The 68,946-nt window shown below is 58.7% G+C and overlaps 1 protein-coding gene across 3 annotated transcripts; it reads right to left on the bottom strand.

Moving 5' to 3' along the window:
- Positions 1-33,834: 33,834 nt before the first annotated feature.
- Positions 33,835-61,212, bottom strand: CYTH4 (cytohesin 4). Of its 3 annotated transcripts, none has more exons than XM_027070816.2 (13): positions 61,028-61,212; positions 53,728-53,810; positions 51,369-51,433; positions 50,201-50,267; positions 48,541-48,659; positions 47,179-47,259; positions 45,600-45,712; positions 43,835-43,983; positions 37,996-38,107; positions 36,560-36,636; positions 36,082-36,153; positions 35,371-35,525; positions 33,835-34,165 (listed from the first exon to the last, which is right to left on the bottom strand). In XM_027070816.2, the coding sequence occupies exons 1-13, from the start codon at positions 61,044-61,046 to the stop codon at positions 34,093-34,095; spliced, it is 1,185 nt and encodes a 394-aa protein (XP_026926617.1). In that variant the 5' UTR covers positions 61,047-61,212; the 3' UTR covers positions 33,835-34,092. The 3 variants fall into 3 exon arrangements, with proteins under 3 accessions (XP_026926617.1, XP_053082735.1, XP_053082736.1); XM_053226760.1 differs by lacking the exon at positions 61,028-61,212 and adding an exon at positions 54,942-56,309; XM_053226761.1 differs by lacking the exon at positions 61,028-61,212 and adding an exon at positions 54,012-54,927.
- Between the last annotated feature and the right edge of the window lie 7,734 nt (positions 61,213-68,946).

Below are 68,946 nucleotides of genomic sequence, written 5' to 3'. Positions count from 1 at the left end.
TCTAGAAGGTCATTTGGTGCCTGTGCCACATTCGGTGTCATTCTCTCACGGGGTCTGGGGGTGCTTCATGCTGAAGGCTCCTTGCGGTCTTCGGCCTCCTCTGATTTCAGAGGAGACAACAGTCCCCTTCCAGTGCGGCCGGGAGGTTCCGGGGAGTGAATGCCCCTCGGGCACCCGCGGCTGATAGGGCCCAGGAGCAGGTAGGTAAGTGCTCAGCTGCCTTCAGTTCTTAGGAGGTCCCAGAGGGGTCGATCTCCCCCCTCATCGCCCCATTGCCCGCTGCAGTCACCCCAACAATGACCCTTCGTTTGGCTTTTCCCCATCCCCCTCACTCTCCCCACTCCCGGCCTCTTGCTTCCTGGCCTCGCCTTCCAAGTAAACCACCTGCGCCCAGGTCCTATCTCTGCTTTTGGGGAAGGCCCAAGACAGCCCCCCAGAAACACAGCATTTCATCAGCGAGCTGCATTCATATTCACAGTAAGATAAACCCAAGACTTGAAATAATCTCCTATCCATTCGGGTCACGTTTGCAGCCAAACAGGTAAAGAAAAGGGGCTTGGTTTTCTGAGTGTTTGCATTTCATAGCTGCGGGTAAGGGACTAGCCTGTCCTCACCTGGGACACAGAGGTGCGTCCCCTCCTGCTTCAGTCAGGTGAGTGGAGAACTCCCTGTTGCCACGGACTGCTCCCAGAAGGCCCCAAGGACACAACAGTTACCAAGACCTTGAGGCTCCTGCCCTCAAGGAGCTGACATCCAAGCAGAAAGAGACAGTGGATAAACTTAGGTACAGAAGTTATTTGCTTGGCCTCTGGCTACACTGGGGAAGGAGATCCCAGGGTGGGGAGATGGGGTGTTCAGGGGAGGCCTGTCACCAGGGTGATGTCCGAGCAGAGACCTGACTCGGGAGAGGGAGCCCAGGACACTGATCCAGGGACAGGGAACGGCAGGTGCAAAGGCCCTGAGGCAGAGTACGGGTCTGACTTCTGTTGGGGGGCAAGGAAGCCACAGAGGCAGGAGAGCTGGTAGGTATAGGGGAGCAGCCCCAGGTTAAAGCGTCTCTAGTTTCTAAGGGCCGCGGGGTGTGCTGAAGGATTTAGGGGGAGGGGGACCCCACGATCTGACTTGGAAGAGCCGTCTGCTTGATGCTCGAGGAGCGGATGGGAGCGTGAGCTGCAACAGGGCGAATTCGGAATAAGCCCGGTGGTGTTCGTCGTCCACCCGGTCCTTTTCCAACCGTAGCCACGACTCCTCCACGCCCGCCACCACCATGGGTCTTCCTGATTGGTCTGGGGGGGGGGGGAACCACAGCCCCTGCCAGTGATAGGTCAGGGGTCAGCACGTGACCAGTCCCCCCAATGAATCGTCAGGAAAGATCAGCGGAGGTTCTGGGGAGGCCTCGGACACGACTGGCCTGGGGGTGTCGCGCGCAGGGAGATGGGGAGGTGGCGGACCGAGAGAGGAAGCTGCTCCTGCACCCGGGAACCCCAGTCGCTCCCTGCTCTTTGCCACGCAGAACTGGGGGTGTGTTGGTGGCCCGCGAGGGACCGAACAGGTTTCAGCGGCAGAAACCCCCAGATGGACAGCAAGCAACGTGTGTCCGTCGGCGGGGAGTGCTGCGCGACACGTGTGTGCGGCAGGATACAGCAGAGCCATGGTAAAGAATGAGGGGTGACCTCGTGTCCTGAGAGACACCCAGCCACGGGAGATGCTGTCGGTTCTCAATGATTCTGCCCCCGAGGTAAGTTGCCAGGTTAAGCAAAGAAAAATGCAGGGCGCCCACTTAACTTTGAATTTCAGGTAAACAGTGAATCCTTTTTTTTTTTTTTTTTTTTAAGTAAAAAAGTCTCTTGGGGCGCCTGGGTGGCTCAGTCGGTTAAGCTTCTGACTTCGTCTGACTTTGGCCCAGGTCATGGTCTCGCGGTCCGTGGGTTCGAGCCCCGCGCCGACAGCTCGGAGCCTGGAGCCTGCTTCGGATTCCGTGTCTCCCTCTCTCTCTGCCTCTCCCCCCTCGTGCTCTGTCTCTCAAAAATAAATAAACATTGAAACCATTTTTTTTTAAAGTCTCAGCCGATGCATATTAACTGGATGCCTTGTATTTTATCTGGCAGCTGTCCCCCTCCCCGGGGACTCTTAGCAATGCCTGGAGACACTTCTGGAGGAACGCCACCAGCAGATAGAGGCCAGGGGCACTACCCAACATCCTGCAGTGCAGAAGACAGCCCCACAACAAAGAATTCTCCTGCCCAAAATGGCAGTGGTGCCAAGGTTGAGAACCTCCGTGTTCTATGAGAAACAACCACCCGACAGGATATGGTAGAATTCCATTTGTGTGTGTGTGTGTGTGTGTGTGTGTGTGCATGCATGTGTGTGTGTGTGTAAATCCAACTAAGCTCTATAATTGCATAGGAAAAGATATGGAAGGTCACACAACCAGTCATGTGGGGTAGGGAGTGGATACTACTTCTCCCTCTAAATACTTCTGCAGTGTTTTATCATCTTTTAAGTTAACATTTCTGAAGTTAATATATGTGTATACACACACTTGCAGAAAGTACACAGAACAAAATGTGAGATTTTTCATTCCTTTTTTTTTTTGAAGTTTATTTTTGACAGAGAGCCCCGAGTGTGAGTGGAGGAGGGGCAGAAAGAGAGGGAGACACAGAATCGGAAGCCGGCTCCAGGCTCCGAGCTGTCAGCATAGAGCCGGACGCGGGGCTCGAACTCACGGAGGTGTGAGATCATGACCTGAGCTGAAGTCGGACGCTTAACCAACTGAGCCACCCAGGTGCCCCTCATTTCTGTTTTTTAAAATGTTATTTATTTTTGAGAAAGAGAGAGAGACAGAGCGTGGGCAGGGGAGGGGCAGAGAGAGGGAGACACAGAATCGGAAGCAGGCTCCAGGCTCCGAGCTGTCAGCGCAGAGCCCGACGCGGGGCTCGAACCCACGCACTGCGAGATCATGACCTGAGCCGATCAAGACGCTCAGCCGACGCCCCATACGCGTCCCCCGACTTTGTATGAAAGTTCTGGTTGTGCCGCCTCCTTGCCGACCCATGATACGTCCTGCTATTTCATTTTAGTCCCTGCGGTGGGTGTGTAAATCACCAACCATTATGATTTTAATTTGCGTTTCCCTGACAGTGAAGTTAAGCACCTGCTCTTATCTGTTGACCCCGTGGCTCTTCTCTCTCCCGAAATGCTTGTTCAAGCCGCTTGTTCAAGTGGCTTGTCCGGTTTTCTATTAGGTCATCTCCTTTTCTCTCACCGATTTGTAACTGGGTCCCATCTGCAAACATCTCTTCCCATTGTGTGGCTTGCCTTTTTCCTTGCTTCCAGCCTTTTCTGGACCCTGACATCACTCCAGGGGGCTCAGGTAGTAGAAGGAAGCTCCTGTGAAGTGACTGAAAGCAGGGGAGGTGACAGACGCTCTCTGCATAAGAAGGTACCAGAGAAGGAACAGCCGGAGGGGAGGTTAACCTTCCAGCGTGAAAGTTCTGGTTGTCTTGTAGGTGTGCGGCTATTGGACTAGATGCCTGGTTGGGGGGCGAGGGGGGGAAGGCTTGGGGCTCTGCTCCTCCTCCCCCCGGCTCCTGCGTTCCCCCCTGCCTCCCCCCGATTCCCCATCAGGGCAGTTGCAGAACTGGGCGAAGCTAAGGCTGAAGGCTGGCTATAAGAGGCAGGCCTTTGGTGGGAAGAAGGAGTGGGGGCAGAGGAAGTGTGAACGGGGCAGAGGGTCCTGGGAAAGTGCTTGCCGCGCCCTCGTGGATGGGACAAGTTCAGGAGACCAGGTGCCCCGCATACAGTGGGCACTAGAGTCTTCCCCGAAGGCTGCTGGAGTCTGGATTGATCCACGGAGGTCCTCTGGGATCCCGTGTAGGCCCTACAGGCCGAAGGCTTGTGCATTCTGGGGAGGATGCTAAGAGGCTACTTGGTTGGGGTTACTTATTACCTGGGTAATTCAACAGTCCTTATGAAAAGTAATATTAATTCCTAAAGAAAACCCCTGAGCTGTGTGAACCATCAATGTCCTGCGCTCTTGCCAAAGTCCGACATGCCTGAGGTCTGAGGAACACACATGGGGCTGGGCCCGTGACACGGGGGTTGGCTTTAGTGGGAGCAGGTGGATGGAAGAAAGTCTCTTTCAGTGCCCGTCAGAGGAACCCTTCTGGTCTGCCTGAGGAGGAGGCTGGGGGTGGGGCTGGGGTTACCTGAGTGCCCCCCCCCCCTGCCCTGGATGACTGCCAGCTCACGGTCAGGGAACCCAGGGGCCCCAGGAGGGCCAGAAACACTGTCTGCTCAGGGGCCAGGCAGGACCAAAGATGAACGATGGGGTCCCGTGGATGGAGGGGCGGAGGGGCGGTCCGTGAGGAGCCCAAACCCTGTGCCTGGCCCCAAACCATTCGTAGTAGAAACAAAAACAAAACAAAACAAAAAAATAAAAAAGGAGGCCAGCCACCAGGCATGGAGCGAACCGATGGCAGCCTGTGGCTTCGGATGAAAAACTGAAAACTACCCAGCCGGGCTCCACGGGGGAATCTCATTTTACAGATGGGCAAACCGAGGCCCAGAGGGGGACAGGCAGGAAGGCCACTCTCTGGACTGCCAGCCCAGTGCTCTTTCCTCCAAGCTCTGAATTCTGCTGATAGCCAGAACTATAGCGGACGGGGGGACCGGGGGTGGGGGGGGCGTGTGACAGAGCATGGTGGGAAGTTGGGGGTGGGGTGGGGGTCCCTTGTAGGGAAGTGAAAGGTACCTGCGGGCCTCAGAAGTGGCAGGGATGGGGGGAGCAGCCAGGGAGTGGGATCATCCCCAGCAACCAGCCCTGAGAGGTGAGGGAGGAGGAGGAGGAGGAGGAGGAGGAGGAGGAGGAGGAGGGCAGGGCCGGGGGCATTAGGATTCCAGGCAGCTGCCGCCACCCAATTTTCCAGCTGGGTGCCCTAGCCTGTTCTCTGAGCATCGTGCCAGAGCCGGTCTAATTGACAGGGAGACGGGAGGCTGCAGGGGTGGGAAAGGAAAGGGGGTGGGAGGCAGGGTGGGCTAGTAGAGGAGAGAGGGGAGGAGGGAAGGGGAGGAGGGGAGGAAGCCGTGGGACAATGGGACCCGTGGGGCCGCGGGTGGACGCAGACCCTGTGGGAAGAGGGTTTGCAGGCCGGTGCAGCTGGAAGGCAGTCAATGCCACCCCCTGGTTTAAGGGGGGGAAGAGAGACCCAGAGAGAGGAAGCAGCTTACCTGGGGTCACACAGCCAACAGGAGGCAGAGGCAGGTTTCTTCAGGCAGGGGGATGGCGGGGGGAGTCCTGGGAGGAGAGGGAGGGGCTTTCGGGGCCATTGGAAGGGGTGAAAGGGAGACTCGGGGGTGGCCCTGGCCTCCGCCCCAGGGTCCCCGGGAAGTACTTGGGCACCGGCTGCCTGCCTCCCGCCTCCCGCCTCCCACAGGCCTCCTGCCCGGGAGGGATAATTGGCATTCTGACACGTGGATAGATGGCAGGGGTGGGTGCCAGAGCTGGCCCCTCCGCCCCCCCCCCCCCCCCCGTGCTGACTAGAGTAATTAGTGCTAATGACAGGATTAGGGACTTGGTATCACACACACTCAGTCCCCGGGGCCTGCAATCACGGGAAGGCTGGCAGGTGGATGGAGGGGCCTGAGGTTGGCCGGGGTTGGGGGGGGGGGAGGAAAGCAGGGAGGGGAGGGGAGGCCCAGGGGCCCTGGGTCCGCCTCAGGATTCTCTCCAGCAGCCTGGGGTCGGTGGGCATTCCCTCGGCTGCTGGGCCCCGAGTGTCCACTCCCTGGAGTGTCCCCAGCTGAGGTCACTGTGTCCCCTTCCCCCCCCCCCCCCGCACCGTCTGCTCACTGAACTGCACACAGTGTGGTGGGGGCAGACTTCTCCAGGGGGCAACTCCACCGTGGAGTTTGTAGGAACTAAATGTAACGTTTTTGCCTCGCCCCGCCCCTGCTTTTTCTTCGCTTCTGCCGCCTGGCCCTTTCTAGACAAGCGGGGCCCACGCAGGGACTTTCCTGGTGCATCGAGGTCTCCTTTGATCTGCCCTCCTGGCGGTGTGTCTGGGCCCGTGAGCTCCCGGAAGGAGAGGGGGACAGTGGCCCCGCGGCAGGGATGTCGCCGGTGGGCGCCGTGTCTTTCCCGAGGCTGCCCTCCCTGTCCCGTGGCCCAGGTGGCGCCCCACCAAGAGTGCCCTTGGCCGCTGGCCGCTGTCCCCAGGGGCAGAGCTGGGGGCTCTTCCCTTCCCCCTCGGATCCCAGAGCTCACAGGGGCGTCTCTCGGGGCAGAGCCCCCACTTAACTCTCAGCGGCCCCCGTCCTCACCAGCCCCATCTGGTGTCTCAGGACGCGCTGGCCTCCTCTGCGCCCACCGACTGGGCGGGAATCTCCTTCCTCTCCGTGCGGCGCACAGACACAAGCTTCAGACTTTTATTTAGAAACTCAAAAGCTGAGCCTTAACTCCTGTGGGCATAATCACACCCTGAAGGTGGTGAGTCTGGAATGTTCCGGGCTGGAGAGAGCCAGTAGCTTAAGTCGGCGGTGTGGAGAGGGGGATGTAGGCACGGCACGGGTTGACATGTTTTTCCACGCAGAGCCTCCCATACCTCGGTGCCCCCCCCACCCCCCCCGCCAATGAGGGAGAGGGGGAGGGGTAGGGGAGTGAGGGATCCCAAGTTCCTGGGAGGGAGGAGGGCCCATGGAGGGGGTCTCCCCTGCCCGGGCTTACCCTGAGCCAAGCTGGGAGTCCGGTGTGTGGGTCCAGGATGGGGTTGAGGCTGGAGGTGGAGGTGGGCAGGGCCCCTGGGGAGCTTCTCTGGAACCTCCAGGCATCCTTGAGCAGAAGTAGGCCGGTCTGTGAAACTGGGGCAGGAGCAGGGAATCTGGGCCGAGGGCCGGGTTTGTCCCCAGGGCTCTGCCTCGTGCGCTGGCACCTTTCTGCTGCCCGCCGCTGCCGGGGCAGCCCAGGGCAGGGCCGTCTGTCCGCTCACTGGTCCGTCCCTGGCCCTCACAAGTGCGGAGGCTTCTGCTGACCCCGGTTCCATCATAAGTAACCAAGGCCCCACGAAGCGAAGTAGCCCGTCTCCAACCCCAGGACAGCTACGTGGCAGGGCTGGGGTCTGTACCCCGGCTTCCCGGCTGGTAGGGCTTAGCCTTTTCTAGGCCATCACACTGCTGTGATGTTCACAGGGGAGGGGAGAGAGCAGGTGGGAGCGAGCTCTCTCGTCCGGGAGGTGTGCAAGTATAGGCCCGGTAACCCTAGGCAAGGATGTCATAAAGGAGGTTTGAAAATGCGAGAGCTTGGATTGAGAGATTGTTCTGGCCCCGGACTAAAGGAGTTTAGGGGTTCTCTGCCTTACAGTATCGAACCTGCATCGTCAGAGGGAAATCTTAAAGATAATGGTAGGTTGGAGGCCCAGCGACTAGCCTCTGTGTGTGTGTGTGTGTGTGTGTGTGTGTGTGTGCTGATGTCTACCAGCTGGGCAACACTGGGTGAGTTCCTCAACCTCTCTGAGCTCAGTGTGCTCACTGATGTCATGGAGGCTGCCGCCATCCCAGGCCCCGTTCCCGGGGACGGCCCGCCCAGTCGTCCGTCAGGGGCTGCGGGGGCAGATGTGATCGTGAGTACGGACGTGCCTCAGTGGCAGGAAGTAAGGGTTACTGTTATGTCCGTGGTGTTGCTTGCGATCTCTGTCCGGCCAGGCCACAGGACGCCCGTGAAAGCTAATGAATGAAGCAGAGATGTCTGATTGTGAACATCTGCACCTTTGCGTCAAAGGGATAGACCTTTGGAGAAAGCGTGGAAGTCCACCCCTTCCAGAAATCATGAAGGTGAGCCTGGTCCCAGAGCAGGATGCATGGGGGTTTGGGAGTAGAGACAGAGAGAGCTGGGGGCAAGGCTGTTCGCAGCACCCCCTCCTGCACAGCTCAGGGGGCTGCAGAGAGGTGGCTGAGGACCCCGGAGGGGTGGGTAGGGGCTGTTCTCCAAGTGGGGGCCGGGTGTCTGTCTGCAGCGTGCACGCACGTATGCGGGTCAGTTGTGTGTGTCTACTGTGTGTGCATGTGGGGCGCACACGCGTGTTGGGGACGCGTGCCCCCCCCCCCCCGCACACACCCGTTTTCTGGCTCCGGGAGAGCTACACGCAGACCCCGCGGTCTCTGGCCAAGGGCAGAGGAATTCTTTATTTCCGTGGCCTTCCACGGTGATTAAGTCTCCAAACTTTTCCTTAACCATCATTTCTTCGAAATGAAAAATCAAATTACATCTCCAAGCAGCTTGGAAATCGATTGCTTTCAAAATGAACTTTTGGAGAAGCGATTCCAAAGAGAAATAGGAGGAAGAAGGTGGGAGGGGAGAGGGGCGGGGACGCAGCCCCTGCCAGGGCCTCCCAGGACCCGAGGGGGGTGCCCTGGCTGGGCCGGTGGCGGCCCTCTCCCCCCCACCCCCGCCTGGACAATCTCACCGCCCCTGCCTCCGGCCCCGCCGGCCCTCAGTCCGCCGGCCCTCAGCTCTGACCCTTCACCGGGGACCTGGTGGCCTGGAAGGGGACACTCCAGGAAGTGCCCACCTCCCGCACAGGCCTGAGCCCTTCCGGGACAGAGACGGGTCTCAACAATAAACCCGGGAAGGCTGGGCTATCGTGTCTGTGCAGGACTCCGGTGAGGGTAGATGTGAAACGCTCAGCACTGCACCTGGGGCAGTATGGTGTCGATGGGAGGGACACCCACGTGCCACAGAAGAGTCACAGGCAGGTCCAGGATTGAAGAGAGGACCGGGTGGCCCTTCGTGGGGGAAGAAGTCAGTGTGCCTCAGGGTTTGTTGAGTGCCAGGGACTCTGGTATTTATTAATATGTTCTATACATAAGGAACTAAGGCTCAGAGAGGTGGGGCACCTTGCCTGAGGTCACACAGACGGGGAGAGCACCCAGATCATCCTGGGTCTAAAGCCCGTACACCAGCTAGGGTCACCACAAAGAGCCTCTGGGGAGGGCTTCCTGGAGGACGAGGCTAGTGAAGAAGATGGAGTGGGAACAGAGCAGAGAGGGTATTTCTGGCAGAGGAGACCGCACAGAGACAGGCAAAGAGGGTGGAAAGAGTGGGGATGGCTGGGAAGCGGCTCACTGACTGGTGGGGCAGAGAGGGGGGTGGGGACGGATAACGGGGTCAACTCAACCCCTGGGAGGGGGCAGGGGGAGGGGCTGCCAGTGCTCCACAGGCTGAGAAGGTGAATGGGGAGGGCTGCCTGGCCGAGGGTACAGAGGTGGGGGTGGGGACAGTGATGATGGCTCACACTGAGCGCTTACCAGGCGCTAGGCACTGTTCTAAGGGCCTCATATGAACGGATCCAACAGTCCAGTGAGGCAGGTACCATGACCGTCCCACCTGACAGATGTGACAACTGAGCTTCACAGAGGTTAAGCCGGAGCTTAGAAGCGGTGACGCTGGAGGGCGCCTGGGTGGCTCGGTGGGTTAAGCGTCCAACCTCGGCTCAGGTCCTGATCTCACGGTTCATGAGTTCGAGCCCCGCGTCGGGCTCTGTGCTGACGGCTCGGAGCCCTGGAGCCTGCTTTGGATTCTGTGTCTCCCTCTCTCTCTGCTCCTCCCCTGCTTACGCTCTGTCTCAAAAAGAAACACTAAAAATTTTTTTAAAATTAAAAAAGAAGAAGAGAAGTGGTGAAGCTCGGACTCCCAGGCTGACCCTGGTCCCAGAGCAGGTGCCCCTGACCCCTGTTGCTCTGCTGGAGAGAGCAGGGGGAGGAGCGGGGAGGCGGGTGGGCACCGCTGAGCCGCTGGGTGGTGGCCCCAAGGAGAAGGAGGGCAGCGGAGGCCTGCTCTTGAGCAGCCTTGAAGGCCGTGCTAAGGAGCTGGGGCTTCCCCTGAAAGCTGAGGGCCTGTGGAATCTTCCAGGAGCCGGGTAGAGGGTGATGAGGAGAGGGTGATGGGACCTGGTGGCCGAGCTGCCAGGCCACCGCAGTGTGGGAGCTCTCAGAGACCCTGGCCGGTCCCCACGTCCCCCTTCCCCACGTTGCTCCGCCCACCCTGTCGCTGACAGGCCTGAGAGGGAGGCCGAGGCTGGAAAGAGCTGGGGGACACTGGGGGTGTCTGGAGGAGGAGGGTTGGGGAGAGCTGGAGGGGCCTGGAGGTCAGTGGGGGGCGGGGCAAGTTGCCCCGCCCCTCCCCCAAGAGAAGCACCAGTGAGCCCCCCCTCCCCCCCCCCCCCCCCCCCCGCGTCTCCCGCGCCCCCTCCCTCCCGGGCTGGCGGCCTGGGTTTGGTCACCTTTTTCCAGGCCTGAGTGGTGGGAGCACTGAGGAGCGAGCAAGATGGCATAGCAGCCGCGAGGGAAGCTGGCCAGCGCGGAGGTGGAGGAGGCAGGAAACACAGGCAGCGAGCTGCGGGGGCTGAGAGACAGACAGAAACCTCAGACTGGAAGCAGCCTGGTGGGGCGGTGGGGGGGGGGGGGGAGGGGCTCGTCTTCAAGGCAGACCCAAACATGGGCTGGTGTGATGCCCAGTCTCCCTGGGGAAACTGAGGCTCAGCTTGTCATGTATGCCATGGATTACAGAGCCCACGGCTCTGTGGGGGGTGGGATTCGGAGCGGGAGGGGGGAGGGGGGATGTGTGGTCCAGACGTTCGGGGCGCTGGGGCTTCCTCCCGCCTGGGGATTTCTGGATGGAGGAGGAGGCTGGCCCGCGGGCAGGAGCGCTTAGATCTAGTCTCCACCTTGTGAGACCTCATTGTGCGGGTTCTTGGCCAGTCACTGCCTCACTGGGGGCCTCAGTCTCTGTGTCTGTGAAATGCAGGAGGCCTTGGACCAGATCATCTGCAGTGTTTCAGCTTTTGAGACTCGAACCCCGCGAGACCCACCTTGCTGGCACTGACGGGGAGCCGGTGGGCACAGCTAAGCTCCCGACCCAGGACTGTTCCTTAGCTGCTGGGGACCTTGGGCCACTGTCTCAAGCTCTCTGTGCCTCAGTCTCCCCCTGCTCTGATAGGGTATTGGGGCTCAAAATGGATCTGTCTGCCTGGGCCTGGCACAGACTAGCTGGAGGGATGCCTCCTGGTCCCCCTCCCCCTCCCCACACCTAGCTCCGGCTCAGCTCGCTCTGGAAGCCTCTGCAGGCTGGCTCTGATGAAAGGTTCATTTTCCTTTCATTGTGCAGGTGACAAATTCTGCCGCCAATAATCACTTGTGAAAAATCAACAGTGAAGCCCAGCGGCTCCCAGGCCCCCCGGAGAAATTTGAGTGGATTTCCGGAGGAGCAGGGTGGAAAAAACCCAGGGGCAGCTGTGGGATCTGGGAGGGGAGAGGGTGCAGAACGGAGAGGGACAGCCACACTCAACAGTGTGCGGCCAGGGCCACACTGACACCGCGAAGGGAGGGGCTGCCCTTCTCATCACATCGGGGAGCCCCTGCCCAGGCAGACCTTCCCTGTCCCCAGCTCCCGGAAGGACACAGGACAGACTTTGGGGGCAGCAGAGGAAGATGGGAAGGGAATACAGAGGAAGGTAGAGGGTCCTGCTCTGATAGGGCCTGACAGCCCAGGAGAAGTTGGGCTCATTTGGAGGACACTAGGAGCCATGGAAGGTTTGGGAGCAGGAGAACCCCAGTTGGCACCAGAGGTCCTTCTCTGAGCTGGTGCCACCGTCAGAGAGCATGAACGCCCCAGAAACAGAACCATCTGGGAACCGTTCAACCATCTCGGAAACACAGCCCAGAGAGGGAAAGTGATTTGTCCGAGGCCACACGGTGGCAGAGCAAGGATCGGAACCCAGGCGCTCAGACTCGGCCCCCAACGCTGAGGCCAGGCTGGTGGGCACTGTGGATGTAGCCCCGAGCTGGGCCGGAAGTGTGGGCACTTCCAAAGCTGAGCCCAGGATGGACGGGAAGAGAGGGCAAGGGTCATGGCCACCAGGCACGGTGATGGGGTAGCAGGCTGCAGAGCGGATGGCAGGGCAGTGAGAGGGATCGAGCCTCCTTCGGCTCCCGGGTGGCCCCCTTGAGCGGCAGCCAGAGCTCTCAGTGGCAATCCGGTCTCCTCGAGCCCTCAGCCCTCTGTCTCGGCCTCTTTGCAGCCCCTTTGACCTACTCAGCCCCTAATTTGCATTTATATCATTGCCACGGCCGGCCGCTGGTGAGAACAATGGATCTCTTTTGTCTTGACCCTTCCTCTCTCTCTCTCTCTCTCTCTCTCTTTCTCTCTCTCTCGCCATTTGTCCTGATGTCTCTCAGACTTCAGCTTCAGACAGACGTAGTTTCAGAGGCAGGTATTTCTTGGCTGTTGTGACCTTTGTGGAGCCATATCCATTTATCCATTGCCTCCCCCGGGCCTCACTTTTCTCATCTGTACAATGGGCTTAGTATCACGGCGCCAGCTTCTCGAGGTTTAGGCGTCGGCTGAGGCCCCCGAGCCTCCAGCAGGTGCTCCCTCTGCGGTAGCCGCCAGACAGTGATGGGGATTTGTGGTAGAAATCATTGGACTCCGAGCGCCTCACCACCCACTCGCCACCTGACAGCCGCCTTCCGGCTCTCCGTCGTCGCTGCGGGGGAGGCCGGGAAAGCTCCCCACTCCCTGCTTTCTCCTCTGAAGCCTCCCGGGAGGTTAATAGCAGCTTCTCACCGGGATAGTTGGCTTCTTCCCCAGTCTCCTCTGCCTCTTTCTTCTCTATGAGGACATTCTCAGGGTGAGAAGGGAAGGAGAGGAGGCATGTGGCAGTTAAGGGGGCGCCTAGGGATGGGAGGGGGGCCTGGTCCGGGCAGGACCTTGGGGCTGTTGGGGCTCGAAATGGACCTGGTGATCCACGGAAGAGAAAGAGGTCTGCGGAGCTACAGACGGACGGGAAGACCAGACGACATGCTGCGGGATGGGGGTGGCGGGCAGAACGCCCGGGGTCTCCCTGGCTCATCACTGGAGCCTTGGGTTCCTCCTGCTCCCACACCCTTCCCAGTATGAGCCCCAGCCAGCCCTGTGGGGTAGGGGCTGACCGCTGTGTGTGTGTGCTTTAAAAACTGTGGTAACATAACATTTACTATCTTAACCCATTTTAAGCGAACAATTCTGTGGCACTAAACACATTCACAGTGTTGCACAGCCCTCAGTACGGTCCACCAAAGTCCAGAGCTTTCTCAGCTCCCAGACAGAAACTCTGCCCATTAGACGGGAACTCCTGTCCTCTTCTCCCTCCCTCTGGCCCCTAGGAACTCCTTCTACGCTCTGTCTCTATGAATTTGCCCACTCTGGGCACCTCACAAAAGTGGCATAAAATAATACCTGTCCTTTTGGATCTGGCTCATTTCACTTAGCAAAATTGGATGGCCTCTTTCGACAGATGAGGCAACTGAGGCACAGAGAGACCACGGGGCTTGCCCGAGCTGTGTGCCCCACCCCACATCCTTTCTGTCTTGTCTCTTCTGTTTTCCATATACCCGTGAGCGTCCCAGTTCACCTGTCACACCTGTAGGCCCCCATTTCAGGGAAGAAGAGAGAGGGAGCTAAGGGCCCCTGGGTTGAAAGAATAGAGGAGCCCCTGTATTCCCCTTCAGGGGAGTCTCCCGGCTCTGCCCGGAAGAGGTCCTGGCAGTTCCAAGGCTTGATGGGGAACATGCCGGAGACTGCTGTGCCCTTGGGGTCCCGGTGGTGGCTCTCTTCTGATGCTGACCTGGTGACCAGACAGATCTTGCAGATTGCCTCTGGCTGTGCTGACATCACCCCTCCCCAGGGCTCTCTGGGTAAGGGAGGGGACAGGCTTGCAGCTAGCAACATGGCCTGAGGGGCCGCCAGAGGCAAAGAGCCTGATCCAGGGCTCTGGCCTCTGGGTGACTCACGCGGCCTAACAGCCTCCATGGCTTCCTCCTAGGCCTTCTAGGCTCAGTGTGTGTGTGTCTGAAGAGGGCCAGAGTAGCTGGGAAGCTCAGAGTTATTGGGGAACACTTTATTATGCTCTCAGTGTGGGTGTATGTGGGGGCGGGGGGCGGGACATAAAGCAAGTCAGGTGTCTGATGAGGGAAAAGAAGCTAGAAAGATTTCCCACATGCCCCACTCACCTTCTTAGTCTAACACGTAAGGCCTTTTGTGATCTGGCCCAGCCCATGTGGCCGTCTGCAAATTCCACAGATTCATTCAGTCATTCAGCGAGTATCGACCGAGGACGGCTAGGCCCCGGGCACACGGCGTCAGACGCTGTGGCCGTGGCCGTGGCTAGGCAGAAGACAAACACACCCTGCTGGCCTCGAGTTCCTGAGCCTGTGGTCCAATAGCGACGCCCAACATTAAGCAAACCATCAGACGAAGTATAAGCACAGACAGCGCCCAGGGCTTTGAGCGGGACCAGGGATTTGTGAGCAAACTGGATTCAGACTGGGAGCTCGAGGAAGGGAGGGGCCAGCCAGGCAAAGAGCTTGGGGAGGAGCATCCCGGGCAGAGGGAATGGCCCAGGGGTGCAAAAGAGCTTGGCGAGATTGAGTAACTTCAAGGGAGCACGGGAACAGCGGTCTCAGAGAGTGAGAGTAGAGTGGGGGTAATGGGGCTTGAATAGGGACATCAAGGACTCACCACAGGGTGATTAGCGAGGGACAACGAGGAGAGGTCCCCTAGGCCAGGGGGACAGAGTGGGGGGTGGTGCTTGCCAGAGTCCAAGGACCGTGGAACCAGGCTGGGAGCTGGAGCCTTGGAGGAGCGGGAGCTGTGGGTACCACCCTCAGAGAGGGAGAATCACCTGGCTTCTCCCTCCTGTCGCCCTGCAGGCTCCCAGTAGGGCCTCCCCTCGGCTGACTCGAGCCAAAAGACAGGTGATACGGAAGCTCAGGAAAGGTGGTCGGTGTGGCCTTGAGCCTCAGTTTCTTCATCTGTTAAAGGGACCAATCCCACGGACCTTGCAGGTCTTCGGTAAAGGCTGGAGGTAAAGGCAAGGGGACTGTTTCTCTGCCGGGCTCGAGTGGCACGAGAATGGCCACGACCCTGCTTGGCCCCGCTGTCTGTCGTTCCTCTGATCCTTCAGGGGTCACTCTGTCCCAGGGGTCCCGGAGACTCAGAGATGGGTCGCGCCGCAGCCTCTACGCCCTCAGCTCAGGGCTGGGTGATGGTGGCAGAGAGCAGACTGGTCTCATGGGCACAAGTGAGCACTTGCCCCTTCGGAAAGACCTCCTCGGGGTAGAGGCTGTGCCTTGAAGGCCAGGGAGCATATCTCAAGCAGATGAAGCATAGGGCACATTCCAGGAACCGGGAAGAAGCTTGTTTGTGTGGTAACAGGGACCTTCCAGATAGGACTAGAGGTGGTGAAAGGGAGCCCAGTGGGGCCGGGTCTGAAGGGCCTTGAACCCCCAATGGAGTTGTTTGACTTGCTCCTCGAGGCTGTGGGAATCACCGACGATGACAGAGAGACAGAGAGACACAGAGACAGACAGACTAGGCAGATATGCACCGGGAAAGACCTGTTAAGCTCCAGCCCAGAATCAGGTCCTTTAAGACCTGCATTGGTGGGTGGTGGCCTGGAGAGAGTGAGGCCGGAGACAGGGAGACTAGCGAGGAGGGTCTTTCTAGAGGGTCCCAAGACAGTCCCCTGGGTTCCCAGCCAGCCCCACCCCTTGGACTGGCTTTCTGGGGCTGCCAGGGTGATGCCTCACCCCTGCCCTGGACATCAGATGTCACTGCCTGGATTCTGAAAAGGTCCCCAGCTCCTGGGCCCGCCCCACCATGTGCCCTGCATTGAGGGCCACGCTGCCACACGGAGACTGGATCACCTGTTGCCTAGATCGGGAAGAGGAGAGCTGGAGGAGGCTGGGGAGGGAAGGGGAGGGGAGGGAGGAGGAGCCTGCGGAAGAGAAGAGGGAGGGCAGTGTGCCTTGCGGTGGGTTCTTCCTGACGCTGGGACAGGCTGTGTGTGCGCACTGCGGACTTCTGTCTTGGAAAGGAGTCCACAGGGAATTCTATCCGTCCAGCTGTGCCTGCTGTTTCCCCCCCCACCCTTTCTTGACCCATCAAAGGTTAAATAGGGACCCCCCTCCCCCCGGACCAGCCTCCAAGCTCCAAGAGACGTTAGCCCTGAAGTCAGGCTGGGAATCCCAAGCCAAGGGAAACCCTGTGGGCTGGTGGGAGGCACAGCCACCCCTCTTCCTTCCCCTTGGCGACACTGTAGCCCTGCTCCTTTGTCACACACCTTCACCAGCCTGCCTGGAGATAGGCTAGGGATGGGTGGCAAGGTGCTTCAGCACGGGGAGGGGCTGCAGGGAGAGGAAGAGGAGGAGGAGGGCGACTGAAGAGGCAGGGAGCTCAGAAGAGGCTGGCGGGGAAGGGGACCGAAATTGACAACCGGCAAGAGACAGCTAGCAAGCCAGGGGTGACAAAACAGGGGCGGTTTACTGAACCTTGCCTGTGGGTCTGACTGCTTCACACACATTATCTCATTTAATCTTCTCAACACCCCCAGGTACTGGTTATTATTTCTAAAGTTTCCTTCTGTAAATGTGTGCGTTTTATTTAATCTATTCATCGGAATTGCTAATGCACTTACATATTTCAATATTTACAAAGACAAGGGTGCAACACCAGGTCTCAGCGTCTCCCCGATCCCTTCCTCCAGGGACCCGGCACCCCTCCCGGGAGACGCGCAGCTTCGCCAGCGACTTCCTTTCTCTGCCAGGGTTATCTGCGCAGAAACATGGAAACACATGCGTAGGAAGACAAATATGTACACAGACGTTCCCGCTCCCCACCTTTTTTTAACCCATTGAAGGGTGGCATTCCATCCCTAGGCTCTTCTGATTTTTCCCCCGACTTCAATCTATTTTATGCCGAAGGCCGGTACTGAAGCTGGGCAGGTGGAGGAGGGGGAAGGGGAGTGCTTCAGACGTTGGTCTAGGGTCGCGCAGCAGGAGGTTGAGACAGTCGTCTAGGGTCGCGCAGCAGGGTTGGAGAGACGGACAGCGACCAGTGGGAGAGGGGAGAGGATCAGTTTAGGGTGGGGGGAGGAGGGGAGGAGCTCTCCAGGAGGGGGCAGCCGGAGGAGGCGCCAAGGGAGAAGCGGGGGGGGGGGGGGGACAGCGGAGCGCGGAGGCGCCAGCCGGGGCGGGCGCGGGGGAGACGGCGGAGGCGCTGGGGCAGGCGAGGCTCCGTCTCCTGCCGCCTCCGCTCGGGCGGGAGCGGGTGGTGGCGGCGGCTGGTGCGGGTGGGGGCGCCGTCCTGGATGTCCTCCTCTGCCCCCTTCCCAATTCCGCGGTCGGGTCCCCGCCCTCTCCGGCGAGAGCAACTTGGTTCTAGTCCCGCCCCGGCCGGCCGCCGTCCGACCTAGGACAAGCCACCTGCGAAGTGTGTGTGTGTGTGTGCAGGGTCGCGCTGAAAGGAAGACGGGAAGGGGACGAGGTTTTCCGCCTCGGGAGGTTCTGGGGCTCTACTCTCCTCGTTGGCACCGTCCCTCCCCTATTTGGTGTCCCCCCCCCACCCCCCACTCCCCAGACTCGGAGGAGAGGCGGTCCCCGGGCGTAGGGGCCCCTGCAGCCCGCCCCTCTGCCCAGCGTTTCTCCGCCGGACGCAGGGGGTCGGTGCCGGGAGCGCCCAGGCGGGGTCGCCACCGCCGGCAGCCTCCGCGTCGCTGAGCTTTGGGGAAGGCCCCCCCGCGGCGCCGGCTGATGAGCGCTGAGCACCCCCCCTCCCCGGCGCGCGCCGCCCCATCGGGTCCCCGGTGCACCGCCCGGTCCTGGAGCGTGGCCTCCGCTGACCCACCACGGGGTTCGAATCCCGCGTCTCTCTGCTTGATCTCGGAGAGCGACCTCCCTGAGCCTCGCTTGGCTCCTCTGGAAGGGCTGGGGTGCGGTGGGAGGGAGAGTAAGACCTCAGGGTGTTTGAGAGGGTGGAAAAGAGCCATCCGTGGCGATTGCTTAGTTCAGTGCCTGACTCAGTGAATGCCCGGTAAGCGTCTGCCAGGTTGGCGATGGTGATGGTGATGGTGATGAGAGTGATTCCAGGGGGCCTGGCTGGAGGGTTCTGGAGCCCGAATGGACCTTAGAGAGGCCCCCATGCAAATCCCCAGCCACCTCTACATTCGAGAATAAAGGAGTAACTTTTTCCTCTCTACAACCGACACTCGGGGAGGGAGTGTGGTTCCCAAGTGGCAATTTGAAGACTCTTGGCCCTCCCCTGCCCTGCGACACTTACTCTCCCCCACAGCGTCCTGCCGCACCCGGGCCCCCCTTCACTCTCTGTCGTTACTCCCTTCTTTGAAATAGCTAAACTGCAAAGGGCTGTTAGATCATCCGGCCCAACCCTCTGGCTCCCTGTGTGTCCCTGAACTAGACACTCACCTTCTCTGGGCCCATATTCACACCTGTCAACTGATGGTTTAGGCTAGCCTGGCAGTTCCCAAACCCCAGCCACGTGTGAGAGTCATTTACAGAGCTTTAAAAAAAACAACAACCGGCTAGACACCTTTGCAGACCTGGTGAGCCAGCTCCTCTGGGATCTGAACTGGGGAATCCGCACCCAGCTGAGTCCTGGTCCCAGACCTGTCCCTGGGAGGCCCAGGCCAAACGGCCTTTTAGCTCTTGACCCGGAACCCCTCTGCAGCCCCCTTTGGGACAGGTAAGGACCCTGAGACCCAGAGAGGGGAGGTCATCTGCCCCTTTCCCTGTCTTCTCTCACTGGGCTCCTGCCCAACCTCCACTGATTCTCTTGGGCTGAGACGAAGCGTCAGGGACCAGACTGACTTGGGAGAGTCCGGGAGGGGGGCGGGGGAGGGTAGCTGCCACCCTGCCTATGGCTGACCATCTTTGTGCCCTTGTCATCTGATTCTGACCCCAGCGCCAGGGGCCCTGCCTCCCTTTTCTGAGTCCACAGTTGTAAGAATCTCTTGGGTGCTCCCTGAACACCTCAGGTGCCAACAGGCCCCCTCCTGCAGGGGCATCTGGGAAGGACAGAAGAGGAGGCGGGGGGAGGGAGGAGGGGGGAGGGGGAGCAGCCACGCAGGAAGTAGGCTCATCCATCTTCCATCTTGAAGAGCCTGTGTTCTGGTCCCTCTTAGGAGGGATGGTTTGGGAGAGGAACTGATTGAAATGTACTTTACGTTTCGGGAAATTAAAGTCCTCAGTTTGAGAGCATGGGGGCAATTAGTGTTTAATCATGGGAGGGGAGAGCGTGGGGAGACGTTCCCAGTGCATGGATGGGTGGGCTGATTATCAGCCTTGCTTCCTCCTGGGGGGGGAGGGGGCTGAGGTTCATCCCTCGCCTTCCCCAGGACAGATTAAAGGTATAATTTGATGAATCAATTTGTTTTCTGGAGGAGGGAAGAGGGAAAAAGGAAGCAGAAATATGATAATAGCTGGAATCAAGTTGTTCTGTCCTGTGCTACGGAGTCACGGAGGGGAGCCGGGGGGGCAAGGAAAAGAGGCAGGTCCAGTAAAGGAAGCTCCAATGTCTTCCTTCAGGTATAGTGGCCTGGCAAGACTCGAAAACCTGAGTTCAAATCCTGGTTCTGGTGTCGATCAGGTGTGTGACCTCGAGAAACCTGCTTAGCCTCTCTGTGCCTCTCTGTCCTCACCTCTAAGTGAGGCACAGCCCAGCAGGGTGGCTGGGCCATTGGTAAATGTGTCTCATGTGGCGTCTGGCATATAGTAGGTGCTCAGTAAAGGTGACAGGAGAGAGAAGACTGGGTCTGGAGTCCGGTCAGCAGGGAGGAGAATGTAGTGGAGACGGTTGCCCTGCTGAGCTGGGCTTGGGGTGCTGGGCCAGATGGTTCTCTGCGGAGCATCCTGTGGGTCCCAGCAGACAGGGCGCGGTAATGGAGTGACTGCGTGGCGCCCGGGGCCAAGCCTGAGGAGTGAAAATAACCTCTTCCTTCCTTCCTTCCAGAAGTCTCCCCATCACCCTGCCAGGTGGGGTGCCCCAGCGCCCTGCCAGCACCCCTGAGGCTTCATGTGGGGGTGGGTGCCTCGTACGCCAGGTAGGTCAGTCAGTGTTGAGCACTGCGGGGAGCTGGCCCGCGGTGGCACAGGGTGACAGGCTCTGGCTGCAGCTGCACTGGCCAGGAGAGGCTGTGCTGCAGCAGAGAGGGCTCGGGTCTGAACCAGACAGACCTGGGTTCAAATCCTGCCTCTCCTCGCTGTGTCTGGGGACAAGCTGCTGCCTCCTCGAAATCTCACCTATAAGTTAACATTTTCCTGGGCTGGTTATTAATGATAGGAACATTTGCCTCCTCTCTCCCTCCCTCCCTCCCAGCAAGGGTGCCCTAGAGAAGCCTTAGCTCAGCTCCAAGGGACGGTTTGGGGGCACTGAGAGGGGACAACAGGGATGGAGAGAGGGGCCTCTGTCTGTTTACTGGCCAGGCTTTGTGCTAAGGTTTTTATGTCCTTTGACTCTGTCACTCCCCTCCAAGAGAGGGATAATTGTCCCCACTTCCCAAACAGACACTGAGGCTCGGAGAGGTTCCCTGGCTTGCCCAGGCACACCCGTGAGGAGCCGGTTGTTGAACTTGGGGCTCTCTGACTCAGAGTCTGGGCTCTGTCCAATCTGGCCGGCCCTGCAGGAAGATGGGGACTGGGGCTCGAGGCTGCAGCCGGCGTGGGTGGGGAGGCCCGTAGATCTTGCCTAACGGTTCCAAGTGGGCCCGAAGCTAATGGGCACTGTGAGTGTCGAATGCAGACCTAGTGGGAAAGTGGGTGCTGGGGGGGAATGGGGCCAAGAGCTCCGCCCACCCCTTTCCTGCTCCCACTTCTCTAGCCAGGGAGGAAGGGGTGGGGGCTCGGGGAAGGGGGGGTCTGTGCCCAGCCTCTCTTCTCAGCTTCCCTCAGTTTTCCCTTCTGCCCAGTGGGCTAACGATCCCCACCTCTCAGGTCTGTTCTGAGCACTAGGGGCAGTAACGTACAGGGATGAAACTTGTAAAAATCAGGAGGCCAGCTGGTCGCTCTCCCCAGCCCCAAGAAAACGTTCTTTCCTTGGGACCCCAGAAATCTTGGGCATGCAGGCAGGTGCCCCCAGATTCTGCCAGGTCTCCGGCTTTCCCACCCCCATCACCGCCCCCCGCCCCCCTGGCAGCAGTCCTAGGTGAGAGACCCACACAGCCTGGCCTGCATGGGTGGGTGGGTGGGTGGGTGGGTGACGCTGGCATTGCCGAGAAGTGCCTGCCTCTGATTGGAGAGCTGGTTTCCATGGCGACCGATTGATTGCCCGAGTTGCGGAGACTCAAGGGGAATGAGCAATGGGCCTTTCTCCCAAGCTGGACAGCTCAGGTTCAGGCTGCAAGGCCCAGGCAGGGGAGACACCTCTGACTCCTCTCAGGGCTTGAGGGGGTCGGCTGGGAACCGGAGGGCACCTCGGCTCAGCCCGGGAGCCATGGTTTGGAATCTCTGTGTCCTGAGCTACGATGCGATGGGGGAGGGGGCGCGGGGGGGGCGGCTGGCAGTTACGAAGCACCTGCTGTATGAACATGAAGCTACTGGCCCAACAGAGTGCCAAGCTCATGGGCTTCCCGACTAGGCTGGATGTTTGCGAGGCCCAAGCTCACTGGTGGGGGGGGGGGGATGCGTGCACCCCAGCACGCACCCTTGGACCACCGGGATGGAACTGGCAGCCTCAAGCCCTGAGGGTGAGGGAGAGAGCGGCCACTGCTGAGGAGGAGGTCGGGGCTGGAGGCCGCTGCAAAAGTCAGTGAATGGATGGGCGATGAGTTGGGACGAAGGACGGTGTTCGGAGCAGGGGGGAATAAAGGCGTCCCTGGTGAGGGGGGGGGGGTTGCTGAATAACCTCAGAGGGATGGCAGGGGGCTCTCTGCTTCGTTAGCCCCACCCCTCTCTTCCTCCTTCCCGTTCCCCTCCCTCCTGCCTCCTCTCTAGGTCTGGAGATAGTTTGCTTGAACTCTGAACCCCCTTTGCTGGGGTCTGGGTGAGCCCTTGTTCCTCTGGGGCCGCACTGGTGCCACCTGCCGGAGGAGGGGGCTGGCGCAGGTGGGGTTGCCCCCAGGACTCAGGGGTAGGTGGCTCCTGCCTCTGTGCTCCCTGCTCACGCTTCCCTCTTGTACTCCTTCCTCTCCCCCTCCTCCTCAAGCTGCTTCCTTCTGTTCCCTGGCCCGGGAGGCCCCCTTACTCTGTCACAGTCTTCTCCTGCCCCTTGGGATGATTTTGTCCTGATCCCCGCCACAGTCCTACCTGCATCCTAAGCCCAGTCCTCCAATTCCTGCCCCACCCTGGCTCCCCCATCCCCCGCCCCCGCCAAGTGCTGGCCCCCATCCTGTGCTTCTGCCTGCCCCTGCCCCTGTCCAGCCCTGTCTTCATTCCCAGCCCTGTCCCAGCCCCAGCTTCCCAGATGGGCTTGCTGAGGTACTAGCCTCATTGTCATTCTATCCACAGCAGCATCAGTCGCTGGCTGCAGGCGCTGTCGGGGTGAGGGAGAGAACGAGAAAGAGAGAGGTCGGGGCTGCTGGTTGCGGGGAGGTCTAGGTCCACTCCCTGGGCGTCTTCTCTGGGCGGGGGGGTGGGGGCTCCAAGCAGGATTGGAAATAGCCGCTCTTTATTGAACACCTACTATGTGCCAGAAACTTCAGACAACAGCGTCCCTGACTCCCGGCAGCCCTATGTGGCAGGCACTATTCTCCATTCCATTTCACGAGGTGACCCGATGGCCCCCGGGGTGGACACTGACAGGATTCACCCTGGACCCAAGTCCTCCCGGTCAGAGCCCCTGCTGTGTGTGGGCTTTGGGGAATGCGAGAGTAGTTGGCCCCCTACTTTAGGCGCCCCTGGATCCCTGAAGCCCCGTGAGATCTCCAAGGATGGGCAGGGTTCCCATAGGCACAAAAAGGGTGAGTGGGGAAGACACATGGCTGGGGCAGGGGAGGCGAGCTGCATGAGCAGATACTTGGGAGAAGATAGGCCTGGGGCATGCGTCTTGGGACAAGGCTGGGCGGTGGATCGGAGCCACCTTATATAGGGCTTGAGGACTTGGAGACCAGGCTGGGGGGGCTGGCCCTCACAGAGGAGAATTGGAGAGCCACCGGAAGTTGTTGAGCAAGGGACACCTTGCTCAATACCCGTATGTATCGATTCCTTCCTTCCTTCCTTGGTTCATTTATAAAACATGCACTAAGTGCCTCCTCGGCCAAGCCTTTGCCGGGACTGGTGAGACAGAAATACCAGTCACACTCTTGGCCCTCAAGGGGCTCACGGGCTCACGAGCAGAATGCATATTCTTGCATTTATCTTCATGCATATTCATAACGCACTCAAGTCCCACTGGTGCCCCGGATAGCTTTGGTATACTGGGGGCAGTGGACGTGGGAGAGAGATCTGGAAGGGTTCAGGGCCTGAACTGAGTCTTGGGTGGGGTGGGTGGGTCCAGTAGAGAATACCAGGCCCATTGGACTGGAGATAAAAAAGAAGATTCGGGGCCAGAGGCAACAGCATGAGCAGCTCTCTGGAGGCTTGATCTTGGATTCAGGCAGTTGCGAGTGGTTTGGGTGTTTGGTAAGACTGAGGGAGGGTATAGGAGCTCAGCCCCTTGTGTGCTGCACTGGGGAGCACGGCCTGGATGCAGAGGGCAGTGAGGGGCTCGGGTGGGGGCACAGCACCCCGTCTGCAGGGTAGGAGCTAAAATGGAGACAGCTCCGGCGGGGGGGGGGTGGGGGGGGGGAGACCCGGCAGGCGATGATGAAGGTCAGAGCAGAGGGAATGGATGAAAGGAAAAGACTGCAAAGCAGCCACCCCTCCATCCATCTAGGAGATGTTTGCTGAGCACCTACTCTGTCCCACGGACTGTGCTGGGCGCTGGAGGAGGAACTAGCCAGGCTTGGTCACTGACTGGGTAGGCGGCTGGGGGCTCAGCTGGTGAGCAGTGAAGTGAGGACAGTTAGGAGGAGTAGGTGATGGACACTTTGGGGTCAAGGAGCTGATTCCAGGATAGGGGAGACAGCGAGGGGCAGGGAGGGGAGAAAATAAAAGGTATTTCCCATGGGGGAGTAGAAAGGAGCTAATTGCGTGGTGCTTTGCTGGTCTTTTAATTCAGCCCCCATTTAATATTGTTCCCATTTGTCCGGATCAGAAAACTGAGCCCGGGACACTTCACCCCCTTGTCCCATTAGTGTGGTGGTTGAGGGGGTGGTGGGACTTTTCCCGGAAAGTGATAGGTAGTAAATACTTCCGGCTTTGGGGGCCATACCTCTTTGTCAAACAGCCTCCCGTCTGCCACTGTCGTGAGAAAGGCAGCCGTACCCAGCACCGAAAATGAATGAGTGTGGCTGTGTGCTAATAAAACCGCATGAGCAGTGGGATTTGAATTTCCTATAATTTGCTCGTGTCAGGAAACATTCTTCTTTTGATTTCTTTTTTTTAATGTTCAAAAATGTGAAAACCATGCCGAGTTCCGGGTTATGTTTGTCCGGGTAGAGCTGGGTTTCCAACCCGCCTCCTCCGCGAGCCCATGGACTTCCGGCCAGCTCAGCTCCCAAGTGCTGCGCAAACCCCGTCCTCCCTCCTGCAGTCTCTGTGCAGTTTGTCCCGTGGCCCGGTCATCTGGGATGCTCACGGGGCACCCTGCTCCCAGGAGGCCAGTCTTGGGGAAGAGGCGGGGTGGGTAGGCCATCCTGGACGGGCGGGGATCCCTGGCCGCCCACTCAGCAGCTGGGAAGACGTGAAACCTCTCCGGGTCTCAGTTTCCCCATCTGTAAAGTGGGGCTTAGCAGAGAACCCACACACTGTCGGGGCCGCTGTGAGGCCACAGTGGGTGCAGGCGTGGAAACGTGCCTCCTCCCTCGGCGGCCTCAGTTTCCCTCCTCCGCGCCTGGTCTCCGAGCCACGTTTCCACGGATGGCTCCGCGCCTCTCCGGGCCCCCGCCTCCCCGCAGCCCCGCCGCAGTCCCCCCTCCTTCACGCCGGGTGTCTCCCAGCTGCCGCCAGCGCCGACGGTTTCTTGATAGCTTTTAAAAATGAGGCTCCCTCCGGGGCGGCGGGGGTGGTCGGGAGGGGGGCGCCGCCCGCGGGAGCTTCCCGGGCGGTGGTGGCTCCCGGCCTTTGGGAAAGATCGGTGGCTTATTATTATGGAAATCGGGCCCGAGCGGCTTGCCCCCAGGCGCGGGAGTCGGGGGTGGGGGTGGGGGTGGGAGGTAAGCGCCCACTAGTGGCCCAGTCCTGCGGCTTGGGGGGGGGAGGGGGGAGGGGGAGGTGGGGGGGATGTCCAGCCCGCCTCCGGGCTCCTGCCACAAGCCTACCCTATCCTAGCCCCGGAGCTGTTCCCGCAGGGCTGATGGGCTGAGGGGCAGCTGGTGGGTCTGGGCTTTGAGGCGCTGCGTGCCGGTTTGAGGTCCTGGTGCCGGTTATTTTCAGTCCAAAAGGAGGAAAAAGGCTGTGGGGCCTACCCTGGCCATGGGAACAGAATGGGGTATGACCCCAAGTCCCTTTTACTGAGTGTGCACTTTGCACCCAGCACTCTGCTAAGCCCACTGTGGCTGTTGGTCTGTTTCCAAGTTTCCATGGATGTGGGCGTTACCGCTCCCATTTTAGAGATGGGCAAAGCGAGACTCAGAGAGGCAGAGCCTGCAGGGCAGAGAGATCTGAACACGAGGCTGCTAACAGCTGCGGCCGGTTCTTACACCCCTGGTCTTCCTGTCTCCCGTTGGAGGAGGGGCCACTTGAACTTCCAGGGGCCCCTCGCCAATTCCGAACATCCCATGCCTCCTGGAGGGGGCCCCTGCAGATGGGGAGACACACAATCTGCCCACGTCTGGGGCACAGCTGAGGGGGGGGGGGCGCCGGTAGTGCTGAGGCCCCCGGTTCCTGGCTATGCCCATGACCAGAGGGTTTGGGGTGAGCCAGAAGGACTCCCTCCTCCCACTCTGCCAACCTTAGGCGCGCAAAATCCTATCCTTCAAAATCCAATTCCTTTATATGTTTCACACGCTGCAGAAGGGAGACAATCTCGGCTTAAAAGTGATGGAGGAAATGAAATTGGGAACGTCAGATGGATGTGGCCACTCTGGAAGCCAGAAAAATGACCCCAGTAGACAGGCACGCAGCAGCCCTGGAAAAATTGTTGTAGCAAACAAGACCGGCTATGGCGTCTGCTGTCTTTGCTCTATAACGAGCCAGAGAAACCGGCAGGTATGCGGGCAAAGGGCAAGCACAGACAATTCACACTAGAAAAGGAACACAGATGCGTAACCATCTCGTGGCAAACGAATCCATTCCCACTCAGAGCCGTAAAAGGCGCGAAGACTTGAATACACGCAGTTCCAATCAAAGTAACCAATATTTTAAAACATGAAGTTATTTAATCTACCGCTGAATGAAACAAACTGTCTCTGACTGAACCTCCCGGGACACGCCTTTCGGAGCTCTGCAGCTGTTAGCGGCGCGGATCCCCACAATGGCTCCAACGCACAGATGAGGAAACTGAGGCTACGGGAGGTTAAGGATGTAATTTGCCCGAGGTTCCACTCTGCGGAGTATGTGAGCAGAATCACCTTTGCAATGTTGCAACGCAGGGGCCGTTTTAACTACGAGGCCAGTGGTTCTGACAGTGTGGTCCCACAGCAGGGGCATCGGTACCGCCTGGGGACTTGTTACAGATGCTGATGGCGGGCCTCACCTCGGACCTCCTGGCTGAATTAAACTCTGGCAGTGGGACCCAGCTCTCTGTGTTTTAACAAGCCCTCTGGGTGCCTCCGATGCTAAGCTTCCAGAATTACAACTCCGGGCTCTGGGCTCCAGACTCCAGCTGAGTGGGCGAAAGTGGACATTTGCTCACGTTCTGGAAGTTACCCTGGCCCAACCCTTTTGAAGTCCGAACAGACAGCAGGTATTGCGAGCCCGAAAAATGGCCCAGAATAATCGTCTGAAATTTTTATCATGGACAGGTAGACGCCTTCTTGACCTCAGGTTTTCCCTCCTGATCGTTGCATCGTCCAGTTTCCTAAATTTTTTTTTAACGTTTATTTATTTTTGAGACAGAGAGAGACAGAGCATGAACGGGGGAGGGTCACAGAGAGAGGGAGACACAGAATCCGAAACAGGCTCCAGGCTCTGAGCTGTCAGCACAGAGCCCGACGCGGGGCTCGAACCCACGGACCGTGAGATCATGACCTGAGCCGAAGTCGGATGCTTAACCGACCGAGCCACCCAGGCGCCCCTCGTCCAGTTTTCTATAATGAGCATGTTTTATTATTTTTTTTCCACAGGGCACATTTCATTCAAAAAATACTTCCTTTGGGTCAAAGCTGGGTCCTCTCTGGGCGCTTATCGATTACACGAAAATCCCTGGGAGGAGGAAGAGAAGGGAATTAAGGTTTCGCTTCGAAGGATCAGAGGGGCTGTAAGGGTCACGGGGTGAATCCTCCCGTGCAGCCTCAAACTTCCTGCTGGTTCCCGGGTCCTCCCGGCCTCAACAGCCCAGTGGAGACGAGGTGAACAGATGCTACTTTCCGGCCTTGTGACCTTGGGCAAGTCACAACCTCGCTGGGCCTCCCACACCCTCGTCCGTTGCATGGGAATAACCCTGTCTACCTTGCGGGCTACGAGGAGGCGTGCTCATGAATGTCGGTGGCTTCTGCCTCGGTCTTCCTCATCTGGCGCCTCCGTGGCAGGGTACCCCTCGGACGCGTGTCTTAACCTCAGCGAGCCTCCATGTCCTCGCGAGGGAGGAGAAGGACAGTTTTACAGACCCAGGCCTCCCTGGATGAGGCTGGAGGTCGCTGTGCGGATGTCAAGAGATGCGGAGCAGGAGGGGGCTTGGGGACTTCGGAGTCCAGGAGCAGAACCAAAGCCCATACCCCACCCCTGACCACGAGGCCAGCTCTCCAAAAGTAAACACTGAAGATCAGGCCGAGAGCGGGTGTGGGTGTCCTTTGGAGGTTTGGAGACAGCATGCCTGTTTTCTGACGTCTCTGGGGACTTCGAGGGGCTGGGGTGGTCAGGAAGGGCTTCCTGGAGGAGGAGGGCTTCAGCTGGTCTTGGAAGGATGGCATGGGCAGCTCCTGGGACCTGTAGGAGTATCCTTGCTCTCGGCCCTGCAAGGAATCCCCCCCCCCCCCCCCCCCCCCCCCCCCCCCCCCGTCAAGAATGGAATAGTGACAGCTGACATCTGCGGAGGGCATATGGTAGACTTGGCTCACGGTCCTTGTGATCAGCCCACACACTAGCCTGGAGGCAGGACTGGAGGAAACTTACAAAGGGGAAGAGTTCACTGGAACTGGGTTGCGGTAGGGGCCTGGGGCGCCATCCCTTCTGGATAAAACCACTGCTGCCCTTTGCTTCTCCGGGATTTGGCAGCCATAGGTCACATCCCTTCTGGCCCCCAGGGGGCGATCTGGACGTCCCCAGGTGGACCCTCGTGGATACGACCAGTCTCTTGGGTAAAGCATGTGTCTCGGGGTACCCGGGGCAACCGGTTTGCTCCGGGATCACCTCTAACCCAGCATTCTCGTAGGGTCCCATTTTGGGCGATGCTTTTGTGGCCACTCTGAATCCATATAGGTCTCAAGTCAGGTGGCCTTGGTTCCACGCTGGCTCAGGTCCTTCTGGCTGGGCCGCGGTGCCCCTGGGAAGTGGGGATCTGTAAAGTGGGGGTGATAGCGCTCACGTTGGACGGTGTGGGGAGGCTGGGAGGCACTGTGTTGGCAGAGGCCCTGATGCTATTTAGTGATTGGCGGCCCTGGCCGTGACCTGCTGATGCCCGGCCTGGTGGGGGTGGGCAGGGCCGGGTGTCTGGGTGGAATCTGGAACCTTGGGGTCTTTGTGGGCTGGGTTTGAGAGTCAGCTAAGCACTCGATGGGGAATATAAAGGGAGACCCGCCTAAATACTGCCCGTGAGGGCAAAGGTGACAGAGGTCTTAAGCCCCTGCCTGGCACAGTGGGGACAGGAGAAACCTGTCAAACGCCTCCGCTCTCCCCACCATCCCATACCTGTCCAGCCTCTACCTGTCCCTTTGCCCATTTCCTCCAGCCCCCTGCTGCCCTGTGCCCCCTTAATCCATCCCCGCAAGCAGCCAGAGGGACTGCCCACAAATAGCCCCCAGCCACGACCCTTTCCTGGCTCCAGGGCTCCAGCCCTGCGCCTGCCAGGTGCGGCTCCCCTCTACGCCCACTGAGCACTTTGCTGCTCCCCAAAGGGGCCATGCTGGAGCTGGGGCTCTATGCATTTCCCTGAGCAATCCCGCACCTCAGGACTGTCCCCTCCCCACTGCCTGGCAGACGTCCCTCCCTCCCCCTACAGGTCCTTCTCCCACGCCCCTCCTGCAAGCCCCCAGCGCTTTGCCCCTCAAGGAGCTCATTTGTCCCTCTTCCCTCTTCCCTGCCTCTGGCCTCAGACTCCAACTCCTCTATGTGTCTCCCTCAGCCCAGCGCTGGCCTGGAACCAGGTACCGGAAGAGCATATTCTCCCCCAAGGAGGCCCTCTGGAATCTGGCTTTTCTCCTGCAGGGAAGTTGGATTTTAGGAAGGGAAGGCTGTGCTCACAGCTGCCTAGAAGAAGCTGAATGGGGTGGGAAAGACACTGCCAGGCAGGGTGGGGGAGGAGGGGGGGGGCTGTTGCTGGGGACGGGTCCTCTCTGGTGGATGCGGGTCCAGAGAGGGTCGGCCACTTGTCCAAGATCACGCAGAAATTTGGGGCAAGGCCAGGACTTTGGCCTAGACTTTGGTTGGCCTAGATGTGTCTTACTTCTTCAGTCATTCTGGGGAGGTCTGGCAGGGTGGAGGGGGGTGCCGGCCCTGCTGGGTAGAAGGGCTGGGTCTCTGCTGCCCCTGGGGGAGACCAAGCCCTCAGGGCACTGGGGGGGGGGTGGGGGGGGAGGAGAAGGAGGGGCTCCGGGCTGGCAGCCAGGGTGGGAGGAGACCTATCTTTGATTCTTTGATGCTCACACTTTGTGGACCCCTGGGGAACGCCTGAGTCATCGCTGAGCCGGCAAACAGATTTAGCTTGTTTCATCGTCCCTAATAAATCAATTTCTCCAGGTCTCTCACACCTACCGCTGGACTCCTGGCTGCCCGCCCCCCCCATCTCCTGCCTCCTGGCATCGGCGGGCAGGGCCCCAGTGCCAGCTCCGGGCCACCAGGCGAGAAGTGCCCCCACTCCTCAGGCGCAGGGCAGGCCCCCCCACCTTGCTTCCCAGAGCTCCCCAGCTCTTTCCTACGCCATCCCAGGGCATCCTGTGCTAAGCCTGCCCTCCCTCGATCTGTGATGGCCTCTGTTCAGCAGCCATGACGCTGGATCCCCAGTCCGAGCTTCATGACAAGGGGCACTGTGGGCTCAGAGACTCGAGGGATTACAGCACTGTCCCCCCCAGCTCAGCCCCTGTCGGGCCCCAGCCTCCCTCAACCTCGTATCCACCTTGGCCCGCTGGGGCTTGTGTTTGGCGCCCAAGGGCGTCCCGGAAGTACCAGGCCGGGTCACGCATCCTTGTCCTGGCTCCTCCTGGCTCCATTGGCTGGAAGAGCCAGGCCTCCACTTGGCTTATCTTTCATGGGCACCTCTTCCAAGAAGCCTTCCAGATCTTCAACCCTCTTGCCCCCATGAATCAATCTTTCCTCCTCCAATGGCCCCAGCCCATGTTGTACCGTGAAAGCACATACACGGTTTGCTTTGCAACAACAATAATAATAATAAATAACAATGATAGCACTTAACATAACCGAGTCGGTACCCAACACGGTTCTAAGTGTTTTGCATATATTAAATCATTCCCATTTTATAGATGGGAAAGCTGAGGCTCAGAGAGCTTAGGAAACTCGCTTAAGACCCAGGGTAGCGTGAAGCCTTGAACCGAGCCCCTCGGGGTGGCTCTCACTATTGCCACCCTGTGACCCTTCCCAGTGAGTGGCTTTTCTGGCACCCTCTCTTCTCCCCCCTCCCCTCCCCAACTGTTTCAACCCATTCTAGGGTGAGGGCCTCTTTTATACCCAATGTCTGGGACCTCCTTACACAGGGAAGGCCTCGTTAAAGGTTTGTGTCTTGGAACGCACTTGGCTCAGCCCGTCGGGGCGGCAGATCACATCTGGAGGGGCTAGGCCACTAGTTCGGGGGTCCCACAGCCAGAGAGTGAGAGAGCCAGGGTATCTGACTCCTGGGCTGAGCAGGGGCCGCTGTGCCCAGCATGCGGAGAGCACAGACCTGAGCTCATCTGTGCTTGTGGGTGTCTCTTGGGCTGCTGGAGCCCGCAGATCCTAGTTGACCCGCTGCTTCCCCTTCCGGGATGCCCAGGTCAAGGCTCCTCTCCAGGCAGAGTTCCCCTGCCTGCAAGGGACAGCCGTCGGGGGCGCCTCCAGTCTGGCTAGGTCCCGGAACCTCTCATTCGTGTGTGGTGGGAGCCCCCTGCTGCCCATAGCGAGTAGTAGCAGAACGGTGGGGAGGTGGGCAGAGGCCAACCGGGGAGGAGCCTGGGCCAGCAAGTCACCGAGTCCTTCCTGGATTGTGATGTGGCCCTGCCTGCCCCCACCCAGAGCAGCACCAGCCCTCTCCCAGTCCCCAAGCCCCCACACGTCTGCGCCCGCTGAGGCTGAGGCCCAGAGGGCCTTTGCAATTGATTTGAGTCCAACCAAGGATTATTGTGCGCTTCCTGTGGGCCAGGCACTGAGCAGTGACCGTCAGGCCTGGGAGGAGTTCACAGCCAGTGTGTGTGTGTGGGAGGGGGGTGGACGAGGGGGCAGCAGGCATGAGGTGACCTCACTGCGATATTAGGTGTGTGTCCTTTTCCCCCACCAGGCTGCCTACAGAGACTCATGGCCAGCTCCTCAGAGAAGCTTCTCTGCCCAGCCCAGCCCTCCACTGGCCCCTATGCCGCGCCCCCCCCCCCCCCCGCCATCTACACAGCCTAGCCTGTGCCTAGGCTGTCGCTGCCCTTTCCCCCACCAGAACCGAGCTCTTTTTGAAGGCCACAGACTTATCACCATCATCTTTGGATGCCCGGTCCTGAGTGAGGAGCCTGGTACCTGGGAGGGGCGCGGGCCGCAGGAAGGAACGTATGGAGACACTGATCAGTTCCGCACCTTAAGGTTTTCGAGGGGCAACTCAATGGTGGACTTTCAGGCCGGGGGCTGGGTTCGGGTGTCGGGGGGCGCTTCGGGGCCCTACACCTCCAAAAGGGGCCGCCCTGCATCCTAGAATTCAGGATCGCCAGATCGTAAGCCCGCCCCCCCCCCCCGTGGGCTCGTCCCCCCCCCAAGTGCGGCTACTGAGCAAATATTGTGGGAATAAATGAAGGTTCCCACGTTCAAGCTCAGGAACACCCCAAGTGACTACTGGTTATCAGCCTGTACTTGCCTGCCTTTGGGGGAGTTCTTTTGCCCTTTCCTGGCCCTGGCAGTGGCACCTTGTTCTGCCCCTGCTCTGAGGGACCTGTATCACAAATCCCGCCTCTGGGGACATCTGTCCAGGGTGGCAGTCCTCGCGCCCTGAGGATGAGGGTCTGAGGCCCTCTGAGGGCCCACTCTTCTCTGTCTGGCCCTCCTGCCTTCGGCCGGGGAAGGGATGAGAGGAAAGGGCCTGGGTGGGGTCAGAGGCGGCAGACGTGACCACCGAGAGGACAGGCCCCACTCACGGAGTGCGTCGTGAGCTTTATTCTGTCTTCTGCGTGATTCCCAGAACAGCCACTCACGCCCGGAAAATCAACGATGAGAGAGGGGGGCTGAGGACCAGAGAGGGAACTAGGGGGCCAGGGTCACACAGCCAGCGAATGCCGGTGGCGGGAGAGGACCTTAGAGCCCAGGACCCTGGGCCCAGTGCTCCTTCCAGGACCCCTGGCCCCCCGCATGGGGCGGCCGAGGTGGCATTCAGCTCCCGGCCTGACCCAGGGTCTGCGGAAGTCCTCGAATGTCCTCCAAGATCTCCCCCCCACCCGCCCCCGCAGGGGCCCGATCCACACCCACTTCAGGAGCATGTCGTTAGCAGGCACTTACACACCTCCAGAGACGAGCATCTCACCACTCACAAGGCAGCTCGTCTATCCCGACTCCATGAAAGGTGGGCGCGCGTCAGTGGGGCCCCGGGCAGGAGAGGTTGCCTCCCCTCCCCGGCGGACTCCACCTTGCTCGGGCTCACCCGCTCAGGCGGGCGGTAGGGCAGAGAGAGTCCCTCTTATCTCCTGCTTTCCTGCCAGGGACCTTCCCTCCGGGGGCTCCCCCGGGGCCCGTGCGAGGGGGTGAGAAGAGCTTCTGAGAAGGAGCCGGTTTGAGGACTCCTCCTCCAGGCAGCCCTCCTGGTCACCACGGTTCACAAAGCTCTCTCTTCTTGGCTTCTTGTGGCTGTACCACCGGCCCTGCTTGGATACACCCGCCTGGGATGCTCTCTGCCACTGCCCCGCCTCCAAAAGGGACATCCTCGAGATCGGAGTGCACGCGGCTCTCGGCTTCCCAGTAGCCTTCGGTCCGAGCCCCTCCCGCTCAGTCCGCACGCAGGCGCAGACATCTCGGGCCAGAAGCTCCTTAGGCGGATCCAGTACAATCTGGCCCTTCTGCCGAGGAGTCCGTGAGGAGGAAGGTGGGAGCTTGTGCACGGCTACAGTCGGCCCCCCGGGGCTGTTGTCATTGCTGGGGGGGGGGGGCCGGTCAGCACAGAGACAGAAGGGGGCAACGTGTTTCTATGCTCCTGGCATCTCCTGTCTGTGGATCTGAGCGGTGTGTGTGTGTGTGTGTCCCTCCGGCAGGGACGGCCAAGCCACAGCCGGAGACAGGGGAGGGGGCTGGCTGAGAAGCCCCTGAGGAGGAAGAGGCGCTGCCATGGCCAAGGGCAGGGGGCACTCAGGAATCATACCGCTCCTCCTCCTTCGAGGGCCGACGGCATTTCAAGGACAGGAGATGTTTAACAGAAGCGGAAACTGAGGCCCACGGGGAGGACAGGGTGGCAGGTGCTGGGGCTGGTTTTTCTCTTTGGCTGCTTTCCTCGTTCCCTGCTGCAGTGACCTGGGGCGGAGGGCGGGGGCCTTTCGTGGCCGGGGCTGCGGTGCCTCAGTGCCACCTCTGAGCCCTCGGACTTTTCCGGCCACCCCCCCCCCGAGCCCGGCCGCCCCCACTCCTGTTCGCCCGAAGTAATGGGGGCCGGGGGGATGTCCGTGGGCCAGGAAAGCGTGTCCTGGGGGGGGAGGTACGTCTCTAGGTACCACAGGTCGTGGGGTCCCCCGGCACCGCCTCCCAGGAAGTTCAGTGCCTGTTGGCAATCTTCTTCTTCCGAGCAGACACCAGGTCGTAGAAGGGGACGCGGGTGATGCTGGCTCTGAAACGAGAGCAGGTGACAAGATGTCAGGGCTGGGCCGGCTCCCCCGTGGGCCTCGGCTCCCGGGGCTTGGAACAGGGCTGTGGGTCTCCCAGGGAGGGGACGGCCAGCCCTGCTGCGGGACAAAGGCCAGATGACCCCAACAAGGGCCGAGCTACGGTGGGTCAGCCGTGCTGGCCTGCCCTGGAGTCCCCCCCGGGTGGACCGGGGTGAGGGTGAGGCCGAGAGCTGACCAGCCTTGGGAATTCTGCCCCCAAAGGGCTCTGCACCCCTCTTCGGACCTGCTTGCCGGTCTGGCTCTGCCCCGCGCTGGCTGTGTGGCCGGGTGAGCCCCTCCCCCGTCAGGGCCTTAGGGCCTCATCTGTGAAATGGGGCTAAGAGCCGGTCTGGCCTGCAGCTTCACAGGACCGCTACCAAGGCTTGAGGGGAAAGACCCCGCCAGTGCCTGGGACACAGCCCCTGGCCGAGTGACCACTCCTGTGTCTTCCTCTGGCTAACGCCACCCAGCCTCACCCGTGTCGCCCCCTCGGCTGCCGCCCCTCCCCTGCCTGCCTTCCACCTGTCCCTCCACCGCCCACCTCAAAGTCAGCTCCTACACCATGGGTTTTCTTACCTGGCCACCCCCCTACTCTGTTTACCGGTCTGCGGCCCCCCAGTGCCCCCAGGAGAAGCTAGTCGCCAGGAGGACCAAGGCCTTGCTATCCTGTGCAGCCTGGTCACCTCCTGGTGGGTCCCTGCAGGGCCAGGCCCCTGCACTGCCCGGCACCGGCCACCCCGGGACTCCAGAGTGCTTGTCCAAGCAGGCCACACCCTGACTGGCCCCCCGGTCCTTGCCGGGACTGGTCCTTCTGCCTGGAAAGGCCTGCCCTCCGTCTCTACCGGCTCTTTCCAGGGCCCCTTTTGGATCCTGATGCTAACGACAGCGCCGTTCAAGGGCACTTGCCACGTGCCGGGTGCCGGGCCAAGATCTTTTCGTGCAACAACGCACGGGATCCTCCCACCAGCCCGTGAAGTTGGGGCCTCCCTTCCCTGAGTCCCGGGGCCTGGCACTGTGCCCACGACAGAGGGGGTGTTCACAGAATAGGGGCGGAAGGGATTTGCAAGCCGGAAACGAGAGGGAGATTCTGGATTTAGCCCCTCGTACAGACAAGGCTCGGAGAGGAGCAGGGGCTTCCGGAAGCCACAGGAACGGCACCCCCCCTTACCGTATGGCCTTGATCCATTGGTCGCGCTCCTCGGCGCTGGAGGCGGAGATTCGATAAGACTCGTGCTTGCCCTCCACCACCTTGCCCTCGCCATCGGTCTTGCAGGCCTTGATCTTCTGGCCGCGGCAGCTGGGGTTGTAAAGCTCCAGGCAGAACTGTGGGGAGGTGGCCGGGTGAGGGCCGGGCGGGGGACCGGGCAGGGGTGGGAGGAGAGGGCGGTTGGGCTGGGCTTTCCTGGGGGTCCTTCCAGGACTCGGCATGTGGGGTTCGGACTAGCAGCAGGCCACACCCGCCCCGGGCCCGCCTCCTGTGCTGGGAGGACGGGCAGGAGCAGTTGTTCCTCACATCGAGAACTGACCAGGGGCCAGGACTGACCCAATAAACCCACCATTTCCCCGAAAACCCCCAGTTGGCAGCTGGGGAAACCGAGGCTCAGAAAAGGCACAGACTTACTCAAGGTCATCAGCCAGCGTCAGAGGCAGGCTCTGAGAGACGATGAGACCGTGCCCTTTTGGATGTTACGGACCTGCCCCCAGGATCCACAGTCTCAGGAGGGAGACCGAGGCAACCCTGAGCCCCGCAGAGGGCGCCCTGGAGGGACCAGCCCAGCCACCTTCTCCCTGCACCCCATTTCAGAAATTCCCCCAGCCGCTCAGGTCTCGGGGCTCCCCCCCTCCCCCCCCCCCCGCCCCGCCACCCCAGGACACCTACTGGCTTCTTGGGATCGTCCACCTCCTGCACTGAGAGGTTCTCAAGGGGGATGATTCCCCGTGGCTCCTTGTCCTGCAAGTTGAACAGGAGGGAAAGGCCACGGGTTCGGCAAATGGAGCCTTGAGCCTCCGGGCCAGGGAGTGAACTCGTGGGGCTCCCTAAACCCAAAGAGGCGTGCACCCATCTTCCCAGAGTCTGTCCAGTCCGGGAGAGGGAGGGAGTGGCAGGTGGAGGTGGGGCGGGAGGGGCGGGGCTGGGAGTTCGGCAGCCAGACTATAATCTGCGCCCTGCTTTAGACCTTGGCCCGGCCCCTCCTCCCCTTTGCAACTCAGTGCCTGCCCCCTCCCCCCCCAGCCCCGTGAAACAGGTTCCGGGGGGGCTGGATGATCTCACAGGGGCCCCCAGCTCTGATAGCTGGACTCTGGGAGGGGGTGGGGAGGGGCTGGGGCAGAGGCAGGCTCGGGAGCCCCCTGCTCACAGTGGTGAACTCGAAATAGTAGAGACAGTTGTCCGTCAGGATGAACCAGCGCCGTTTCCACGTCTTCACGCGGCCCCCTGCAAAAGGCCAAGAGCCAGGTCAGACTTCTCCCTGGGCCACAGACACTTCCTTCCCTGGAAGAGCGGGGCCTTGAGTGCATTCCTCTGTCCCCTCCCCTCCAGCCTCCCAGCCCCTCGCCCACCACACTTTCCCCCAGACCCGTCGCTTTCTCACCCCCAAACCATAGTGGCTCCAGTCACCCCCCACCCCCTCCCCGGCTTGCCCTGAGCCGCTCACCCGTGACACGATCCCGGGAACAGTGGCTGGACATTCCCCGTGCTTTTTGGCCACCCTTCCCCCCCTCAGTTCATCCCTTGGCCTGCTCCCCGCCTGGCACCGTGCTAAGCATTTCATCTTTCATTTGCCAGGCAACGTTCTAGATGTGTTGAGAACATATTTGCTAATCCACCCCTAGAACGACCTATGAGGGGAGGCCCATCATTAACCCCATTTTACAGATGAAGAGACCAAGGCGAAGCTGTCAGCTCAAGGTCCCGCAGCCGAGCTGAGATTCGAACCCGGTGTCCTCGCTCCCGACCCCAAGGGCTTGGCCATTTTGCTGCGTGGTGAACCCGCCCAGTGACTGTGATCCCCATTTCACGGCTGTGGAAGCTGAGGCTGAGGGAACCTGACCGCCGGCACACGCGTGGAGGAGCTGGGATTCGTGACTTAGAGCCTCCTTGGGGCTGAGGACAGCCAGCGGGACGAGAAAGGACCAAGTGGTCTGCAGAAGGGCAGCTTGGCATGTGGGCACACAGAGGTGGAGGGCTCAGACGGGCACCCCCGGCCGAGGTCTCCGCTCCAGCGTGAGGTGTCTGTCCCTACCTGGCTCAGAACGCCACTGTCCCTGGCTGGGCTGCCCCCCATGGTTCCCCTGCCAGATTCTGCACCTGCTGCTGTGGTCCCCGCACCCCTGCACCCACCCACGGCTCCTCTCTGCAGGCGGAAGGGCCTCCCTGCCCCTAGTCATGTCGAAGGGAAGCTCCCCTGAGCCACATCCTGCCCACTCCCTCCCACATCCTTCAGGGACACCCAACCCTCTGCCCACCCAAAGCTGCCACTTTGTTGGCTGTGTGGCCTCAGACGGGTACCCTCACCTCTCTGGGCTGGGCTTCCTCAGAAGCCCTCCAGGAAGACAGACAGACTTGCCACTGAAGGGTCTATGGACCTGTTGGCCTCTCATCCCCCCTTCCTGCTCGTCCTTCCCCTCCCCCACTGTCCCCTTCACTCCCAGGACACACGGAGGGAGGTCTGGGGCAGGCAGCCCACCGCCCTGGGGGTCACGGGACCTGGGGTTGCCCGACTCCACCCCCGAGGCCGTATGTCAACGTGCGGGTGTCACGCGTGTGCCCTGGGTGCCCGAGTGCGCGCCTCACCCAGTTTGAGCAGCCAGCCCTCGCGGTCGGGGTTGAAGAAGGTATGAGTGAGGTCATTGCCATCATCCTCGGGGATGGAGAAGGGCTCGCTCTTGATGCTGTCGAAGAGGTTCTGTCCCCGGAGAAGGGAGGGAGAGACCCGGCTGTGAGGTCCATCCTGCTCCAGGGCTTGGGCCCCTGCCTGGCCCCAGTGGCCTCGAGACCCTCCCCGCTTCCCCCAGGCCGCTGGTGCGAACCCCACCCGCACGTCAGGCCTCCCCTCTGTAGGTGGAACAGAGCCGGCGAGGACCGTGTGGCGGCCCTGCCCACGGCCCTTGCCTAAGGCAGGTTGGCAACCCCTTACCGACCAGGCGGGTGATGGTCCTCACCCCCCATCCGCTCCCCCCCCCCCCCCGCCACCTTTGCTGGAATTCTAGCCAGCAGCATTTCAGTAAGAGCACTGGCTTTGGTGGAAGGCTGTCTGGGTTAAAATCTCAGCATGAATTGATGGCTGTGTGACCCTGGGCATGTTCCTTAACCTCTCTGAGCTGCCAGGCCTCATCAGCAAAAATGGCGAGAGAGATGCTAACTCCCAGTAAATGGACTGCGCAGGGCTCAGAGCTCCCCCCACCCCCCCCCCAAGTCCAGGGGAAGGTGAAGGGGAAGGGGGAGTATAGCCCCTGCCTTCACCCAACCACCCAGAGCTGCTCTTATGGGTCAGATAAGGGAGTCAGGGACTCCCTCCTGAAGGTGGGGGATACAAGGACCCTCAGCTGGGACCTGTACGCCCGCACACATGTTCACCTGTGTGAACACACACACACACACACACCCAGATATATACAGATACCCGCTAGGGCACAGCGGCGGCCAGGGTCAGGGCCATCTTGGGCAACATCCACGAGGGGAGGGGGCTCCCCTTTTGCTTAGTTGCAGTGACAGAGACTTCCAGGTGTACCCTGGGTAGGGGGACACAGAGGAGCCACCGGGGAGTTAGGGATTGACCGCCAATGTCGAGAGGCCTGGCCCAAGGAGAGACTCAAGGCGGGATGCCGAACTCGGCTCTCACGGGCAGAGACCTGTTCTGGGTGGGCGGTGACCACGGGGGTGAGGGTTCTCAGAACACAGATTACAATCATCTCCATGCAGGACCTTCTAGCAGTTAGAGCTGCTGAAATACGGATGGAGCGGCCTTGTGTGGTAATGAGTCCCCCGTCACTGGAGGTATGCAAGCCAGGGCTGCGACCTCGCTGTGGCTGAGCCGTGGAGGCCCACAGTGGGTCGTCCCTGCGTGTGCTGAAACCCCTGCCGTGGGCCACTGTGTTCCAGGATCAGCCATCCCATATTCCCGAGTGTTGGGGAAAACATTCTAAACCGTTTCTGCTGATTAAAACCAGACCCAATGCTGGATCTCCATCTCAAAGATGATGAAGTCATTTCCTTCTGTCACATTTCTAGACACTGCCGTCCAGAGGCTTCCTTGAGATTTTCAAATGAACCATTTCCCCAGTCCTCTTTGCTTCCCCCGAAGTTTTGGAATCTAGAATCGTGTCTCCTGGGTTTTAAAGGTCTTTTCTGACCTGACAGCTCAAGGGGCGGGGCGTGGGGCGTTACAACCCCACGGGCAGCAGGTTTTCCTGGGTTTGGGGGAGATGTCTTCTGACTGACTCCAGGGTCCCTGGCTCGGCCTGGCTGTGGCCGGGTGGGTGTGGGTCTCTTTTTCGGAGCCCCTGCACCCCTAGCACAGCTGGGAAGCCCTGTTGTCCCTCCTGCCCGGGCTCAGCCGGGCCCCCTGAGAATTCCCAAGGGGTGTTGACTGATTGAACAAAGGCCAGTGGCAGAAAGACCCTGTCAGCAAAGCTGTCAGCACAAGCAAGCATTTGGGAGGTCTAGGAGGCAGGCAGGGAGGCGGGTGGCCCCCGCCCCCCTCCGTGATGCCCACAAGGGGGCCCCTGGAAGCTTCTGTGGGTGGCATATCAGCTTGCACATGCTGCCCCCATAAAGGAAACCGCTCGGCTCACCCACATTTCCTGTACCTTGTAAACAACCAGCCCTCCCCCTTAAGTAGACACCCCTGCGCCCGAGCTGGTGACCACCGAACCTGGCTGGGTGGACGTGATTAGAAGGACAACGGCCACCTTCCAGTGCTTTTGCTGGTCTTGCGTCCGTCCCTCTCCACCCGTTTTCCTCTGGGGACCCACGTGCCCATACACTTTCTGTCCAGGCTGTCGGGAGGGGTTGACGCCCACTGTCCCCACCGCCCCAGGCTCCAGGAGGGAGGAAGCGACTCCCCTCTGGCCAATCAGGACACTTCCTCCTGCTGGCCACAGCGACTGGGTCAGGGAGGACACGTGACCCATGCCAGCCAATAAGACTTCGCTCTGGGACTTTAGTTTTAACTGCTGAGTGAGAATGAGCCCCGCCGAAGCCGCCTGGGCCATCTCTGCTGCAATTTGAAGAGAGTCTTTTTTAAGAGGGTAGCTGACGTGGGGGAGAAGGTTGCTGAGAGATGGACAGACCAGTCCTGACCTCACTAAGCACCTGGATCTAGCTGAACCTGAAGCCGACATATCTGAAGCCAAATCAATCCCGGATCTTTTCTATCACACGAGTTGAGAGATTCCTTTAGCTGGGAAGCAACTGGTCCCCAAATCTGGCTTTCTGGTCTCTGCAGAAGGAAGGACCCTGGAGCCAGACAGACATGGGTTCAAATCCGGTCTCCTCACAAACTAGGAGACCCTTGGCCAGCTACCTCTCTTGGGTGTCAGATTCCTTTGCTACAAAGTGGGAATGGCACCCACTGCTTAAGGCCGTCAGGAGACCTTACTGAGAACATAGAGTGGCGAGGATTGGGCCCGGGAGATGGTCAGTTCTGATGGAGATGTTTGGACAAGGACCCACGAGGTCCAGGCCTGCCCACAGCAGAAGATACCCTGAACTGGGAGACTATTCCCCTGCCTGAGCCTCAGTTTCTCCACCTGTAGCCCTGGAGGGCTGGAGGCTAGCGAGCACCGCTTCTTGGCCTCTCTCCTTCCCCTCCTCCACCTGAACTCCCGCTTGGGGCAGCTTTCTCTGGAGGTGAGTGGTTCCTTTCTCGGCATTTCTTGGATGCCTGCCAAGTGCCAGGAGCTTGGAGTGCATTAACTCTGCTTCTCGGGAGAACAACCTGGGTCGGCAGCAGCATCTGCCCACTTCGCAGATGAAGAAACTGAGGCTCACCGGCCAGGTCACACAGCCATAGGGCAGAGCTGGGATTTGATCTCCTATCCCGAGTCCACACCCCGTACCTTTGCTCTGAGTCTCTCGGGCATTGTCCCCCATTCCTATCAGGATGGCCAGGACAAGATGGGCTCAACCCGCCCGTCCCCGGCCTCCCGCGGTGCACCTCTCCAAAGCCTTGTCCAGCTGCGCACCCTCGTGGTCTGTGTGCCCTCGCTTCAGGTAATGTGTCTGTGTTAATTTAATTTCACAGATCGGGTCACTTGAAAGCGTGACGTGACGGTGTCCTCAGCAGGGCCCAAGCTCCAGTACCGTCGTGGGGGATCCTTCCTCAAAGTGGTAAACTTTGACTATCTGAAAGGTGCTTAAAGCTGAGCTCTTGCTTTACATACGGGGAAGAGGAGGCCCAGAGAGAAGGCAAATGCACACCCCCCCCCCCCAATCCACATAGCACTCTCAACTTCTGCCCTAAAAGCCCCGAACAGCAAGGACCAAGGCCCTCGTGGCTCTCTTTGCACCCCGGGAAGCTTCTGGATTAGTCGGCCACGCTAACCACACAGGCACTTTGCTAAATACCTTACATGTCTACACTAATCCTATGAGCTGGTTGCTCAGAGAGGTCAAGCCGCTTCTCAAACGTCACACAACCAGAGAGTGGGGGAGTCAGGACTTGGATGTGGCTGTGACTCTAACGCTCTGTTCCCCCCCCCCCCGCCCCCCCACCTCCACCCCTCCTCTGTGGCTGCCTCTCTTGGCTGCCAAGGAGGATAATAAACCCTTCCCCAACCTCCCAGGCAGAATGTAAGTTAAATTGGCATAATAGACGCCTAAAGCCCTAAGAGAAGAAAGTTACAAGCTTTATGCAAATGTAGCGCATTGTTATTAACAAAAGGCTTGAGTTGGGGGGGGAAATACTTAAGGAGGGAGGTGCTGCGCTGGGCTCACTGGGGGCTCCGCAGTAGGGGGGGGGGGCTGCCTGGGAGATCGGGGAGCCGGTGCCTGCGTGTCATTAACTCATCCCCTGCCAGACAAGGCGTGCTCAGCTTCCTGAGTGCCGCAATGAGATGAGTTACCGATTTCCAAACGCATTTCACATTCCGGGCATTCTACTAAGTGGTGGGTTTTTTTTTTTAAATTATGGTTAATTATTCTTAATAGTGACATACACCGCCATTTAGAGCCTGTGCTGCGTACCTGGCATGGGCTATGCCCTTTACGTTTTTATAAATTGCTACTCACAGCAGCTCTGTGACGCAGGCGTCATTATCCCTGTTCTCCTGGTTGAGAGAACGGGGCTTGGGGAGGGTGAGTCATTCCCCAAGGTCACCGGCAGGCAAACGGGAGATGGGAATTGACTCGAGCTCCAACCAGCTCGCGGAGCCCTCATTCTGTGTCGCGGCTGTCCCTTTCCTCGTGATAAACTTTCTCCTCTGGGGACCAAGGAGGGTGGTGGGCTAAGGGCGTGGCAGTTCCTGAACACGGAGGGGCACCAGGGTCCTTCCAGACCCAGGCTTCCCTCCAGACTTCTGCGGCTGGAGGTTTGCAGGGTGCTGAGCTGGGAGGGTGGGGTTCACACCCTTTCCTCCCCTCCTGCCAGCCTCTCACAGGGAGGTGACTGAGGCTTTATTGAGCTCTGGGGCATCTTGAGTCCTGGAAATGAACTGGCAATTCATTTTTGCTGCACCAGGCTCTGAATCCCACTCCCGTGTTTACAAAACTGTTCCTAGCTCCGTGTTACCCACAGCAAACAGGTTGTCATGCAAAGCCTGGGATGCCCTGACCCCACCCAGCCACTCTGGACATTTCTGCCTTTCCCAGCTAGGCCGGGCTTGGGTTGTGGCTGCTTCCCCTTTGTGCAATGTCCTTTCTCTGCTCCCCTCCGCGAAAACTCCTATTCAACCGTCAAGGCCCAGTTCAAAAGTCATCTCCCCTGTGAAGTCTTCCAAGATGGCACCCTTCCTTCCCCTGCCCCCAGGAGACTGACAGGAGCGTCCTCTGTGTTTCTGTGGCTATGTTCCCACAGTTAGGACGGCACGAATCACACAGGGCTACAATTCACTTATGTATCGTCTTCCCACCAGACCCTGAACTTGGCCTGGCAGGGCCTGTGGTTGACGCATCCGTGGGTGCCCCATGCCGAGCACAGGGCCCGGTGCCATACGGCAGGAATGGGGGGCTGCTTGATGGAGAGATGGGAGGCCTGGGTTCTGCTTGGCTCTCAAGTTGCCTTGCGGAAGACCTCGGTTTCCTCCTCTCTGAAGGAGGGAAGGGTCTTAGCGGAGTCTGAGGATTTTCGGCTCTGACACGCTGAGAGTCTAAGAATCTGGGATTCCAGGCAATACGCCTGAGTTGCGCGAGGCACCCTTGCTGGAAGGTGTGAATGATGGGTGCCCAGAATCCTCCAAACGATGAAGTCTGGGGGGGATCTCCTGGGTGGTCTCTCTCAGACATCGCCCTTAAGATGGGGATCACTCAGGAATGCCCATCTCACGACAGCCACCAACCTGGGGGAGGTCCCTCCCAGCAGAGAATCCCCCTGCAGAGGTCTGTCTCAGAGGGGCCCCCCCTGGGGCTGTCCACCTAAGGACGAACCCCTCCCAGATGCCTGGGGACCAGGTGGGTCGGGCCGTGCCCCTCTTACCCGCAGCTGCTCCTCAGGCAGGTCACCGCCGCCATTGATGCCACGGTTCATGGACACAAAGCGCTCGAAGGGTGGCCTGTCCCGGACATTGGGGTTGTGGAGGCTGGTGTTGAGCATGATGATGGAGAAGGACAGGACGTAGCAGGTATCTGCCAGATGGGACAGGGGTCACAGGCCTGGCGCTGGTCACTCTCGCCTCCTCTACCCCGACCCCTTCGAGGGGCCCATCATCACCCATCTCAGTCCCCGAAGGTCCAGCTGTCCTGGCTTGGCATTCGAGGCCCCGCCCCCTCCCCACTCTTCTGGCCTCCCCGCTCCCTTTAGCTGCCTTCCCACCTCTGCACTTTTGCTCCCGCTGGGCCCCTGCCTTTCCCCTTCCCTTTGCTGCGTATTTCAATCCTCATCTCTCAGCTCCAGCTCCAGCCTCTCCCGGACCCCTTCCAGCCTCTCTGCCCACTCTGTTCCCTGCCTCCGCGGAACACCTATTGTTGGCCACACTGTTCAGGGCTTAGTCACGTTCTGCTCGGCAATCTTGTTGGCATTGCGGGGCTCCTGGGGGCCCGAGTTCCTGTTCTGTTATTCAGACTTTCATGGGCTTGGGGGAGAGGCTGGGCTGGGCACTGGGGAGGGAGGTGATGCTCCTCTGGGGCGTTTTTGGGCCCCGGGTTCCAGAGTCAGGGAAGTCCGGCTGTGCGTCCCCGGCTGGTCTGGTGGACCTTGGGAAGGCACCTGACCTCCTGGAGCCTCAGCTCCCCCCACTGGTGACGTGAGGAGGTCTAACCTGAAGTATCCTCATGTCCCAGAACACCGGCGACTCTACCTCCGAAAACAGCGGCACCTAATAGAACCTGGTAGTTGCCGGTGCTTGCCCTGTGCTAAGCTCTACATCCCTGTAACAACCCTGAGAGGCGAGTAACCCCATTTTACAGAGCAAGACACTGAGGCCCAAGGGAGTTAAGTTACAGGCCCAAGGTCACAAAATTGCATACTTAGACTGGGACTCAGATCTGGTGCTGTAAAATCCCTTCCTTTCCAGAAATCTTTACTGCGTACCCACAGAGTGCTGCGGACTGGGGAATTTATTGGCGAATACATTCAATACGGTTCCCGCCCTGCGGGATGTTTAGACTAGTGTGTTGGGGGGGGACAGATAAACCAGCACCCCTCCCCCCCAGTTCTGTATAACTACAAGGTAGGACAAGTGACTGGTAGGACCTGACTATGGTCACACGGCCAAGAAGCGTTGTGTCTGTGGACAAGTCACATCACTTCTCGGAGTCTCTGTTATATGCAGAGAGGGGGGATGTTCCTGGCCTCAGACAGTGGATGCAAGGACCAGATGACTTTGCACGGGTGGTCCTCAACTAACGGAATTGGTTCTTGTTGTTATGGTAACTTCAGGAACAGAGAAGGAGGGCAGGACAAGCTTGCCCTGATGATTTCTTGCCCAGCTCGCGGTGGGGGGAAGGGTGGCGGTGGGGGTACGGAGTTCTGATCTCCGTGGAGATCTTTCCATACACCTGTGCTCCCTACGTCCTGCACAGGGTGTTTCATGCTTCTGGCCTTTACTCAGATGAAAACTCCTGCCCCAAAAGGTCCTCTCTCCCCTTGACCTTGGGCAGAACTCCTGTTCATCCTTTAAAGCCCTGTTCAGACACCGTGGGAAACCGGAAGGGGTGGGGCGACCCTGGCGCCTCGGGAGGAGGATCCGGGCCTGCAGCTCCGAAGGGGTCCTGGAGCCCCGGGTCCCATCCCACACCGGCACCTGTGGACTGGAAGACGCCTGGGTTGCAGAGGCAGTAGCGGGTGGCAAAAGTCTCCATCATCCGGTCGATCTTCTGGGCCTCGCCGGGCAGCCGGAAGCTCCACAAGAACTGTCTGGGGGAGGAATGGGGCTGTGGGCGATGGAGTGGGCGGGGATCTCGGGGGCAGGTGTCGGGGGTACCCCGGGCAAGCTGCTCTGTCTGTCTAAGCCTTAGAGTCTTCATCCTGTCGGTGGGAGCGTCTGTCCCCATCACGTAGGGTCACGGGAAGGTGCCTTTTCTTTCAAAGTATCAGAGCTCGGTGGGCGCTCCCCTCGGCCCGTCTGGGGTCCAGAACCATCTGTGGCCCCTCCGCCTCAGCCCAGGGAGGGGGGGGGGGGCTCTGTCTGCCCTGGGGTCTGGCTGGGGACCCTTCCGCAAGTGGCTTCCCCCGGCTGGGCTTCCTGCTCTTGGGACTTAGTTCCTCGAGGGGCGCCTGGGTGGCTCAGTGGGTTAAGCGTCCGACTTTGGCTCAGGTCATGGTCCACGAGTTGGAGCCCCGCGTCGGGCTCCGTGCTGACAGCTCAGAGCCTGGAGCCTGCTTCCGATTCTGGGTCTCCCTCCCTCTGCTCCTCCCCTGCTTGTACTCTCTCTCTCGCTCTCAAAAATAAATAAACATGAAAAGAAAATTAAAAAAAAACAAAAAACTGCGTTCCTCCAGGGCGAGGACCGTCTGCGGCTGGTCCCCTCCCCTCTGCTGCTGGGCCTCACGCAGGCTCGGGGAACCCCAGGACTGCCCCGTAAGGAGTGAAAGAGTGAATGAATGAACAAATGAATGAATATGGGAGCCTCCCGACCACCGACCCTTCTCCCTTAAAGAACAGGGGAACTGGAGGGAAGGCCACACTGCTTGGAGGGTGCTGGCTGCTTCCTTCTCTGCCTTACATACAAACTCCCGATCATCCTCCAGGGCCCGGATCAAATACCCTCATGGGGAGCCGACTGTTCAGGCAGCAAGACTTACTAAGCCGATTCTAAGTACCTCCTCCTTTACTCGTCACAACCTTATGACTTTGGTACTGTTATTGTTCCCTTTTACAGATGAAGAAACTGAGGCACGGGGAGTTTTGAGTGTGTGTGTGTGTGTGTGTGTGTGTGTGTGTGTGTGTGAGTAGCAGAGCTGGGCTATGACCTGGGCAGCTTGGCTCCACAGTTCAATATGTCATAACAAAGGGAATGCCCACTATGCTGCACTAATCAAATGAATAAAACCCTAATCTCAAAAGTAGTGGCAATGGCAGGGGTAACAGCAGCCATGGGTGCCGTGATTAACTATCGCTCTAATCGTGGAGTTAACACCGGGAGCGCTCACTGTGATAAGCCAGACGCTTGTCCCCGCTGTCCCTGGAGGGGGGCCGAGCTGATGACCCCACCTGACCTCTGCTCCAGGAGGTGGTAACTGTCAGTAATTCATTTCGGCTCCTTAGGTCCTCCCGTCCTCCTCTTCGCTCCCCTTTGCTGTGTCTGTGCTGTTAGCTATGTGGCTCCTGGTCCCCGCCCAGGCTCTGCCACCCCCTCGGCTGTCCCCCCCACCCCCCTCACCTGAGGGCCTGCACGAGGTTGAGGTTGGCAAACTCATGGCAGTCCACGAAGGCCTGGAGGACCTGCAGGTTGAAGGAATCCCTGCAGGGGACAGGGAGGAGGGCACACCGCTTGGGAACTTGCCGGCACCCGCCTCCTGGGTGGCGGGGGGGGGGGGGGGGGTGGGGTGGGGGAAGGGGTCGAGGTGGGGGAGGGAGAGGAGGGGAGCCGCGCGTCCTCCTTCTGGATCCAGCCACCTTCCGGTCCGCTGAGCCACGTCTGAGGCCCTCCCCCCCCAACGTGCACACGTAGGTCCTCACACTGGAGCAGACCCCCACCCCCCCCCCCCTTGCAACTCCCCCACGGCTCCCTGGCGCTGTTCTCACCCGAGAGGGGAGGGGGCGCTCTCTGTCACTTCCTGCCTGGATGACCCTACTCAAGCCACTGGACCTCCCGGAGCCCCAGTGTCCTCCTCTGTGAAATGAAGAGAGCCGGGCCTACCCCTATTTCTCCCTTCTTCCCAGCTCAAATCGGGAAGCTCTGTTTTTCTTGCACCAGCATCCCCTGCCGTCTCGGGGGGAAGGAACGTGTCCCCTGGGGAGCCCGGGAGAAAGGCTGCTGGTCTGGCTGCTGCCTCGTCCCTTACAGCCCGCCTGCCTCCCCCAACAGCCCAGAGGGGTCCTTTCTCACCCCTCCTGTGCCCAGACCCTCCCATGGGGCCCCACCTCACCCCCTGCCACTTCTTCCCTCCCTTGGTCTCCTCTGATCTCACCAGCCTGCTATTCCTTGAGCATGCTTCTGCCCCAGGGCCCTTGCACAGGCTGTTCCCGTTGGCATGCTCTTCCCCCAGATGTCCTCACTGCTCACCTCCTTTACGTGTCAAACATCACTTTCTCGACGAGACCCTTCCTACTCACAGTATTTAAAGTCACGGCCCTTGACCCATGATTCCCAACGCTTCTCATCTCCCTTCCCTGCTTTCTTTGCAGTCCAAAGAACTTAACATTTTCTAATGTATTTTGCATATTTGGGGATCTGTCTTTCCCACTAGAACGTACCTCTCCGGGGGCAGGGGTTTTGTTTTGTTTATCTTGGTCACTAGTATAAGTCCGGGGATTTGACACTGCTTGGCACACAGTGGAGACTAAAAAATATCTATCTGTTGACCAAATAAGTGAATGAAGGCAGGCAGGAAGGCAGGCATTGGTTCAGAAGGTGGAGGGGAGTGATCAGTTAGCTGTCTCAAGCCCCAAGAGTTAGGACTTCCCTAACATAATTCGCTCACTCACTTACCTGCACACGCACACGCACACACACACACACACACACACACACCTGCGCAACCCTCGTTCCCTATCTCCCTGAGGCCACGCACCGCCTTACCTCTCCCCCAAGTACGTGCCGATGGCCGTCTTGTTGAGGCCCTCGCCCTTGTACAGGAACTGCGCGATGTCCTGGACGTCGGGGGTCAGCAGTTTGTGCTCAATGAGATACTGGACGCCCTGGAGGGGGTACACGGAGCTCATGATCAGCACCCCCCCCAGCAGCTGGCCTCAGTGGAGGAAGGGAGGGGCCCCCCGTGGCCAGACTGTGAGGCAGGCTGTGGGGGGACCTGGCATTCTGACATTGGCACAGACTTTTCTGGGAAGTTGTGTCCCTCCTTAACAGAAGCTGCCATTGGAAGGTGGTGAGGTCCCCATCAATGGAGGCATGCGAAGAGAGAGAGCATCCTGCAGCGGGCCAGGCTCATGCCAGGGGCTCCCCGGGTCCCGTTCAGGCTCATACTGATTACATGCTTCAGTGAATCTATGAATTTATAATTTTAAGATTCAACGATTCAGCCCTTTCTTTTGTCCCCTTCATATTCATACATTTAAAAATAGCGTTTCATGTTTTTTTTCCTCACAAGCAATCTATGTCCATTGTGTAAAAAATTAGAAAAAAATCCGGCTAAATCAAAAGGAGAGGAGATGGCCACGTCCCAGCATTCAGAGGGAGAGAGTTTCCATCGTGGCGACTTTCTGTCCCTTTCTACATGAAACCTGCTTCCGATGTGACAATATCACGCACACCTCACGACCCAGGCGCTCAGAATCTGTCTTTCTAACTTTGGGAGTTCGGGGAAGAGGTTGCTGGAAGGTGGTGGTGGGGGGCCGTTGTGAGGGGCTCTCAGTGACAGGCAGAGGGTCCTGGGGGCCCCTCAGTGGCCCCTCCCAGGTGCTCTGTGTGTATGTGCACCTGTGTGTGAGCACGCGTCTGTATGCCCGAGTGTGTGCGTGCCTGTGTCTGTGTTCTGTGCGGTTGGGGCAGGGGTCCGATTCCCGTGGCTGTGGAAGGCAAATGGGTGTGTGACAAATGGGTGAGCCTGTGTCACTGTGATGGGAGGCAACTCTCTCAGCCAGAGCAGTAAATTTCCAGGGACCCTTTGACTGCCCTGACCCTACCCCCGTATGTCAGCTTGTGGCTTCCTCCTGTCTGTTCAAGCAGGAAGGGACCCGGCTGCCACCTAGCTAGGTGAGAGGTTGCTCTGAGGCCAGGGGAGGGGAGGGGAGGGTGGAGGTGGGGGGTGGGGAGGTGGTGTGTGTGGGTGGGGGGGGGCGGGGGTGGGGGGAGGGACAAGAGTCGTAGCAGCCTGAGCCCCCAGTGCTCCATGCCAGCACCCCCAGACTGGCCCTCCCCCAACAGAGAGGCTGGGAGAAACTTCTGGAGACTGAGCCCCAAAATCTAAGGGTCCCAGTGTCCAAAAACCTACTAAAAAGGAGGAAGCAGAGACTCGGCCAGCAGACTCCAAGTCTGTGGACTTCATAAAATGTCACCACTTCCTCCCGGCTCCTACCTCATGCTCTGCTATGGGGTGACAGGGCACTGAAGCCATGGCAGGCTGTGGGCCACCGGACAAGGTCCTGAGCTCCGCTGGGCCTCAGTTTTCTCACCTCTAAGGTGGGCCATCGTCAGTCGAGGGGAACGAGAGGACATCGTGAAGGTGTCCAGCATGCGGAACCCCCGACCCCACGACCACCCGAGACCCCCACGACTGCCCTACCTTCATGGGGTCCATGTTGAACTTCTTACGCCCAATGCATAGCTCCTTCTCTTTCTGGGCCATCCGGCTGCAGACAAGGAGATGTCAGCCTGGACCGTCCCAGAACCCCAGGACCCCCCCCCCCCAGTCCCCAAGGATGCTTTTTCCGCAGCTACAGCCAATATTCCCCAAGGGCCTCCAAGTGGGGTCCTCACATCCTGCATTGGAATCGCCTCGGAGAGACCCTAGAAATGCAGGGTCTGGGCCCCTCCCAGACTCCCAGATGGGACTGTTCCAGTGGGCCCAGCTCCAGCATTCTAACCGGTTCTGCAGCCGTGGCCCTGGAAGCCCAGAGTCGCTCTAGGGAGAGCATTTAGGGGGGCCCTGTGCTCGAAGTGGGGGCAGGATGACAGGGAGGCCGGGGGTGAGGGCACGGCCCCCGGGGCCCGACTCCTGGTGCAAATCCCTCTCTGTTGCTTTGCTGGCTGAGCCACACGAGGGGAATCACTTCACCTCTCTGGGACTCAGTTTCCCCAGCATGGTTGAGAGGCTAAAGAGTTTAAAGCAGCTTGGTGGTAGGCGCTCTGTAAATGTTATGCTGGTGTCGGGGCTGGAACAGGACACCTGGAGACATGGGGCAACCATGTGTGGGCCCATGTGCATTTGTGGTGGGGCTAGAAAGGTGATCGGAGATCAAGGGTCGGCAGGGGCCAGGTGGCGACTTCCTGAGACGAATGTGTAGCCGTTGGTACCTGGGGCCTCAGGGGATTATGTAGGGACCAACCTTCTTATTCCCCACAAGGGGGGAAACTGAGGCCCAGGGAGGGGCGGGGACAAGCCCCAGGTCACAGAGCTGAGCGCTCCTTTTCCTAGCCCATCCTGTGACGCTCCTGGCCGGTGATTGATCAGGGCCTGGGTCAGTGCGGGTTAGGAGAGACTTTGGGTGGAGGGGGTGGGGATGGGGAGTGTCTCTCAAAAGAGGGGGCTGTTGGCAGTAAGGACCAGACCAGACCACGAGATGGGCTCTCAGGCCCTCCCTGCTGCCTCTTCTTCCAGGCCGATCCCTGATTTCACCAGGGCCCCAGGCCCAGGCAGGGCCCCTGCTCCCTCCTGCTCATTCCTGGTGTGGGACATCCTCGGAAGCCACCATGGCAGCTTCCCAGGGGCCCCTGGCCTGGCCCCTCCTCACCTCTCCTCTGCGATCTCGAAGCAATCAATCTGGGCAAACACATCTGCGATCTCATCCTTCAGCTTCTGCGGGGCGGTGGGGGGGGGGGCGCGGTGCGACAGGGAGGGAGAGTCAGGGACAGACTTCAACAACCACTTCCACCCCTGGGCGTGACCCCAGACCTCCAGTGAGCTGTCACTGCCCGCCTACCTTTGAGAGATCCCTTTCCCGGATGTTTCTCCCTCCCTCCCTCTCTCTCTTTTTTTATTTTAATTTTTTCATGTTATTTAGCGGGCACAAGTCGGGGAGGGGTCGAGAGAAGGAGAGACAGAAGAATCCTGAGCAGGCTCCGCACCATCAGCGCAGACCCTGACGCGGGGCTCGAACTCACAAACCGCGAGATCATGACCTGAGCCGAGAGTGAGAAGCTTAACCCACCCGCCCCCCCCCCCGCGCCCCCCTCCCTTTCCCAGATGTTTCTTATCCTCAAAATCCCAAGCCAGCCTATTGCCTGTTGATATGCGATTCTCTATGGGCTCCTGTCTGGGGGACGTGGTCCTCAAGTCCCCACCCTTCGCCCCACTCTACGTCCAGCCCTCCCACCTCCCCTCTGCAGCTGTGGAGTCTCCTGCCCTTTTAGCCAAGCCTACCCGCCAAGCCCTCCTGCGCCCAGCTGCCAGCTTCCTGAAGCACAGCTTGGTGCCTGCCCTTCCCCAGCTCCTTCCGTGGCTCCCTACTGCCTCCCCAGCCACCAGGAATGAGTTCCCAACCTAGCACCAGGCCCCAACTCCTCTCTGGCTTCCCTCCCCCATCCATTTACTCTGCCGCTCACCCTTCACTCAGGGCCTACTGTGTGCCCAGTATTATGGGGACCCCCCCGGGTACAAGATCGCGCAGGCTGTCTTTTCAGGGACCTTGCCACCCCAGTGGAATGTACAGAAGAGGTCGCTGAAGTGCAGAGAGGTAAGGGGACGTGTCCGAGGCCCGATTCCAAGTCTGTGCTTTCGCCACTCCCCTCAAGCCTTTTTTGTTTTTATTTTTGTCCTGACCCTGCAGGAGGCGCCCAGGGGCAGAGGACCCCCTAATTATGCCAGCCACGACCGTTGGGCGGACGGGAGAGTGGCAGCTGGTCCAGCAGACCCTTGCAGGGCAGCAGCATGGGGACCTGGCAAGAGCCCCTAACATGCACCCTAGCGCCTCCTCGCCTTCCCCTGGAATCTGAGGGATGAGAGCGGTCCCAAAGGAACCTGGGTTCCAGGAACCCGGGGGGTCGCAGGGGCCTGGAGACCGTACCTGTACCTGATCTTGGCCAAGTCACTGAGTGGCTTCCCCCCACATAAAAGGGGGATCCACTTGCAAATATTAATTGAGCGCCTCCTGTATGCTTTGACTCTGGAGCTGGGGCTATGGTGATGGGCAAGACAGACCCACGCTTTCACGGGGCTCACAGCCCAGTGGGGGTGGGATCATGGTGGTCATGGGCAAATGAAATGGCGAGAGGAGCTACCCTGTCGTGGGCGCAGCGTAAGGGATAGCCTTGTCCAGGCACCACGGGGGGGGGGGGGCACCTGAAGCCAATGGAACGTGGGGTGTCAACCATACTCCAATAAAAAGAGAACGATCTCTGATCATTAATGTCGTGTCATGGTACAGGAAGAGCCTGGCCACCTAGTAGGTCTCAACAAAGCACTTGCTGAGTGAGCGATTTTGTATCTTCAACTTTCTTAGGTACACGTGTGTTGGCGTGGGGTCGGGCCCCAGCAACCACAGCCAGAGCAGTCAGGGCAACATTCGAGCCAAGAACGAAATAGTGAGAAGGAGGTGCCCCGAGGAGAGCTGCGGAGAGTCCCGGGGACCACGGGAACTGTGAGTGCAAAGGCCCGGGGGCAGGACTGAGCTCCGCACGCTCCAGGAACAGAACGAGGACCCGCCTTCGAAGGCTGCTAAGAGTCAAATGGGTGAACGTCTGAGAAACTGTGTTGGCAAGGGCCAGGCACACGTTGGTGTTATCTTGACGAAATGGGCGACATTTTTGAGGGGCTGAAACTGGAGCCCAGGGTGGAGATGCGACCGGATCGGGGACCGCCAAGCCATCAAGTGCAGACAGCACCAGGCAGGGCTTGGCACACAGTAGGTGCTTAACCGATCTCCCCCCACCCTCCTAGCTCTCTCTAGCCCCCCCGGAATTCCATTCTCCCCACTCCGGGGGCGGGGGGGGGGGGCGCTGGATGGAGTCTGGCCCTGCCCTCTGACCAGGCCCCGGGGGGCAGGAGTGAGTGCGGGGCTGCGTGAGCGCCTATAAGGGTTTGCTCGTGGGAGGGCGTGTCGGCTCGAACACGCGTGTGGACAGGAGCCTGTGCGTTTGTGAGTGTGCACGCACCTGGATGTCTTCCAGAAGCTGCCTCCGGTGCCATTTGATCTGCTGTAGTTCCTCTGTCTCCCCACTGCTCAGCTCCGCTGGGTCTGGAGAGAGAAGAACGGGGATGGGGGGGGGGTCCCCTGGCTTGCTCCCTTCCTCTCCCCTCCCCTCCCCGCCCAGCTTTGTACCCTCTGGGGACATTCCCCTCCCCCCCACCCCCACCATCTTGTTGATTTGCGCCTTTCCTGCTCTACACGTTATACTCTCAGCACCTTGACAGCAGAAACTTCAAGAATTTTGCTCACCGCTGCATCCTCCGCCCCCTAGAAAGAGCTGACACGTAGCAGGTACTCAAAATACTTGCGGACGGCATTCATCCTTCCTTGGAACTTTCATCTGCTCTTTCCCCAGATCGCTTGGTTAGCTCACTTGGCCGCGTATTTATTTGCACAACCAGGGAGTGGGGTATCATTTTGCCTCCCAGGCCATTGGTCAGACAGAGTCACATGACCACACCTAGCTGCAAGGGAGGCCGGGAAGCGAGCCTTTAGCATGGCGGTCCTGATACCATTGCGACCGTATAAGATGGGGAGACTGGCTTTGGGGGTGGGGGGACAATTCGCAGCTCCTGCTCCAGACACTGAGGCTCAGAGAGATGAGGTGACCCGGCCAGGGCTCCACAGGGACAAGCGACTCAGCCCGGGTGGGGCTTGGATTGGGCTGGCTACGAAACCTGGGCTCTTTTCTCGTTACCCGGAATGAAAGGAGATGCGTGTGTGCTGGCATTCTGTGCAAGGTGCTGTGACAATTCCCGCACTGGGGTCGGCTGGCTCACCTCTAACCCCTCGCGTTTCCTGTTGCATCCACAACACTCGCTTGGCCAAAATCTCCACGGGCTCCCTGTTGCTTAGAGGGCAAGAGCTCTCCTCCTGGTCCTCCACAGTCCCGGCCTCTCTAGCCGGCCTTGTCTTCCACTATTCTCAGTAAGAGCCTGGGAGTCTAGCCTGCCGGCTCCTCATTCCCCCCACACTGTCTCTGTCTTACTTTCCCACTTTTGCCCATGCTGTTCCTCGACCCTGGGATGCCTTCTCCAGTCTGTCTGTCCATACTCTCCCCAACTCTTTAAGTCCTAGCTTTAGGGAATACCTGGTCACCTTTCTTTAAGGTTTTGCAAGGACAGCCCTTATGTCTCCCAAATGAAAGCAGAGAGAAAATTAAAGGCTCCCTGTCCCTACCTTTCCCTCCCACTGACCGAGCTGCCATCTTGGATTAGAGATGGAAACTGGGTGTTGAGATGGCGAGGCACCAAGCAAGTATTCGACACGTGGGAAGGGTCCAGCGCACGTATAATGGATGCTGCGTTGTGCCATCAGCTCTCCCCTTCATGATCAAGGCACCCATTTCTTTCAGTGGCTGGGGGTAGGGTTGGGGGTAGCCTGCTGATGGCACAGTTAAGTTCCCCAGGAACTTAACTCAGCCAAATGGAACTGCCTCACCCGAGGATATGGCCCTCCCCAAGGACGGCCACTGCATCAAAAGCCAAGACGTTTTGCCCAGTTTCTGGACCTGAGCCAGTACTCATACCCAGGCTCTACTGACTGAAGGAGAAGCTGGGTGCCCAGAAAGAAGGGTCCTGAAATGCGATGACAACTGTATACGATGATTCCCTTGGTCAAGCAGTCAAGATGGCTCTGGGTGACCCACCAGGTCATAAAGTCAAGTGAGCACAACGACAGTCCTTCACAAGTGGCTCACTGAGGAGGAACAAGTGCGAATAAAACCAGAAGGTTCCAGTAAGCTCCGTGAACACATCACCCAGACCCCTATGCCATCCACGGCTGTCGCACCCGGTCCTTTGGCTCCCACTATGTCTGCGTGGGTAGGTCCCTTGTGATCTCTCTGGCAAAGGAGCAAAGCGCCCCAACCTGGTTCCAGAATCGGTGGCTTCGTGTTTGGGGACACGTAAACGCTGGGTAGCTGTTGAACCCTGCCCAAAGGTGTCCTGCAGAGACAGGGGCGAGAAAGGCTCCCAGTGAGCGGGACTCTGGGGAGGGTGCCTGGCCACCCATTTCATGTGCAAAGAGCAGCGGCCCCCAGCAAGAACACGTCTGCATTTATGGGGTGCAAATTGACGTGCAATTTGCAAATTGACGTCTGCAATTATGGTGTGCAAACAGCCCAGGCAATGAGAAAGTCACAACTCAGCCCGTGAAAAGCCACTACGCCTGGAGCCCCCAGTTAACTCCGATGGACTTGTTGTTTATCGCGCAGCCTTTCCGACTCCCCTTTCCTAACAGCGACTCCTCTCTCTGTCCTTCGGACTTGCCGAGGGTTTTGCCACAGCTTGCTTGTCCTGGATGGCGGTTCTAATACTCTTCTGGAATAAACCCCTCCTTGGCCGGGAAAACAGCTGGCAGTTTTGTTTTTTTAAGGTTAACAGTGAACAGGAGAGGGTGGCTTGACTTCTCGGAGGCTGGGAAGGAGGAAGATCGGAAGATCGGGAGTAGGGGGGTCTGGGGAGGAGGCAAGTGGGTGGTCCCCTAGGAGTGGACCCGGGGGATGAAGATTTTTGTGACACCCACCAGTGCTGCCCAGCAACCATCCGGCACTGACCTTAGCCAGGCTCTGACCGGCAACCCAGTGCTGGTACAACTGTCCACGAGTGCAGTAGCCACGTGGCCCTGGTGGAGGCTACATGAGAAGCCACCCACCCGAGCTTCCCGAGCTATTGCCACCTCTGAATCTCTGAGCTGCCGGCAACAGAGACCCACTGTTTCCCCTCGAAGACCCATCAGCCAACTCGGGAGGCAATGGGATTGCAAAGAATCCCTTCTACTCCTAAAGGCCAGCGATCCATCTTGACCGGAAGCCTCACGTGGTCCGGACGTGCGGGGGGGGGGGGGGCCCTTCCTTCCCACAGAGCCTCGGCCAGCGCCGCTGTCCAGGGGTCATCAGATGTCGAGTACTGTACAACGTCACGCTGGACCAAGGGGCTCTCTTCACAGGAAGGCAGGCGTGGGAGGAGCATCCGGCCAGGGGATCCGCTGGTCCTCTGGGACCACTTCGCCCCCCGGAAGCTGCCAGCCTGGTGGAACAAAGCGTCAGCTTGGAGCTGATGTCCTGCTTGGATGGGGCACCATCCTCCAGGATGCAGGATGCAACCTAACCCAGCAGCCGTCAGGTGGTGTTCTGGCCCCCGCAGGTCACTGACACGGACCCAGGAGGGACGAGGAGTGGCGCCATGTGCCCTCCTCCTGGTGGCCCTCTTGGGAGTCTTGCTTTCTGTCCCTGCAGCACTGGGCTCCGCAGGCCCAGAGAGCCCCGTTTCCAGGGAGGAGGTGGGGGGTGGCGAAGGAAGAGTCTCCCATTGACCTTCGGCTCAAAAACACCTGCTTTGTGCCAGCGGCTCGGTGTAAATGATGTCATTCGATCTCACAGCTCTTTGAGGCACACTGACATGCACCCCTCTCTCACCCTTGTGTCTCCCCCGCGCCACACCCCGTCCATCTCCTTTCCGTTTCCACGGCCCCACCCCCACCCCGACCTCGGCGTGTCCCTGGACCCCGTGTCTCCTGGCCTCCACTCGGCATCTCCCATCCAGTCTCCCGCGGCGTCCTGTTGCCCTGGGGATGACACCCTGAGTCTTCCGGGCCCCCCGGTTGGGCAGGCAGGGCCCCATCTTCCACTGACGTTGCGCCACCCCCGCCCCCGGCTTGAGGCCTCCTGGGCGTCCTCCACTTGCTCCCACGTGCGCCCTCTCCACAGGCTTGCGCACGCACAAGCTGTTCCCTGTATCTCGAATGCCTTTCCTTCCGCCCTCTGCCTCGTCACCCCCGCTCAGCGTCTCCCCTCTCAGGTGCCCTCCTGTCCTGTGTCCGAGGTGACACGGCTGGAAGGTGCTGGATCTGGGGGTCACACCCAGGCCCATCCAGGACTCCCGAGGCCACAGCCCTGATGTTGGTCTTCCGACGGCAGATATCTTCGCGCAAATCATCCAAACCCCACCAGGTACTAGTCCCTGGTTGTTCTGACCGGAAGTGCTGACCGTGGCTCCTGTTTGAGAATGAAGGCCAGATGCAAAATGATGCCTTGTTTTTTTGACGGGAGGTGGGGGGAAGAGAGAAAACAAAGCCAACTCTCCAGAGCTGGGGAAACTGAGGCATAGGCGTGCGTGGCGAGTTTTCTCAGGACAGTGGGAGGGCGTGGGGAGGGGGCTGTCTGCAGTTTTTCTTCACAGAGCTTCTTTTGTGGTTTGGCAGGCCTGTTCATGGACCCCTGGATCCCCTGTCCCCTTCTGGAGGGATTCTGACCCCCCCAGCAGGTGGCCCCAGTCACGTGAAGCCCGGGGCCTTCCACTCCTTCGCCTGTCTGTTTCAAAGCGGGGATTTCTCCCCATTTCAGAGCTGAGGACACTGAGGTTCAGGGAGGGCGACAAGGACGCGGGGTCAGAGTGGCCACTTCTGAGTCTGAGCCTGGTGACGCTGGGGTTTCAAGCACCGAAGCAGCTCATGGGAGTTGGATTTAATTAACAAAAACTTTTTTTGAAATGTTTGTTTACTTTTGAGAAAGAGAGAGAGAGAGCGCAAGTGGGGCAGAGAGAGGGGGACAGAGGATCCGAAGCAGGCTCTGTCCCGATAGCCGCGAGCCCGACGTGGGACCCGAACTCACAAACCGCGAGATCATGACCTGAGCTGAAGTCAGGGGCTCCACCGACGGAGCCACCCAGGCGCCCGCCCCGTGGAGTCGGGTTTTAGTAACAGTGCTCATGAAACACGCAAAATAACAACACGATAATGATAACAGCCGCCACCGTGAACTCTGTTGACTCTGCCCTGGGCTCGGTGATTTTCCAGCCTCACGAAGGCTGCTTTTGGACGCCCCCCCCCCGCCCCCCACGCTGTAGGCTGCGGCTGCCCTCTGCACGGTGCCCAGGCCAGCTGTCAGTGCCCTGGTGCCCACCCCGGCCATCTACCTCCCCAGCTCCTCCTTACTTCCCCTTTGTCCTTCCTCTTTCCCATCATATTTTTAGAAATCTTTCTGCTCGCAGGCCCGTTTCCAGGACAGCTGGCCCAGCTTCCCCTTTCCAGGGCAGGAGGAGGGCGCTATCCTGGGGGCCCGAGGGCAGAGGCTCCTCAGAGTCTGGGGGGGGGGGGCCCTGGGGCAGGAGGGGGTGTCTGGTGGAGCTGTTCCTCGCCCCGGCCCCCGAGGCTCTGTGGGCGACGTGTGGCTTCCTCCCCGCCCCCAGAGCCAAGCTGCCTCTATTTTTAACTACTCCCCGGCCTCCCTGCACCAGCCCAAAGGTGCTGTCTTTGGTCACACAGAGGCTTTGTTGCCTGGACCGCTCACCTTCCCGGCAGGCCCTGGGGGGAGGAGGCCTGAACACACGGGAGGCAGGCGGGGAGGCCGCCCTGGGGGACCCGACTCCTCCAGGAAGTTTTCCGAGATCTCCCCCTCTCCCGCGTGGAAGGAGTCGCTTCCTCGTTTGCTCTGGGTCATCGTCCTGCAGGATCTGGGGGTCTGTCTCCCACTCCCCCATGTCCTGGACCAGCAGCCTCCCCCAGGGCTGGGCCTGCTGTCCCCAGCACTGCCCAGCACAGACCCTGCACGCCGGAGGACTGCTTATAACACGAATGAATGAATGAATGAATGAATGAACCAATCCGTGGAGACCTGAAATCTCCCAACAGACCGCCTGCGTTGACTTCACTCAATCCCTTCCCTCCCAGGGCCAGCCCAGAGCAAAGCAGCAGCCCGCCTTCTGGGCTGCACCTTCCGCAGCCCAGGCTAACCCGTGGCTCTCTCTCCTCTCAAGTTCTTGTCCTTGCCCTGCCACTTACTGGCCCCCTGACTTCAAGTAAGTCAGTCCTCTCCCTCAGTTCACCTCCGTGAGCCTCAGTGTCCTCGTGATGGGGACAACCATCCCTCTTCTTAAGGACCCATCACTTCGTATCTGCCGGGTAATCTTAAACCAGGTGCTTGCTGTTCCCCGCTGGGTCCCCGCCTTGTCATCTAGTCTCCACCTAAGACCTATTCACGGAGCCTGTATGGTCTGGGAGCCACCTGCCGTCCAAAGCCCAAAAGCTGTTGAAAGGGAAGGGTGGTTCTCTAACCATGTTCCCCCTAGCCCGTGGGGTCAGGGGAGGCGCGGTGGGCGGGGTCAGACTGCTCAGTGTTAGGTTTTGTTTGAAGAAAGGGTTCTGTTGCTAACAGGCTTGACGTCATCTGAACTTGGGGAACTGGACAGCTCCTGGAAGCCCTCGTCTTCTGGATTTCCAGGCAATGCTGGGACATTCTTTTTTTTTTTTTTTTTAATGTTTATTTATTTGTTAGAGAGAGACAGAGTGCGAGTGTAGGAGGGGCAGAGAGGGGGCGGTGGGGGAGGCACAGAATCCGAAGCAGGCTCCAGGGCTCCGAGCTGTCCGCACAGAGCCTGATGCGGAGCTCGAACCCACAGACTGTGAGATCATGACCTGAGCAGAAGTTGGACGCTTAACCGACTAAGCCACCCAGGCGCCCTGATGCTGGGACATTCCGATCGCAGGGCACAGAGACTTTGTCCCTCTTCTTCCCTCTGTCTTGCAGAAATGCATTTCTCTTCCCTAGCAACCGTACACATGTCTCTCCTCTTTCCCCCAGACACGCGGTCCTGCTCACTGGGGAGGGGCTCAGCCATGGTTCTCTGCTGCTCCTCTCTGGCCCCCTCCACTGGCACTCTAGGTGGTGTCCTCAGCCTCCCCAAAGGCCACCCTCATCCCCCCACCCTTAAAGTCCAAACAGGAGCTTCAGGGCCCCTGTGCCACCCAGACGGCCATTATCACCAACATCATCATCTTCAACTCAAGCAACCTTCCTTGCACTGGTCATTCCTTCCCCTGCACCCCCCCACCCCGAATATTCCTTCCCCAGAAACCGACAGGGATCACTCCCTCCTTCCTTCAGGTCTCTGCCCAAATGGTGTCTCCTTCTGAGGTCTCCTCGACCACCCCCTCCCATGTCCCTTATCCTACTTGACTGTCCTTCGTCCTGCCTGTCACCCCCTGACACATTACATTAATACCTTTATGTCTGTCTCTCCCTGTAGAGCGTGAGCTCAGGAGGGCAGGGACAGGGCCTGCTTTGTTCCCTGTTCTCCCAGCACCTGGGGCACAGCTTGGCACTTAGCCTGAGCTCGTAAACATTTGTTGCATGCTTCTGCATTTCCACCCTGTCTTACATCTATTTACACATGGATTCCCTCCAGGATCCTGGGAGGCAGGCACTATTGTCCCCATTTTACAGAGGAGGAAACTGAGGCCCGGAGAGGTCGGCCCCGGGTGCTTACCTGGGTGGCACAAGTCCATCCTGAAGCCCCGGGGAAGGGTGGCCTCCGCTCCCGTCGCCTGCTGACCCAGCTGCTGCTCAAGCTGACCAGGCAGAGATGTGTCACCGAGGCTACACCAGGCCCCTTCCGGGTGGCCCCTCCCAGCCCCGCGTGGGGAGGAAGTCCTGTCTGCCGGGACCCGGTGTGCAGGCTCTTGAAGCAGCAACACTTCCTAAAACCAGCAGAGTTTCGTGTGGCAGGGACTCTTTGCATTTTTGGGTGTGGGCTGGGGAGACTTAGAGGCAAAAGAGACAAACAGAGGGAGGGGTTGGGGGGTAAAAAGAGAAAGTGAGAGCGAGAAACATGTACGTGCGCGTGCACACACACACACACCCGCACCCGTGCACACACAGAGGATGATGGTTGCTGGAGGGCACAGCCTTCCCTAGGGGATAATGTGGGATGATGGGCCATTTACTTAGCAACCTCCCCAGATAAAACCTTTGGTCAGCGGGGCCCCAAAGAGTCCCCCTTACCCACAAGCTATCTTTCATCTACTTGGGGAAAAGGAAAATGCATTCAGTGCCAGGAAAGGCTTTGCTTCCCCTCCGTGACAAGTCTGGCTGTTTCCTGTCTAGTGACCACTCGGCCATATGTTTAGTGTCCCTTTTCCCTCAGGCTGCTAGGAAGCTCCTAGTCAAATGTGAAGCTCCTTTGCAGCTGTTCTATTGTCGCATATCGACTTGGGGGCCAGATGCGGCCGTGGGACCCTCAGCTCTGCCACTCGGGACCCGTGAGAGGTTGGAGAAGCCGCTTCTCTGCAAGGAGCCTCAGTGTGCTTACCTATAAAAGGGGGATAATACTACTCACCTCCGGTTATAGAAAAGACGAGGGGGGAGAGTGTCCGTAAGATGCTTGGGACATAGTGGGTACTCAGTAAACCCTACCTTCTTTCCCCTTTTGTTTTTCAAAAAAAGTATGGTGTGAAGAAATTTCTAGGGCCACCCGGGTGGCTCCGTGGGTTAAGCGCCCCACGCTTGATTTAGGCTCAGCTTATGATCTCATGGTTTGGGAGTTCGAGCCCCACGTCGGGCTCTGTGCTGACAGCGCGAAGCCTGTTCAGGATTCTCTCTCTGCCCCTCCTCCGCTTGCGCTCTCTCTTTCTCTCAAAATAAATAAAGAAAGTTAAAAAAAAATCTATAAAAATAAATAGAAATGCTTCCTCGGTGAAACTTTGCAGCCCACCTCGATTTATTCATCTGTTTCCCCACTAGTCTGGAGGCTCCATGAGGACAGGGTCACCTCTGTGTCTCTGTGTCTGATAAAAGAAATGAATGAATGAATGAATGAATGAGTGAACGAATGAAAGGAACACGGGGGGGATAGCTTGGTTGCTGCCAAAGTTGGCTGCACTTTCCACCCTTCCCCGTGTGCACACCCCTCTGCATGGCTACGCTGCCTCTCCTCCCATCTGGAGGGAGAGTCTGTCACTTCCCCTCGAATCTGGCCACCTGCCATTGAGAACCAGCCTGCGGGCTCGCCTGCTGGAGGATGGGAGGCCATGTGGAGAAAGGCCCAGCTGTCCTGACCGCCACCCGGTTGCAGCCTCCTGAGTGAGCCCGGGCGACACCGGAAGAAGGACCCCTAAGCGGAGCCCAACCCACATGGCTGTCCCACGGCACTGTGAGATGTGACAAATGTCTGTGTGTTTCAGTGTGTGTGTGTGGGGGGGGGCTTGTTATGCAGTGAAAGCTCACTGATACAGGTGCAATCCAACGCCTTCATTTCATGGAAGCGAACACTTGCATGAGGCTCATCTCTGGGACATGCTTGACGGAGTTGGAACTCGAGTCAGTGGCCAGCTCAGGGCCAGAGGTCAGGCCCACCCCCTGCCAGCCTTGTGCTCTCAAGACTCCTGGAAGCGGCCCCCTTCCCGCCTTTGGCTCTTCGGCGACGCAACGTGATTCTCTGGGAAAACTCGTCGAAGTGATCTGCGTAGTAAACTAGCCTTTTTTTGTCTGCAAATCTGGGTCTGAGGCACAAAACACCATTTCCTGGGTCACCTCAAAACCAGAAATGCGGAGGAAGGCGTCATACCCTGCGTAGAGGAATGAACACGGCAGGTCCGGGACTGCCATCCTTTACAAAGCATGCTTGCAAGTCTGGCTTTGGGCTGGCTTCTGGCAACTTGGGCTTCCGGCGGGTTCCTGCCGTTCCCTGAGAAGAGTGGCTCGCGGAGCCTAAACCGTGCAAACAACGTGGGTTATGCTGACCACCGGCTTTCCTTCCAGGGGTCTAGAAGTTTGGTGTATGCTGGGCAGGGGCTGCCTACGTGACCAGCCCCCAGTAAAAGCCCTGAGCAGAATCTTTTCTTGTGCATTCCTGGTTAACAGCACCTCGCGTGATTGATAGTCTCTCATTCTCTGAAGATTCAGCTCAAACACCACTTTCTCTGTGAAGCCTTCTCGTGATTACACCTTCCTTCCCTCCGTCCCGACAGCCCTGGTCACGTCTAATCACATAGAGGCAGGTAGCCTGGGAGGGAGGGACCCTCTCATTGTGGGCGGCAACGCGTTTGGTAGAATCCATAGTAGGTAAACCGTAGAGACCTCGAGTCAGTCCGACTCAACACTTGCCAGCTGTGTCACCTTCTCCCAACCAAGCTTTGCTTTTTGTCGTCTGCAAAGTGGGGACAGATAAAATTGGGTCTGTTTATATGAAACAGAAAACCCAAATAACAATGGTTTAAAGAAATTAGAGCCATATTCCTCCCTTATGAGAAAGAAGCCTGAAGGAGGTAATGTAGGACTGTTCTCAGAGAAGCCTGGTAACTTGCTTCTACCCCGAAGGTCTCATGGCCCCAAATGGCTGCCTGATCTCCAGCCATTGTGCCTGAATTTCAGGTAGGGAGAAGAACACAGATGGGAAGGGCTCCCCTTAAAGGCCTATTCCTGAGGTTCTGTGCGGCCTGAGGTCAGCGCTTTTTCCCAAAACGGGGCTCTGCTTCCTCCATGTGACCCATGTGGCCGTCCATAGCTGGTCCCTAGTTGGTGATGGGACACCTCACAGCAGTCTCCAAACACGGAGTTTGGGAAGTCTTCAGATGGCCACCACTACCATTTATGGAGTGCTCACCTCAACCCAGGAACTGTGCCAAGTGCTTGTATATCCTCCCATTTAAGCTTTTCCACAACCCAACAAAGCGTATTACTATCCCTGTTTTATAGGGGTGAAAACTGAGTTAAGTTACTTGCTCAAGGTCACACAGCCAGGAAGAGGCAAGCTCGGATTCAAGCCCTGTGCTGACCTCATTCCCACTCTGAACTTACCCCAGCATCCCTTCGAACATTTAGAAAGAAGTTTAGTGGTCTGCCCTCCCCTCGGGGGAGAGATAGGAAAGGTCCAGCCCTTGAATCCAATTGTAGCAAAACCATGTAGGTGACGCTTTCTATGGCCCCAAAGCTCAGAATTCCTCACCTGTTGGGCACAGCTGGTTTGAAGGCGAGAGAACCCTAGAGATGGTCTAATTCAATGACCTCATTTACATGTGGGGTCACTGAGACCTAGAGGAGGCGGGGTTAATGAGTGAGTAAGGGGCAGAACTTGCCCTTGAGCCCATTGGGGCTGCACAGTTAGAGTAATCCATCCATCCATCCATCCATCCATCCATCCATCCATCCATCCACTCATCCATCCACCCATCTATCCATCCATCCATCTGTCTGTACATCTGTCCATCCATCCATCCATCCATCCATCCATCCATCCGTCTGTCCATCTGTCTGTCCATTCACCCATCCATCCATCTGTCCGTCCATCCATCTATCCGTCCGTCCGTCTGTCCGTCCATCCATCCATCCATCCATCCACTCATCCATCCACCCATCTATCCATCCATCCATCTGTCTGTACGTCTGTCCATCCATCCATCCATCCATCCATCCACCCATCCATATGTCCGTCCATCCATCCATCCATCCATCCATCTGTCCATTTGTCCATCTGTCTGTCCATTCACCCATCCATCCATCTGTCCATCCACCCATCCATCCATCCATTTGCATCCATTCAGTAGATGTTTACTGAAGGCCTACTATGTGCCATGCACTCTTCTTGGCATTGGCACAAGACAGACAAAAATCCTGGTCCATGCAGGGCACATGGTTGAGTCCACTGGGCCAAGTGGGACATGGCAGGTGGTGGGTAGGGTGTGTGTGTCTGGGATTAGTCCTCTCTGAGGCCCCTCCCTTTCATAATTTTCTCTGATTTCTCATGGCTTGGAACTGGAGGCAGGCTCTGTCTGGCAGATGGGCCACCCCTGAATCTTGGGACTGCTGAGGCTCTGGCCTGTGAGACCCCTGCTGCAAGTGAGTCTTCCAAATGTGCCCAGTATCCCTCAGACCTGTCATTCCTTGTCCAGGTTTGGCCACTTGCACAGAGGGACAGGAGGAAGCTGGGCCTGGGGGATGGTCCATGACTTAGTAAGCCAAAGGCAGGGATGGGGGTCAAGGGCAGCAGAGCACCCTTTGACGTTAAAGTTCATGTCTAGAAATTGCCCCTAATGAGATAATTGCACCCATGTGGAAAAGGATGGGTACACAAAGGATCTTCTCCATGTCGTTGGTGGCGGGGGAATTTGGGAACTTGGTGGCAGTCGAACGCTCATTGGGGACTGAATGGTTAATAAATTATGCTGAGCCCATATGATGGGCCAGTGTGAGTCATTAAAGAGAATAATGAGGATGTTGAATTCAAGCATCTTTTGGTTTTAAGTAAATATAACTCAGTCTAGCTCAAGCTGGAATTTACTGGCTCAGTTCCTGGAGAGTCAGAGATGTGGTTGGCCTTGGGGACATGGATATCAGAGGCTCAAAGTCTCCCTCCCTCTCTCTCTTTCTCATTTTCTCAGTCTGTCTGAGCTGTTTCTTTCTCTGGCTTAGATGGGTTTTCTCCATAGGACAGCCAGCCTGGCCACACAGACAGGGACAGGCTCACATCAGATCACCTTTGACCTAGGAAAGACAGCCTACCAAAAAAAATTCTCAGGGAAAGACTCTGATTGGCCAGGCCTGGGTCATGTGCCCACCTCTGGACCAATCCCCTGCCACGTCACGGGAGGAATGCCATGATTGGTCAGGACCGGGTCACATGTCCAGCCTCCTGGTCAAGGAGGAGGTGGGGAGAGCGGGGCAGCCACACCAGAACCACCACGAGAAGGGCTGTTCCTTAAGGGAAGGAACACTGGGTGGATAAAAGCAACAAATGTCTACTCTTGCTTTGTTTTTTGTTTTGTTTTATTTTGTTTTAGTTTCTCTTGTTTTTAGTTTTATTGTTTAGATGATCCTAGACTATATTGATTGGTACGGAACATTAGCTTCAATCCGGAGCTGAGTGTGGGGTGCGTCTTTGCATACAGGAAGGAGGCAGCCTCTGGAGCCAGACTGCCCGGGGTTCCAAGGCTGACTCTGCTGCTTTCTGACTGTGGTCTTGGGCAGTTGATATAGCCTCTGTGAGCCCCAGTTTCCCCATCTGTAAAATGGGCCTAACAATAGTGCTTATTCCACATCACTACTTTGAGAATGAAAGGAGTTAACCCACGTCCGGCACGTTTGAGTGGTGGTTGTGTGCTGTAGCTTTTCGACAGATGTTGGCTCTCGTAGATGCCTAGAGCAGAGGTTGTCAGCCTGACGGGGGTCAGGGAGGTAAGTGAGTGAGGCCAGTGGACCTGCTTGGGGGCACAATAGGGAAAGGTGGGGACTGTGGCAAAATAGAGGGGTCGGTCCCGTGCGAAGTGGTCCTCAGCTCCAGCCGACGATTGCCTCGAAATGACAAGAGCCCAGGAAGGCCAGACCTCTGTTTTTCAAGGACTGCTGGATTTGTAAATTTGTGTGTGATATTAACGAGCAATTCGCTTTTTCAAGACCTGCAAAATGGTGGGCTGGAGAGCAACACGAAAGCCAACAGAAATGGGTGGACCTGGCTCATGGTTCATCCATTTGAAGCCTCGGAGGGAAACACACGTTGGAAGGACGTTCAGCAAAATGTTAACAGATATCGTCTCTGGCTTGTGGGATTTAAGGTCATTTGAACGTTCTTTGTATTTTAAAATTTATTTTTGTTAAAAAAAATTTTTTTTAATGTTTGTTTATCTTTGAGAGAGAGGGAGAGACAGAGCGGGAGTAGGGGAGGGGCGGAGAGAGAGGGAGACACAGAATCTGAAGCAGGTTCCGGGCTCTGAGCTGTCCGCACAGAGCCCGACGCGGGGCTCGAACACACAAACCTGAGCCAAAAGTTGGACACTTAACCGACTGAGCCACTCAGGTGCCCCAAATTTATTTTTATTTTTATTTTTTTAAATATTTATTTATTTATTTGAAGCGGGGGGAGGCACAAGTGAGTGAGGGGCAGAGAGAGAGGGAGAGGGAGAGAGAGAGAGAGAAACGGGGCTCACCCAGAGCTTGTGTTTTACTCGAAGCAGGGCTCATGCTCACCCGATGTGGGACTCGAACTCATGAACTGTGAGATCGTGAGCTGAGCCAAAGTCAGAGGCTTAATGACAGAGCCACCCAGGTGCCCCTCTCTGAGTTTTTCAAAATGTTTATTTTGAGAGAGAGAGAGAGAGAGAGAGAGAGAATCCCAAGCAGGCTCCACGCCACCAGCACGGAGCCCGATGTGGGACTCAGTCTCACGAGATCATGACCTGAGCCGAAACCGAGAGTTGGATGCTTACCCGACTGAGCCACCCAGGCAGCCTCCTTTGCATTTTCTGTGTTAGTCTGAGTCTTGGGCTCACATCCCATCTCTACCCACGTGGCCTGGGGCGCGTGACTCGACCCTGTGAGTCGGTTTCCTTGTTGCCAAAGGGCAGATAAGAAAGCCTCCTTCGCTCCTGGGGGGAGGAGGAGATCGCCAAAGCAAAACACGCGAAGGTCGCGGTTCAATATTTAAAAACAAAAAAAATTTTTTTTTAACGTTTATTATTTTTGAGAGAGCAAGAGCCAGAGAGCAAGCAGGGAAGGGACAGAGACAGAGGGAGATACAGAGTCGGAAGCAGGCTCCAGGCTCTGAGCTGCCAGCACAGAGCCCGATGTGGGGCTTGAACTCACAGACCATGAGATCATGACCTGAGCTGAAGTCGGCCACTTGCCCGACTGAGCCACCCAGGCGCCCCGGTCGTCATTCAGTATTGAGGACACAGGTGTATATGGTGCATGCAGCCGGTACCTAAGGGTGCGGCCCGGCTCAGACGTCCAAGAACGTGGCCCTTCGGTGCTGGAGATGTGTGTGTTTCCAGGGTCCCCAAGTGTTTTGATCTGAGCCTAGGACTCGCAAGGTGGAATGTCGAGGGGAGGGGAGACGCGAGGTGAGGGTTGTCATTCCACACCGAGTGGGTGGCCGGGAGCTCCTGAGTGCAAACCCGAACGCCACCACCAATGCTCAGTGATAAGCCTGGGGCTGGGGGGCTCTTAGCCCACTCAGTGGGGGCTTCCCAGGGCAGGGATGCCCGGCCAGAGCCTTGGCTATTTGTACGAGAAAGGAGAGAACGCTACGGAAGGTCAGGCAGGAGTTTGTGCTTCAGAGAAGGTGGTGGTGGAGCTGTTCCAGGTTCACGGAACAGCGCGAACGAAAGCTCAGAGGCTGTGATGGGGCAGAGGGTGGGATTAGTTCTGTCTCAGGTCTCGCCCTCCCCCCACGCCTCCTCCCAGGCCTCCACCCTCCACTCAGCTGCTCCCGGACTTCCACTTCCGTTTTCCGACACAGGTGGTAGGAGTTTGGGGACAGCAGCTTCTGCTGGGGACAGGAACACACATTTGCCCATCAAGCATATGCAGGCAGATCGTGTGCAGGCAGGGGGCTCTGTCCCTTCTGGAAAGCTCACCGGAGTGGGGCCTGGAAGGAGCAGAAGCCTCCAGGGAGCCTGGGTGGCTGTGTTGTGGGGT

The sequence above is a fragment of the Acinonyx jubatus genome, chromosome B4 (assembly GCF_027475565.1).
Source record: "Acinonyx jubatus isolate Ajub_Pintada_27869175 chromosome B4, VMU_Ajub_asm_v1.0, whole genome shotgun sequence".
NCBI lineage: Eukaryota > Metazoa > Chordata > Mammalia > Carnivora > Felidae > Acinonyx > Acinonyx jubatus.
The sequence above is the reverse complement of the archived record's forward strand: the minus strand, read 5'-3'. Positions and strand labels throughout refer to the sequence as shown.

Excerpts from the sequence above, each read along its gene's own strand:
- CYTH4 (XM_053226760.1), bottom strand. The coding sequence starts at position 54,969 with ATGGCAGCTCGGTCAGTGGGAGGGAAAG. Across the intron at positions 51,434-53,727 it reads AGCTTCTGGAAGACATCCAG|AAGCTGAAGGATGAGATCGC; the intron begins GTGCGTGCACAC and ends ACCGCCCCGCAG. Across the intron at positions 36,637-37,995 it reads GGGCTGGCTGCTCAAACTGG|GGGGCCGCGTGAAGACGTGG; the intron begins GTGAGGCGCGCA and ends GGCCTTTTGCAG.